Source organism: Paroedura picta, chromosome 1 (assembly GCF_049243985.1).
Source record: "Paroedura picta isolate Pp20150507F chromosome 1, Ppicta_v3.0, whole genome shotgun sequence".
In the NCBI taxonomy this organism is placed as follows: Eukaryota; Metazoa; Chordata; class Lepidosauria; order Squamata; family Gekkonidae; genus Paroedura; species Paroedura picta.
In genome coordinates this window covers 151692546-151753493 of record NC_135369.1, presented here as the reverse complement: position 1 = coordinate 151753493, position 60948 = coordinate 151692546, and the positions used below count along the sequence as shown (strand labels likewise).

The 60948-nt window shown below is 41.9% G+C and overlaps 2 protein-coding genes across 12 annotated transcripts; one reads left to right on the top strand and one right to left on the bottom strand.

Moving 5' to 3' along the window:
• Positions 1–252: 252 nt before the first annotated feature.
• Positions 253–23632, bottom strand: CILK1 (ciliogenesis associated kinase 1). Of its 4 annotated transcripts, none has more exons than XM_077308967.1 (15): positions 23460–23632; positions 20851–20898; positions 18514–18789; positions 16725–16779; positions 15220–15341; positions 14620–14699; positions 13205–13337; positions 10816–10987; positions 10123–10290; positions 8710–9012; positions 8174–8361; positions 6904–7046; positions 6373–6501; positions 5550–5678; positions 253–5375 (listed from the first exon to the last, which is right to left on the bottom strand). In XM_077308967.1, exons 3-15 carry the CDS (start codon positions 18612–18614, stop codon positions 5221–5223), a joined length of 1878 nt encoding a protein of 625 aa, XP_077165082.1. In that variant the 5' UTR covers positions 18615–18789; positions 20851–20898; positions 23460–23632; the 3' UTR covers positions 253–5220. The 4 variants fall into 4 exon arrangements, with proteins under 4 accessions (XP_077165082.1, XP_077165072.1, XP_077165061.1 ...); XM_077308957.1 differs by lacking the exon at positions 23460–23632 and adding an exon at positions 21520–21744; XM_077308946.1 differs by lacking the exon at positions 23460–23632 and adding an exon at positions 21559–21744.
• A 112-nt stretch (positions 23633–23744) lies between these two features.
• On the top strand, positions 23745–47402 carry FBXO9 (F-box protein 9). Of its 8 annotated transcripts, none has more exons than XM_077308990.1 (13): positions 23745–23968; positions 25518–25595; positions 26966–27124; positions 28416–28473; positions 34247–34346; positions 36551–36681; positions 39561–39675; positions 40208–40326; positions 41437–41527; positions 42935–43030; positions 43219–43312; positions 44197–44351; positions 46217–47402. In XM_077308990.1, exons 1-13 carry the CDS (start codon positions 23966–23968, stop codon positions 46323–46325), a joined length of 1308 nt encoding a protein of 435 aa, XP_077165105.1. In that variant the 5' UTR covers positions 23745–23965; the 3' UTR covers positions 46326–47402. The 8 variants fall into 8 exon arrangements, with proteins under 8 accessions (XP_077165105.1, XP_077165134.1, XP_077165169.1 ...); XM_077309001.1 differs by having other exon boundaries at positions 23753–23968; positions 25522–25595; XM_077309009.1 differs by lacking the exon at positions 23745–23968 and adding an exon at positions 24351–24384.
• The last annotated feature ends 13546 nt before the right edge of the window (positions 47403–60948 follow it).

The following is a 60948-nucleotide window of genomic DNA, read 5'->3' as shown; positions in this document are numbered from 1 at the left end:
CCTTTCTTAGTGAAGTGCAACAAGTAATTGATGGCCACAAAGAGAAAGGTTTGAGAACTTGTAAGGCATAAGCTGGGGAGGGAAGGTGACATGGTACAGTCCGATCGTGGTATAGACTCTGCAGAGGAAGGCAGTGGGAACCTCTGCTACTCATTTGCCTTGAAAGCCCTTTGCTTGGGTTGCCAGTGTGACACAAGGCACTAGGAAATATAAGTGAATGCAAGATCAATTAAAACACAAATTAAATCAACATCTCTTTCAAAACCACTTTAATTCTGGAACTTCTTTTGACATTAACAAACAAGTACTTAAAAGTCTACAAAAGACCCAAGTAGAAAACATGCTAAGTTTCAATTCTCAAGGACACGCTGGGACCAACATATATTTTTCCCATACAAATGGCTTCTTACAAAGGATAAAAAAGCAGTCTTTGGTGGCAATAATCCACAAACTTTTAACTTAATGCGTAAAATTTTATTTTAATGGATTTATTCAACACTGGTAGAAGAATCTGATATTTATATTTGTGTGTTTATTGATGTAACTGCTGCATCAACAACTGTGTGCTAATATCGTCCTCTTATGGCATATAGGAAACCGCTCCAGAGTAATCGCATGTACCTAAGCATGTTTATTCAGAAGGAAGGTCAGTAGGACTTACCCTTTGCTATAAAGGTGCTTAGGATTGCTGCAATAAGTACATTTATAAGGCAGAGTAGGGGGGAAAGATTCTGCAGTCAGTTGAATGCAGATCATTTCAAACAAACCTTTAATCCAGACAGGATAACTGAGGCAAGTCGACCTCACCTGACAAGGGCCGCATCTGACTTGAATGTGCTTCAAATATAATAGGGGAGTTACACCGCAGCATGCAAGACAAGGAAGAGATTTCAAAACCAAAACCCATTACAGAATTGACTAGAAAATCTGTTGATTGCAGTGAGGTTTGCAGAGATACTGCCTTTGGTCCAATCAGAGCAAGTTACAGGTTGGCAGAGAACTCTCTCAAGCCTTGCAACCCTTCCTTGTCCTGGAATTTAGCACGCATCAGCAGTGGAAGTAAGCCTTAAGGAAACCTTTTGTCTGCCCAAATTATAAACAGGACTTCTGAGAGGGGCTGTTTGTGAATCTATTCAGGGCACATCTCTTAAAGCAAAAGATGGAATTTACTTTTCCCCACAGTATGTTATGTTTCTGATATTTCTGATCCTAAGCACAGAAATACACACAGAAGTGTCCCATTCACTTCAACAGTATTTATTAAATGTGCTTAGAGCTGCCTCCTTAAATCACGGGGAAAAACTTTAACAATTGAAGATCAGTGCAGTCGTTTAATAAGAGTGTCGACCAAGAGCATCTCCAGCTCTAAATAAAATTATCCTCCATGATAGTTAGTAACAATTTTGATTTTCACTGGAGGTGAAGGCAGCAGAAGCAGCAGGGATTCGTCCCAACTTATAATGCACATTCTGAACAATTCATCCGATGGCACAATAAAATTACCGAACAGTAAGCTGGTAACACTGATTTTAACAAATTACAAACCCAGTTCAAGATTCTTAATTCATTGCTTTCTGAAATGTATTCAGAATTTGAAATTCATTACTCATTCATTATTCATTACGCTTAGAATTTATCTCCTTAGAAATTCATTACTCTTTAAATGATGTACCTGTTTAGCCTAAAGGAAGGCTACTGTAAGCATGATGTAGTGGTTAAGAGTGACAGCTTCTAATCTAGGGAACTGGGCTTGATTTCACACTCCTCCATATGCAGCCAGCTGGGTGACCTTGAGCCAGTTACAATTCTCAAGAGCTCTCTCAGCCCCATGGGTGTCTGTTGTGGGGAAAGGAAAGGAAGGTTTCTAGTTCTAGTCCCCACCCCCCACCCTAGCATATGCTAGCAAGAAAAATGGGGCATCTTAAATTCACACACAAGTTACAGTTATGTACACTTAATTTAAAACAAACACATGTATAACCTTTGGAAGGAGGGCAGTTCTCTGACCTGAAGGGTTATGTTCCTTCGGAGTCCATACCTGTATTGCAACATTTGGAAATAGCACCTTCTGAGGCCTACGATGGAACTTTGTGCAAGATCCACTGAAGCTTCTTATTGCATCGTGGCCCACTGTGTTATGAGCTGAGCCTCAAGCTGTAAATAACTAAAAACACTGTGTTTTGTAGCTGCTTTGATAACTTACAAAATGGGTGGAAGCATACAGTAAGCGTGGGGGGGGGGGAGTGGAGGTGATGGGTAGTTTGCCTGAAGGTTCACAACTCCTCACCCACTGAGATCCTTCCTTTTGTCAGAGGATCCTGAGCTGTGTGTGCCAATGACACACCAGATCATACCAACACATGTCTGCTGTGTTGGTAAAGATGCCATCAGTTTGGCTGTGCTTTTTCAGCTGTTGGAACTACCCTGTCTCTTCACCTGAACACTGCCCTTGAAGCATGAGAACAGGCAGCTTGCAACTTACGTCTGGTTGCCTTCCCCCTTGCAGGCTGCCAACAACGGTTTCTAGATGCACAGTGCAGCCAAAGAGATTGGAGGGGAACCTCAGGACTCTAGCAGAAACATGCTGGAGGAGGTGAAATTGCCCTCTTATAAAGGGGATGATCCGGTCCAAGAGGCATCAGCTATTCATCTGCATGGGAAAGGAACAAGTTCAGTTTCTCTTCTTGCAGGAGGCGGAAGCCCTGGCAGTCTGTGGTTCAGAACAGGGTGGTTCCCCAAGCAAGGCTGAAATGGCTCTGACACTAACATGGTAAAACTAGTGGAGTAATTCTACCTCCAATAGCTGATAACTGAACTCAATAGACCAAACAGTTACAATTTACATCTTAGGTCGTTATTTCTCCCTGAGAAGAAGCCATCGTCAGTCTTCTGTGAAATTCACGGAGATCAATATTCTATTTTTCCACTCGTTAAAGGAATAGGGCATTTTAGTGAAATACAAACCACGGAGAGCGATCCCTCTTACAAACCACCACCCAGATCCTTTAAACCATGCACAGATTGGTATGTTACCTGCCAGCCTCCACACTTTCCAACAGCAAATGTATAGTTCTTATTAAAATAATAACTTACTGGCATAATCTTCAATCTAGAAAAATTGCATATCAGCCCTAAAAATGACTATAAAAATATCCCAGTTGTTGAAGATTCTAATAATATTGAAGGTAGGATAGACTGTTGTGTTAACCTGATGCTGAAGTCTTTTAATTCTGCTGCTGGCAATTATCTTTGAGTTTGTCTCTATTCCTCTGAGCCAGCTTTGTCAAACTTAATATTGCTTTAAAAATACTCTCCATTGGCCTTGGCTACTCTAGAAATCATCCAGTTCTCACCTGAAGGAGGCTTACCTCTATCTGCGGATAATGTAGTTTTGCTAGAACAAGGGAGCAGCTTCCACATTAGCTGCTGCCACACCTATTCCTGTCTATGATTGTTGTACAGTTACCAGTCAAATGGTTAAGTTTAGCCCAGACTACTGTACTGCTGTGGGTAGAGGAATGTACTGAAATGTTCCTTCACACAGGAGAACAGCTGCCTGCATCCACTAAAATCAACTCTCAGGAAAAAGCCTCGTTCAGACTCTTTTTCCCTGAAATGCTGTTTTTCCATGTGGGAGTTTATAATCTTTCAACAAGGAAAGTCAGGATCTAAGAAAAGTTTGTTTACTTAGTCCATGTGATCAGATTAATGGGTCACAAAAATTCTCAGTCCTATGGGAAAGACAAGAAGTTCAGGCAGTTATTTTTATATCTTGCTTCCTCAAAGCAAGAACTAGTTATATAGGAGGGACCCAACCAGCCATGACCTTCCCAGGATAGAACCTTCTACTTCTCTTTCCTGATGCAGCTCAGAGATCCCCCACTATGAAGGATGGGGGGGGGGAGAATGTGGGGGGGAAACTTATTCCCCCACAATCCCCCCCATTTTGCTAATGGGAAAATTGGATACACTGAAATGCTTTTAAAAACTTTTATTAAAAAGTTTCTCACTGAAATGTATAGCATGAAAATTTATATAAAAGAATCAACAGCATCAAATAATGGTAATTCTTATGTATATTATAGATATACCATTTTTTCAAGGGTATGTTTCTTGTTTAAATGGGAATAATTTTGGCAATGTCTGATAATCTGTTTGATCATAGAGAGTTCATTCATTTCAATGTTATAGTTTAATTTCAAAGCCAAATATGCTGGAAATTGTAACTATCAGAACTGAATGAGATACTTCTGTCCAAATTATATACTATCTTTTCTTTTTCTATTCATATGCTGCCCTTCCCCGATTTTGACTACAAAATGCGCTTGCTGATTTTATTCTCCCATTTAGATGGTAATACTAGCATAAAGTGTAGCAATTTGTATCCCTTTCAAGTACTGGACATATTTATACTTTTACTTGTAGAAATCCCAGACACATATTTTTAAACTCCATAAAAATGCCCATGTTAATTAAGTGATAAATGATATATATTTATGCTGTTAAAGCAGTAAAACAATTTTGATAAGTAAATATTGCATATATTTTTATTTTGCCCAAGATTTCCAAGGGTTTTTCCAGGAAAAAAGTTCTATGCAGAGTTTCTAGCTTTTTGGAAATTTTATCCCCAAGTATCCCTTAATTTGTTCCTGGGAATCAACAAAGGTGGGGCTCTGTAATGGAAGAATGGAATGGGTGGAAAGACCATTAAATTGGAGAACTGTAACTGGACATGTGCTCTTATGCTTCAATTGCTACCTGCCCTGTATGCAATGTCCAGAACTTACAATAAAGTATTTGATAAATGCCTTTTTCTTCCCCTTAACTGTACCTTAATTACATTAAATACTGCATCAAATTGCTACATGTATTCACTTATAAAAAACATGATTCCCAAAGGAAAAATATTTTTCTTTAAAAAAAAAGTTAATTTCAAAGTTTGTCATATAAAAATGCCAAAAACCCATTATAAACCTGATATACAAATGTTTATGGTTCTATGAAAATAACTGTCCCCATCATCATATAATAAAAACAATACAAAAAAAGGTACAGGATTGCAGTCAAATATATACAGCTAAAATATATATATTACTGAAACAGTCTTGAAATGTCTTGGTCACAGAGGATAAGATCCGTAAAGCTGCTGGTTTATGAAATGTTATCAGAGGTGATGTTAGTACTGGTCACTCTTCCACAAGCAGCACCCCCAACGAGGAATCACCGGTGAGCGCCATATTTTGAAAACCAGTCAATTCGCCCGTGAACTGGCTGGACCTTGGGTGGGTGTGGCAGTAGACCGGGTGTGCTTCTCATAGGTATATTAAAGGATGGCCTCCCAATATGGGGTCTGACAGACTTCAGAGAAGCATATTCTGCAAATGAAAAAGAGTAAGCTATACAAAGAGAGAATGGACAGGAGGGAAACTAGCACAGGCTTCAGGATTTTAGAATGAAGTAGCACTTGGACATGTCCTTAGATTCTAGTACAATCTCCCTGAAACTACTTTTGGCGGCGGGGGGAGGGGGAGGGGTCAAACAGTTCTTACGAGAAGATGGATCAGTAGGGGGTGGGTCAATGAGTGGTGCCAACTGGACTCTCTGGCCAGCAGAGCCAACTTCTTTTTTCAGAAAGGAAGGGATGTAAACACCAGTCACTCCACTTGGTCCTGTGTGGCCTGGGGAGGGAAAATGGAAAACAGAAGGCACACTGAGGCTAAGGTACATACATTCACACGGTACTATTTACCTTTAGAAACTGCTTGTTCAAAAATGGCGAGGAGAGGATTAATCACTACTATATGGTGTCATCAATTTGTTTCATCAGTCTAACATACAAATCTTCTGTGCCTGCTATTTTGGACACGAATTAAGTATTTCTTCCTGCTTAAGACTGAAATTCTAACACAGAGAGTCAATTTAAAGGCCTGTTTCTAGTATGGTATTGTCCTGTTTTTTGTAGGCGCTCCCCATGACAAAATTCTATTCCACAAGGAAAACTGAAAGACGGAAACTTCCCTTTCTCCAAGATGTAAGCCAAGCCTCCTTCATAGGGCAGCCGCATGACAGGTCAACTGAGTGTACCAAGTTAGCAAATGAGTTTCTAATCAAGAGGAATCTTTTCTTTAAAAAATAAAAATCTAATGTGGTCTTTTACAACTCTTCCCATTAATACACCATCTGGACTATGACACCTACTCAAATGAGCAGCAACCAGTCGTTCCCATACAACAGCATCCTATATAAAACACTGAATTCCTACAGCTTTCCTTTTCAGCATCTCGAGGACTGCATCAGGTTTTGTGCCAGGACAGCCAAAGAATCCTACAGACAGTGGAATCCTACAGATTCATTTTCAATGCCACTTCTTACTGGAATTCAGCCTGTTGATCCCTCCTGCCGCTGCGGCTGTCTTTCCAGGAAAATTGGAACTGGGCCAAGGATGAGATGGGATGGAATCTTTGCTTGAACTGGATACTAAATTATTCCTTGTGCATATTCCTAGGGCAAAAAATAAAAAAGTGGCTGTTAGAATGCTGCAGGGATGTAGTTCTGTCACAGGCTGCAGAGATTCTACTTATCTTCATTACTGCCTAAGCATAACGGTGGTTTGCACATCTATCCTCCCCCATATCCATGCTGTGTTTTTTCTGCATCTGTTCACGACTTGCTCGCAAATGCCAATACTAAACTGGGCAACCAGAGCACAAGAGAATTTCCAGTGGGTAAGTGGGTGGATTTCTAGGATGGGTACTTAAGGAAATCGAAGCATTGTAAAGCGTCCAGAGGAACAGCAGAAGAAGTAGAATAAAGCCTGATGCCACACACTATCCACCCCTGGCTCAAAGTTTAATTCTCACACCTGATGAATTAGTATCTTAGTAAAGAATTTTTTTTACTAACCAGGCAAATACCTAGAATGTTTCAAGTAATGCTGTTTGGCTGCAGAAACTTGTAATGTTGGCGTGTCCTGCCGAAGGTAGGAAGGGGCGCTATTGCCAGTGCCGATGCAGGATGAAGGCTTCAGATCCAAAATACTTTCAAATCTGTAACACAAAACCCAAACAAGATTCCTGTTTATGTGTTATGGCGCAGTTCTTCCTTCATGAATTTTGGAGTGCTTGCTTCAGAACAAAGAAAGATTAACACTCTGTCTTCTCAAGGCAGCTGCAGTCAAATTTAAAGAAGCTCAAGGTAAAATCAAATATCTGTAATATACTCCAACATAAAAAGTCTTGGCACACAGACAATACTTGCTAGTCAGTGGAAATCTGATGAAGGAAGACACACAGGGCAGAGAGGGCTTCTGCAAAGACATGGAGCAGGGTGTGGTGAACCCAGAGCATAGCAGAGAAAAGACAAATTGGACACGAGTTTATGAAGCATGATTAACTAAGGGTGCAATCCTACACAAACTTACCGGGATGCAGAGCACACTGAATACTGCAGGACTTAATCCTAAGTAAACATATATAAACTGCAAGGCTGCATGACACATAGGGAGCTTTAGAGAGATTTATGCCACCAACCGACACAGGATTGCAGACCAAGACACTAAGGCCATTCTTATACAGCATAGGCACATAACACGAATCCCTGTGACCCATGTGCAGTCCTAATGCCCACCTCTCATCTGAGAGAGCTAGACTGGCCAGTCTGAAAACCTTTTCCTAGCTCTCTGCTCCATAATGCAAGGAGAAGTTTCTGAGGGAAAAGGGAGTATTGTCTAACTACCATGAGATGATATTCAGAACTTCCCCCCAAATTACCATCATGACCTGGGAGCACAGTAAGAAGATTGGGGGGGGGGGGGGGGTTGTCATAAAATAACAGTGGCTGCTCTCAGCTGACAGATCGTCTTCTGGTCCCTCATCCAACCAAGATTCTCTAAGGCCCAGCAAACTACTGTTGTGTCCCCTGTTGCCCAGTATAACAAATAGATGCTATTGTGCATCCTTCTGTGACTGTGAAAACTAAGAGAACCAATTATGTACAGTCAACAATTACATTAGTAAAATGCCCATTCCTACAAAGCAGATTTAATACTCCCTGGTAAGCATGCTTAGGGGGTATGCTTGCTCCCAAGAAAAAGATTGTGTAAGAATAGAGAAAGCATCACATTGCATGTGTGTACATATGAGCATTAGTTTCTGCAAAGAACAAAGTAACATACCTACAAAGAGCTTCCTCAGGCTGTCCTTTGTTTTGGAAGTCAGTTCTGGGGAGGGAAGAACCTTCCTCTGAACCTTCCAAGTCTTCCCAGCCCTCAGAACTTTTCAGCGTTCCAGTAATATGTCCCCATTGACGCCTGTTCTTTGGCTTCAGCTCACCATTTGTCTGCTCAGTCTCAATGGCCGCTTTCTGTCATGAAGTTGGGGTGGGGGGACAGAGCAAAGTAATAGGAAGGTGAGATTAGAACTGCAGCATAACTGTGCAAATATACTGGTGTGGCACAGAAACCAGGGTGAACTGCCAAGTTCACACATGGAAGAGAAGTTAGGTGTTAGATTTTTGTTAAGACTTTTCTCTGCACAACATCCTGGGAAGATACACAACATTTTGACAGGGAGGAACACCCATCTAAAAGTAACCAGGGCCAGCATGCAGAGCAAATCCCATCTCCACTGCTTCATTTAGCATAAAAAAGACCCGTGCTTAAACCACATTGCAATTTCCCTTTGAAAGTGATCACCAAAGACTGGGTCTTACCTGCTGAGGAATCTTACAGTGAATGTTTGGCAGAACCACTTGATTGGGCTTGTCATCCCTCAGGTGTCCGTTCACAGAGGCCTCAGGTTTGCATGGGAATATCAGAGGATGGGAGGGCTGGTTTGGTTGGAGTGGCCTAGATGGGTGGCGGATATGTGGCTTAGGAGGCGGCTCTGCTGGTGGGATGGGCTTCATGGGGACTAGGGCTTTATCAGGAAGGTCTCGTGGTGGTTTTCCAAGCTCTTGAATGCAGCGAGAGGTGGCCAATGCTTGGCCGACTAGGAAGTAAGGGTAGCGAAGTGCCTAAAATAAAATGACAGACAGCTATATTAAAAGCAGCAGAAAATGGCCTGAAGATTCATCTTCACATAAATACATACAATGCTGCATTCTCAATCCCTATAACCAGGGCTGTATGTATACAATAATTCTGCAAGAGGCCAGAAGAGCCCAGATTGCGACTTTGGGTATAAAATCCAGCTTCCTGAAACTCTCAGTTTTCATTTTTGAAAATGAGAATGTTTTGAGTCATTGGGATAGAAGCCACGTTTGATATTGTTTGGGTATTTCTGTGTTGAAATCCTGTAACCCAAAGTGGTGATTGAATACAGTTCAATGGCTGGGGTGTTTTGCACAATGTTGTATCTTAAACTAGGGCTCACAGAATCACAAAGAAATAAACACGGGAGGGGGGGAGACAAAATGCATTGTGCAATTTTTTTTATAAAGCTAGGCAAACCTTCTAGGTTTTCAAAACTTGGATTGCATGGGATTTTACCCTGTGTCTGTGCTGGCTGAATGCTACTCCAGAGACCATGCACAGCTCAGCTGTTAACTAGCCATATACAGCTGACAAACAGTGCAGAGTATAGGATAGGTTGATGCCATTACTGTATTTTTGCTGGTGGCCAGAAGGCCTCCCTTCCAAAATACAGTCTTTATTGTGATTAGTTTATTTTTACTTGGTTTTATTACCACTGCACACCCGCTCAGGAGCCAACAGGTCTGCCCAAAGCTCTCACCACCCTCTTAAAAGATTCTGAAGTGACCACAAACCCCTGACATCACAGATGTCCTTTCTGAAAAGTAGGGATTATGATTCAGAGAGCACGATGGGGAGGGGAGGAGATGACCCATAGAGCTGGGAATCAGGAAGAGTAAGAGGGAGAACTAAAGAGAAACAAAGCTGGGGCAACAGTCCCCACCAGCACATCACATGAATATTTTACAGACTGGAGAATGTGGGAGTAACAGTGATCGGGAGGAACAGAAGCACATACAGCTCTTTCCATCTTCTCCTTCTCCATGGCCGAAGGGACCTTCCATTCCAAAAGAGGCACCAATGTGGCCAGGAAGGGAGGCAAGTTGCAGTGAGTGTTTGTGTGTGCACGCACGCATGCAGTAAACACAAACCTGGCTTGCTGTTGGCCGTTTCTTGGGGTCCCACTGCAGCATGTCTCTCATTAGCTGTATTGCCTCACTGCTCGCATTAGGGATGAGGGTCTTCAGGTTGTTGGGTACACATTGTGGCCAACGAAAATTCATGGTGCTTGCGAGTCGGTAGCCTTCAGGCCAGTCATTCTGAAAGGGATGTGAGAATGATTGCCATGAAAACGAAATGTCTAGGCCAGCCTTTCTCACCTTTTTTGCTGTTCAGAAACCCCCGAAACATTCTTTCTTCGAGAAACCCCAGACGTGGTGCGATTGGGCAGAATATGGTCGGAGATGGGACAATGCGCCAATGACAAATGTAAAGAGTGGGAAATAACAAGGAAGTATATCAACTGACTGAGATAGATGCCGCAATGTAGCTACCAATGCTAGCCAGTGGGTGAACTTCAAGAATGCAGTTCAAAAAGCACCCCCTTGGGAGCTCACCCCATTGGAAGGACTTGCTGCCAAGTAAATATAAAGGCTGCACATTTTTTTTCCATCATCGCTTTCTTACTATATGACATGAGGGCATGCACACCTAATAAAAGGCTATCATCAGTAGTACGATACCCACACCACTGTTATGCTAAAAGGGAACAGGACAAATCAAAGAACATATAGGCACAATTACACTTCTTTGTGGGCATCAACAACAGAGTTTTAATTAGGTACCTTTTTCGGTGTCCCCAGCACTTGGCAAATCTTGAAAATTGTATCGATTTCACTGGAACCTGGGAAGAGGGGTCTCAGGGTGTAAACCTCGGCCATGATGCAACCAACGGCCCAGACGTCAATGGGAGAACTATAGTTAGTGGATCTCAGGAGCACTTCTGGAGCCCTGTACCTGTCAGGCAAAAGTAATGCATGCTAATCCAAAGATCACACAGGGCTCTCATTGACCGGAGAGTGCATTCTCTCTAGAAATGAGCCCTCCATTTAACAGCCTCTCTCTGTTTTATGGCAGGATTGCTTGCTTGATGTAATAACAGGAATATCATATTTACAGTTTGTTTGTCATGATCCATTCTGTGATGGTTAGGATTTGTGAGCTACAATTTTAATGGGAATACTAACAGCCAGTTTAGACTTGACCTTCTTAATTGGTCCCTTAACTCATCTATGTTTACCTCTGTAAGAACACCGGATTACACCTTAGCAGCCAATGCAGCCAGCAGCATCAAGGCTGCTGTATTGCCCATATTGACTGCCAAAGAGTTCCCAGCCCTCTTCCTTCCACCACCCTTATCAGCTTGTTCTTTTGCATTCATTGTGAAGAACCCCCACCTAAAGACCCAGACTGTTAAAGTTTTAAGAGTGAGGCGAGAAAATCCTATTCATTTGTTCAGGTGGGTGTTCTCCTTGCATCTCTCTCTGCAAATGCAACTATGCTTTGGAAGTGTTGCAAAGGCCATGAGGGAAAAGGGAGCTGAATCTCAGGGGCTTTTCGCACGCCTTCAAAATCGCACAATGGTTGCCAATTGAAAACGCTACTGATTTGCCGTTATGCACAACGTCGTTGACAATCTGCCACACACCTGAAACCGATCTGCAAAAAGCGCTTCCTTGTAGCGCTTTCAGGGAAATCCCCAAAAGTGGATTCACCCTCCGGAAAGTGATACACTCCTGCAACCAATCTGCAACACTAGCGAAAAAGACCTGTGCGTTAACATTGTTGCAGTTTCTACAAAGTCCCTCCCCCTGGCTCTCTCCTCTGATCTTCCGGCGAAGCGATCGCCATTTTTTTTTCTCCGAGCGAGCGGGGATAAACGCACCAGCGAGCCTCTTTCTGTTTGGAGGCTTCCCCGGCTTCAGTCCCTCCACAGAGTCACTAAGCACAAACAACAGAAAAGCCCGTTTGCTGATGTATTTTCCCTTTATTTTTTACACATTCATTCAGCCGAAAATCGGGCCTGTGAGGGGGGGGGATTTTTTTTTTCACTCGGAGGGAGCGTGGCAACGATCAAACGACAGCTCAAACACACCAGGCAGCTGGATGGGTCTCTCCGTTGCAACGAATCAACACAGATTCGTTGCAATGAGTCTGTTTTTTTTTTTTTTTAAACTTTCTTAAAGGGAAAGGGGCTGTTTGGGAGCATGCTAACGGCTGCCCATTGGCTGCTTGACGGCCAGGGGCGGGACGAGCTTGGCAAGAGCGCTTCCTTTCTAGCGATTTTTGCCGAGACCGGAAGCCTATGGGAAACGCTACAAAACGCAACTGGATTCCACTACAAAGGCAGGTATGCATAACGACGAATTCCACTATTTTAAATGGCAATTTTTCATTCAGCAACCAATTTGCTACAAAGATCCCGGTGTGGAAAGCCCCTCAAAATTAGGTTGGAATAAACCTGGAAACACGTTACTCTGACCACAAGAGAGTTCTGCCAGCTAAGAATTCTGAAGCGGACAGGGGTTATAAAAAGAAGGGAGAAGGTGCAGTTGGCTCCCCTTTTCTGTTCATTGTTTATTGCTCCTTATCTCTCTTCTTAATTTCTCCTGCTCTTTCTCCTCAAAATTCTTAGGAAAAATGAACCTCTAAAATTGTGGAGGAAAGAAAATCTTTTGTTATTACAGTCTCTCGTGGAATCTTCAGTTTTCTAAGTTGGCAAAGTAAGTACAAAATGATTCAGAAAAGGTCAAGTTTTTAACTTAACCTATTTTAATGGATGAACATTATGGTTCAGTTGAATGTCTTTTAAACTGCTGTGAACTACTCTGAGCACCGATGGATGAAATATAAATATAATATCTCATAAATAAATAAAACAAAACACAATTTTCTTGCTGATAACATCTGCCCCAGGATTTGTGTAAGGAAACTGAATCTATCCTTACAAAGAATTTTACAAAGCACATAAGGTGTGCAGTTCTTGAACAAGCTATTCAAAATTTACCACTTTAACTTCTTTGATCAGCATTTCTGACTTGCAAAAGGACAGGACAGTCTTTTTCTTTGGGCGTTTCTGGTCAACCTGTTGATCCCATACCTAACTTGTCAGCCTCAGCAGCCAAGCAAGGAGAATTCAACAAATTTCACGTGCCACAACATTTTCATGCTTACCATCTTGTGGATACATAGTCTGTGTAGGGAGGTCTGGACCTAATTTCCCGTGCAAGGCCAAAATCTGCTATTTTCACAAGTTCTGGTCCCATGCAAAGGAGATTTTCAGGTTTCAAGTCTCTGTGAAAAAATCCTGTAGTTCAAAATAAAAATTGGTTAGCCTTTTGCTCCCACCTTTGTATTCTTGGGTATGGTTTCATGGATGCTGATCAGCATGCCAGCAACTGACCTGAAATGACTGACCTGGTCTCCACCTCAGCCATAGCATTCTGTTCAAGTCCAAGGACGAGACCCAGGCAACACTAGTAAATGCTTCATTTGTAAAAGGAGACAGTGGAGCACATCTGGAAACCACAGCCACTGACATGATTGCTCTGATTCCTAACCCCAACAGAGTGGAAGGTGGTCATGCTGACTCAGGGGTGCATATAGAATAATAGAATCGTAGAGTTGGAAGGGACCTCATGGGTCATCTAGTCCAACCCCCTGCACTATGCAGGACACTCACATCCCAATCGCTCATCTACTGTAACCTGCCACCCTCTTGAACCTTCACAGAATCAGCCTCTCTGTGAGATAGCTATCTAGCCTCTGTTTAAAAATTTCCAAACTTTTCTGTGGCATAACAAGCAGCTTTTGAGGCAGAGTTCCTATTCAAAATCAATCCTACTAGACTGTGGCTTGGATCCACTAGAGCATTTCCGTGGCTGGAAGGATTTGTCTGCAGACTGTGATCTTATCAGCTACCCCCTTCTGCTGCAGTGGAAAGTAGTATTTGGAGGCACTTTCAGGCCGCAACAAGAAGGGAGAATCACAAAAGTTATGCTCTAGGAGTGGAAATGCTCCGGTGGAACCAAAGCACTAACCTGCCAACATCCTTTCTATACTTGTAACCCACCATGCTTACTACCACAAATCAGAAAACTCAAAATACAGGCCACAAAAGTGCAGAACTAGCACCTGGAACAGTCTTCCTAGGAGTGTAGGCTCTGGGGGTAGAAGGGTCCTAGGAGTGCATACTTCCTTTTATTAAAATCAAACAAGAACCACCCTGCTAGCCATCTAAACTCAGTATTAGGGGAAGATTTCTTCTTCTCAGGTATTCCAGCTTTTACATAACGTTTTGCGTACATCATACCAATTCTTAAAACTGTCCCACGTACAACTGGGCAGTACTACTTCACTCAAAACGACACACAGCTATTATGTATATGTATATTAACAAGACCTCTAACAACACAACTTTTATATTGTATTATATCAAGATACTTCATGTGTTCAATGCCATTTTTATCATCATGAATCCAAACAAGAAATATTACATCCCCTTAACTTCTATAATGTTATTAATATTCCTTCCTCTATGCCATCCGCTTAGTTACAGATATGATGCTGATTTGGCAATAATATCGTACCATGTTTATGGATAAAGGCAAGCCCTTGAAGAATCTGATACATAATATTCCTAACAGTAGATTCCGGAAACAATTTGTTCCTGTAAGGCAGAAGTTAAGAAAAGTTAGTTCATAGCTGGGTTTCTTATATGTACTCATATATCAATTGCAGGAATACCTGATGCAAAATCCAAATGCGACTAGCTATCCACATTTCATTCATCTCTGCCACTTCTCTTATTTAGTTGAAACCCATTTGTACAACCTGTCTGTGACATTTTTAATTTGCCCTTGCTTCAAGAAAATTAGTGCAGCAAGCCTGGTTCTCTCCTTTACTGTTTAATCCCCATAATAGTGATCTGAGTTGATGAGACAGAATGAAATAAAGGATTTAAATCCAGGTCTCCATACTGAGCGACAGGCCAACAACTAAATTTTCTCACCCTATAGTACTTAGGGATCACAAACATCGTGCTTGTCGTGTACTTACTCTGATTTGCTGAAATGACTGTAAGCAGCCCAGCAGCACAGCTTAATGGACCAGGGCCCAAAGTACTGATTATCCTTGAATGCGTTTTAAGACATCCGTACGGAAATCTGCTCACAAGAAAACCAGCATACCTTTCTTTCATCAGCTGATAAAGGTTCTCCTTCATGTATTCGAACACAAAGTACAGATTATCATTTTCTCGGATAACTTCTTTTAGCTTCACCACATTGGCATGGTTGAGTTTCTTCAAGGACTGAAAGTACAAGATAAGACTATCAAGACACTGTTGCAGCCTGGGTTTTCTGATACGTGACAATGAGTCTGTGTCTCAGAAACTAGAAATATTTCTAAACGGCTGTTAAAAACTCACTCAGACATTCACAATGTTCCTGCAGTCATATACGATGCATGCTGATAACGGGCCTATTCAACACCCATGTTCCTGAATGCACAAGTTGCTTATTCCAATACAACATCCTGCAATGGATTTTTCAGTCGTTGCTCTCTATATATGGTGAAAGAACACAGCACCAGTTTTGGATTTGGTGCACACTTTCTTTTCTTTGTCTCTTCCCATTACATCCATGACAGCTACCACTGCCATCCTAAGCAAAGTTATATGCTTCTAAGTCCGTTGATTACAATGGGCTTAAATGGTTATAACTTTTCTTAGCATAGTACTGCATGACAGCTGGAGCAAATTTAGAACCAATTGTCTGTTCTTTGCCCATCCATCAGCATCTCAAGTGCCACATCAAGTTTATGCACTTCAGTGTCTATGATTACCTTGAAATACTTCTTCAGGCATGAAAAAAATATACAAGTTGAAAGTATGGAGTTCAACATTACACAGTGAGTTGAAAATACCTTGATTTACAATACAATCCCAAACAGAGTAACATCCTTCTAGAGTAAAGTGACCAGATTGTACCACTTTTGGAGGGACATCTGGGGGCACCTGGCAAATTGTAATTATGTTGAAATTAAAAATATATATATTACAATATTATTTTTGCGTTCTATACGTTCTATGAAAATTTTGTTGCTCCATATAGACCAAATTTTTAATCAAGAACCCTCCCGGCCAATGGTGTCCCGCTTTACAAATGTTAAAATCTGGTCACCTTATTCTAGGGCTACTGACTGCAATGCACTTAGAAGGGTGCAGCTTGCTTATGATGTTAGGTTGGAGAGCCAGTTTGGTGTAGTGATTAGGAGTGCGGACTTCTAATCTGGCATGCCGGGTTCGATTCTGCGCTCCCCCACATGCAACCAGCTGGGTGACCTTGGGCTCGCCACGGCACTGATAAAGCTGTTCTGACCGAGCAGTGATATCAGGGCTCTCTCAGCCTCACCCACCTCACAGGGTGTCTGTTGTGGGGAGAGGAATGGGAAGGCGACTGTAAGCCGCTTTGAGCCTCCTTCGGGTAGGGAAAAGCGGCATATAAGAACCAACTCTTCTTCTTCTTCTTCAACCACCTTTTTACTAGTGAAAAAGGTGCATATTGTCCCTTTTGACCATCCAAAAAGAAGACCAGGGGACCTAGATGGACAAATAGCATGCAGAATGGGGGCTGCAAAAATAGAGCAATAAGGTTGCTAGATCCATCTCTTTGTTTCCACCACTTTACAGTACCTTAACTTCCCGAAGATTCATACATTCCTCCCAGGAGTAAAACTTCCTCTTCATCCTTCAAAATACAAAATAAGGAAGTTAATGTCACCTTCCACCATGTAACACTGTCAATCATTCTAGTGGCATCTTGGCACTGAATCTGTGGGAGATATTGGGAGCTTACTACAAAAGAGTGCTACATCCATCTTATTCAGCAGCCCACAAACCAAGAGTCTCATGTCCAGAAAGGCCATCAAAACAATGTTTTTCCAACAGCACCTCTCAGTGTCAGTTAGAACAGGGGTAGTCAACCTGTGGCCCTTGCTGGCAGGGGCTCATGGGAATTGTAGTCCATGGACATCTGGAGGACCACAGGTTGACTACCCCTGAGTTAGAAGACACTTTCCGAAGCACAGATTTTTAAAAAAGGGTTGTTTGATACACAGCTTGGAGGTCTGATGTGAAAAATAATAAATCTCACTGGACATGTCCAAGCAGCTCTTTGCATCCAAGCTTATACTTCTGCCATGCTTGCAAAAACCTCTTAGAGAAAAGTTAAATTAAAAATGCACACATTTCTTTATGAAAGTATAAAAATTAACACACAAGGCCTCCTGAAGTTTTAGAAGCGCAATTAGGTATGGGTAAGAATTATGCAAAAGAAGACTACTTCTTAGTTTGCTGGGAGCAATCAGTGGCCTGATTCAGTCAGCACCATGACACTGGAGACATGTGTGACTTCAGCCTTACACCATTTTTTCCACCTGGAACAACCAGGGGAAGTGTTATTCAACCTCTTGTGAGGATGCAAACAAACTGACTAAAAGGAAACCCTTTTTTAAAATACATCTCGTTATCGCCCTGTGCACTGTACAAAAAAACAAATAAATACATTTACAATTCTGTGCTAAGGAAAGCTGGACTTTTGAGCTACTTAACATAAATTGAGCATAGTTTCTCCAATTTTGCAAACCCCCCTCCCCCCGTAATATTTACACTTTTCCTATCTACTTGAACGGACAGAAAGCTGTGCCAGTGCTGAAATTCAGTGCTGACTATCTTCACATCCATAAGGGCTAGAAACTTGCATTTTAAAACCACCACAAAAATATGAAGGATAAGAACCTTAAGTTAAATTCTGTACCCAGTGCCTAGATCCCTGCAGAATCATTGAGCACACGCACTCAGTGTTTGAATCTCCCTACGGCTTGATCGGGTTCCCATTGGCAGCAGACTGGCTGAAAGCAACAACCCAAGGTTAGAGCAAGCAGAATTTTCAGCACAATTAAAAATGCAGATGCAAAAGAGCAGCTGCTTTCCTCTTAATGACAACAGGATAAACACAGGACAGTCTCAGATAACTCAAATCCAGAAGAAAAGACCTATCCTTATGGCATTAAACAATAATAATGAATAATAAAGAATGTTTTTAAACAATGTCCTTTCTTGAATTTACTTTTAGTTTATTTAATTCCAAGGATGTCAGCCAGAACAGTTTTCCAGATAAAATCTGTTTTCTATTATCTTTTCCTCAGTGGCAAGTCCTAAATTGTAAACAATCACAATTAATATATAATTAAAATGATATGGTTGTAAACAATCACAATTAATATATCATTTAATGATATATTAATATGCATTAAAATGACATATTAATTGTGATTGTTTACAATTTAGGACTTGCCACTGAGGAAAAGATAATAGAAAACAGATTTTATCTGGAAAAGAAAGGACATTGTTTAAAAACATTCTTTATTAGTCCTTATTATTGTTTAATGCCATAAGGTTAGGTCTTTTCTTCTTTGCTTACCTCTTAATGGCAAGAAGCTCCCCGGATTCAATACTCCTTCCCAGGAGGACAGAACCATATGTTCCATCTCCCAGCTGTTTGATAGTCGTATACCGATTCATGATGGGATTGCTCTTGGATGAAAACTCATTTCAATCTGTGGAGTGTGCTTGGCCGTGGCTGAAGCATTTCACCTAAGACTGAAGCCAGTTTTTTCGATGGCAACACAAATACGCAGTATCCAAGACCGTGTGAATGTTGTCAGGGCTCATAGTTTCACAAGGACTGGTTTTCGGCCTGCAAAAATACAAAGCAAAGAGAGATGCTCACTGTTTCCCAAGCTCTATGGCATGAAATCTCTGGGCCGTTCCGCACAACAATCAATGTTGTTAAATGTTTGCAATATGCAGAAACGCTATATTTAATAGTGGAATTTCGTCATTCCGCACACCTTCAATTCTAGCGGAATATTGAAGTCCCAGTAGCGGTCTATTCATTCCCCACAGGTTTCCAGTCTTGCTGGAATCGCAACAAAGGAGGCGCTTCTTCCCACCTCTGGCCATCAATCAAACAAAACAGCCACTGAACTGTTGTGTTCGTGCTCCCAAAAAGCCCTTTTTCCTTTAAAAACTGTTTTTTAAAACCCCGAAAACATCAGTAGCAACGAATATATGTTCATTCAATGTATCAGAAAGTCCTTTTTCGCGGCGTTGGAGCTTGCGCTTAATCGTTCATATGCTCTTCAAGTAAAAAAAAAAATCTCCCCTGATGGGTGCAATTTCTGCCCAAAATTACAGGCAGTGTCGAACAGGGGGCTGTATTGTGCTTGAGAACTTTAAAGACAATTGCAGAAGGGAGCTTTGTTTTACTGTTAAAAACGTCTGTGGAGGGACTTCAGCCAAAAAAGCCTCGCTTATTAGTTGCTTTCGCCGGTTTACGGGGGGGGGGGAATGGCGATCACGTCTATGGAAGCTCGGGGGCGAGAGCTAGGGAGGGACATTCTTTCTACCGCTATTTTGAGAACGCACATGTCTTTCGCTGATGTGTTGTGGCTTGTGCTCAGAAGTGTAGCGCTTTTTTGGGGGGGAATCCACTTTTCTGGATTTCCCCCTAAGCGCTATAAAATTGTTATTGTTGATGGAGTTTTGTGGGAGTTTTGCCGTTTGTTTACGACATCATGCGGAATGTTAAATTAATAGCGTTTACAAAATGTAAGGCTTTGGCTACATTTAAGTTTTGCGGAATGGCCCTCTTATTTCTCTGCAGTGTTGTTCAACAGTATTATTTGCCTTCTTCCAGGTCTGCCTGAAGTTAGGGGATCAAATTATAGCTAACCCTTGAACAAGGGTATATGAACGCTACTGATAAACTGTCTCGATGAACTAGGTGCTTGCAATTTATATTGATGGTGGAAGCTGATAAAGATATGAAGGCACTACCAAGTATGAACTGGGAGTACAGTTTTAGGGCAAAATTGGCTAATCTTGCACAGTCACTGTAAAATCCTGATAGAACTTCTTATTTTATTTGTGTAAAACAGTTCCTATATCTCAAAAAACTTGCTTCTAGAAGTGCAGACCAGAAACAAACAGTCATTGACCTGTAAATCACAGTCCCAAGAAACGTAACATTAAACTTCCACCAAAGAGACAGAACAATAGAATCATAGAGTTGGAAGGGACCATACCAGCCATCTTGTCCAACCCCTTGATCAATGCAGGATCAGCCTAAAGCAGCCAGGATAAGTATCTATCCAGTAGCTGCTTAAAGACTGGGGGTTGAGGGCTCATGCAGACTATTAATGTTCCCCCCCCCCGATATCTAGCTGGTACTGTTCTACACATAGATGTTCATGTCTCTTTGGAATGGCCGTTGTCAGAACAAGGCATATCACAAACAGAGTTTGCACTGGGGAATATGTGGCAAAAATATAGCTACAAGTAAGTACCCACAAGTTCATTTTTAAAGCTGTTGCCTGAAAATACAAAAATAAAATCTGTTGTTACAATGCAGAACAGTATTTATAAAGTTGAAAAAGGAAGAAGATAGTGCTATTTAAGAAGAATGTTTTGAGCTTGCTAGCAGTTGAGTATGCCAGAATGAGAACAATGAAGCTTTCATAATGGATACTTGAAGGCCAACAGGGCCATATCCTGAATATTCATATCCTGACAATTCATAAAGCCATATGCCACTATTTCTAAATGCCACTATATGCCATTATTTCTAAAGAGGAAGAAAGAGGCTGCCAGTCTCCCCTCCCCACAAAGCTTTATGTTCAGCAAAGCTGAGGATCTCTATTCTAGCCAAAGTTCTTCCAGTCCTAGTACAGATTTGGCAAATTTAAAGTATACTTACCTGTAAGGAACCCAGGCTGGCACCAAACAGTCCGTCAAAAACGTACCGCTGCATAAAAAAGAAAAAGAAAAACCCAACTCAGTTATGAGCAGCATTTCTTAAGTAAACAGAACTCTCACAGCATCCGTTTAATTCTAATTCTACATGACAAAGAATCAAAACAAGTTTTGCTGCACAATGAACACTGGATACAGCACCTTTCACTAAATTATTACACAAATAAGCATTGCATCCAAGTATCAGCTTTGCATCCCTTTACATGTTTGTTATATAAGAAAGCAGTGGCCTTTTCTTACAGTATAAGCCCCCCAGAAATCTATCAAGTCAGTGCTCTTATTGGGGCATCAAATCCAAAAATGTAGCAGCAAAGTCAAAAACAATTTGAGAGACTCAGTTTAAACACACACACAAACAAGCCGCCACCGCATAGCAGACTGAGGACTCTAGAAAGCGGCGGAGGGAGGAAGGAGGGCCCACATTAGGATTGACCTCATTAACGGAAGCCTCAAATCTGTCATGTCTGGCAAGTGACACAGCGACAGTCGTCCTCCAGAGAAAGCCTGTTAATGCCGCAGGCAGCCTTTCAAGATGCTGTGGACCCCGCAAATGGGGGAGGGGGGTGGAGAATACACTCCCTGCAAGGCAAAGCACACAACAACAAAAGCCTACCCAGCTCCAGATCCTCGTTACGGCCTAATGAATACGAACCCAGCGGCCGGGACCGGTCGATCGCCTCACTAAACCGGAATCTGTGACAGAATCATCACCCTGAGCGGGACAGGAAGGAGCTTTCCACCCAGCAGCAAGAGAAGACACACGCACAAAAGGGAACCACGGCCATTGAGCGGGGGCTACCAGCCGCTTTCCCTGGCAAAAGCAACTCAGCAGCTCCTCCCTCTGGCCTGCCATTAGCTTGCGCTCGAATATAGCCGCATCTCATTGTATATTCTCTAAGAATATATGCATATTCTCTAAGAAAAAGTCTTAATTTGAGCCACAGCTTCCAGCAACTCGGACACTGGGCTTCTTTGCAAGTCCCGGGTTGCACCTAAAATGTGTGAGGTCACAGGCTCTGTGAAATGGGCCAAGCACCTTTTCAATCCCACATGTTGGGTGAGCATCTAGCCCATTCAGCATGGATTTTAGGCAGGTGTGAGATATACCACTTGTAGAAACTGAAACAAGAGAAGTCCTTCATTTTAAAAAATAGCCTGTTTCTTGTTTGTGCTTGTGGCCACTTCGAAGGAACATCATTCAGTTTGCAAAGGGTGAAATTATACCTTAGCTCTGGTGGCATGGTCTAGTTAAAGCAGTTAAACCAACTTTTCCAGACCCTGAACCCACTTTTAACCCTCAGACAGGTGTATGGGACACCAAAGTGCAAACAGGGTCAGGAAGGAACCAGTGTGGAGCAAGGTTAGTGGATCAGAGGAGCTGGGCAACCTTGGTTCTTCAGTGCTCTACTCTGAAAGCTTGATGGATGGCCTTGGGCCAGTCACTCCTTCTCAGGAGGCGAGGAGAATGACAGACCTATAAATAAAGAATATAGCATAACAGGAAGCTGAGGCCCATTTCACAGAGCCTGTGACCTCACACATTTTAGGTGCAACCCGGGACTTGCAAAGAAGCCTATTCAATGTCATGAGCAGCACCGTGACCAGCAGACCTGAGAGTTGGAGATAGGAAACAAGGCAGACACCAGATAGCTATGATTATTCTCTAACTTGCTCTTCTGCTGCGTCTCCCAGCATCCATACAAAAAGCAGGAAAGAAAATAACGGCTCTCTGTAGGGACTTTTGACCCCTCTGGTGGACTTGTGACAGGAGGATCTCAACTACTGAGCTAAAGGACTGCCCTTATCCAGCCCTTATCCAACCCCACCACCAAGCCATTCAGTTTTTTCTCTGAGCTTGTTCGGGAAAGCAAGAAAAGCAGCATGACAAATTCCTTTATTGTAACAAAAGGGGTGAGTCTTGTTCAAACACTCTAGCCTATAAAACCTCTGCCACTTGGTAGCTTTTCACAGGTGGCTTTGTTATAAAAGCACTGGTGAAATTTCAAGGGAATAAGTACTTGCTTAGTCTCTTTGACGATTACTTCGCTGTAGAAATCCCAGATACCAATTTTTAACTTCCCCTAAGATTTTAGTGGTTAAGATTTCTTTGCAAGGGTTTTGCTCAGTGGCCAGCCCCTACTATTGTGCCCTTTAGCAACTTTGTAATTTTACTTCTTCAGTTTACTATATTGCAGCAGCATGGATTCAGTTGTGTTTGGGTTTTTTTTTTAAGAAAGTGCCTTATTCCTGTGTTTTACCGAGTGCAAGTACATCGCTTGTTTGTACAAATCAACAAAGACAGCAATAAAAGGAAACGTAAGTCGAGCGTAAAACAGCACTCCTATCGCTAGTTGGTTTAGCACAAAACACAGACTACAATCCCCGCCTGCATAATCAAAATCTTCGAAGCTTAATAAATAAGCGATCGTCAGTACGGGGCCCATATAACACTTTGGCAGCTCCCAACATTCAATGCGTCGCCTAAAATTTTCCCAAACGTGTCTCCGTACGTAATTTATCAGTACTCAAAAGAAAAATGCACAGAAGCATTGCCTGTTGGGAAGTGTAGTTTTTAAATGTCTAAAGGTAGAAACGTCACAAACGTAACGCCAGGCAGAGAATACCGCCCCCTTCAGGGTCGTCATTCCACGCGCGTGCGCGGCGTCCCGTCTGGCATTTCGGCTCGTGTGTTCGGTCCCGCTGGTCAGCTTATGACACAGACGAAGACACACAGCGGCTCGCGCGCTCCCTCTCTCGCGCTCTGCCTCTCGCTCGGGTTGGGAAAATGGCTGCCGTACGCCGCGCTCGCAGTGATGCCCGCTGCGTGGTCCGTTTCTCCGACCGAGAACTCTGCTAAATTGTCTTCCCTGCTTGCTACCGCTTGAGAAGGGGACAAGAAACAAAAGACGAGCCGCGGCCGTCGGTCAGCAGCGAAGGGGAGGCCGGAGAGAGCCAGCGGAGGAGAAGGAGGGGGCCACCCTCGCGTGGAACGGCCACCGCGCCGCAGCCTGACGAGAGCGACCGTTTTTACGGAACGGCCTGGCAGCAACGGCCTCGGCATGGTGAGACGGTTGAGGGGGAGGGGCGGCGCGTGACGGGTGGGTGGGTGGGTGCGCTCGCGCCGCCTCGTGCGGAGGGGCCTGCCTCGTGTCTCCGCCCACCGCAGGTGCGGGAGGGGCGGGGCCGGGCCGAGTAGCCAGTTGGCGCCAGACCAAAACAGGTCAAGCGCGAGTCATGCAGTCTCGGGCACGGTTGTGAACAGGCTGGAGTAAATCCTTGGAATCAGCGGAGAAACTTTGCGTACGGTTGCGCTGTCCGTATGTCAACTTCGCGATGACAACAAAAAGACACTTTAATTGGTGGTTTCTTTTTTTCTAAGTCAACTTTTTTTTGGTGGTTGAAAGCCACTAATACGGCTCGAAAAATGTATCTAAAATAACTTTTAACTAATATTAGGAAACTAAGACTTCCATTTAATGTAAGCAGTACGTCTTTTTTTTAATGCCCTCTGTGCAGGAGCATTACTCTTTTCATTATATATTTGAATGATGATCAGTACTTTGAAGGAGAAGCAAGTTGGCTCATTAAAAACATTCACAAATTTAAAGGGAGATGGAAGTTGCTTGTTACTACTTCTCCTGATCTTCTTACCTGAGGCTGCTGGATGTATGTAGGGAAAAGAGAAAGTATTGATCTCTTATTCTTTATCTTTTCTGGCTTTCTGATTGGGTTCCCCTCTCCCAAGGATCAGCTCTCTGTTTACAAAACTGGTAAACTGGGGTTAGTGTCTTAGGTATAGTCAACAATAATGCATTTTATTTTGCATACAGATTTCACATTTATGTTCCAGAATAGAACTTCAGTATGTTGGGTCTATTTGTTTGAAAAGGACATACATTTTAGTTAGGTCTGAGGCTCTAAGGTAGATTATATTTTTGCCCATACTCAGCAGATTTCTTTGACTCAGGATTTTCCTGATCTGGTATATTTTTCAAACTGCTTTGTTTTTTTGTATATGCCATATATATTATGCTTTATACAATGCCATTGAATTTTGATTTAGCTGGTAAATATAATACTGAAGGATTCCATGTTTCTATCACCTGTCTCTATTAGCAAACTTCTGTAAAAAAGAGTTTGCCTCCACTTGCTAGCAAACACATTTAATTATCCTTGAGCATATGACAGTCTCTTTCATAGCTGTGTAAACAAATGAATTTTTATTGGAACAGTAAGTTTTGTTTCTTGCTTTTCCTGCTTGATGTCTTCTACCATTCCACCAAACTATAGTAAAGATTTTGGCAAGTGAGGACTGGTTGAACAAGTTCAGAATCAAGTTTCCTGTAGAAAGATCAAGCTGAAAACATAATCAAATGAAGGCTGTTACACACATCCCGTTTTCTGATACTGCAAAAAAATTGGTTGCATGATCAGTGTGGTTGCACATACATTAAGGTGTGTATATATCTCTTACACTGAGATAGTTTAGTTTATTGTAAGCAAATCTGAACTGCACACGTCTAGCAACCAATTGTTTATATTTTCTGTATGGCTTTATGATTCTTATGTGTCTTACGAATCTTTTCATTTATGTGATTTATTCTTTATCAGGCAGAAGGTGAAGAAGATTGTCACTCTGACATGGTAAGAACTGATGACAATGAAAGGTCTGGAGAGGCAAATCTTCAGGTATGTCCGCTACTCTGTTGGGACATAGAATGACCTCACAGTTTTGTTTCTTATTCATATGTCTTTCTGTTGTCGGTACTCTTGTCTCAGTTTAGCACAGTAAAGCCAGTGTGTAGAAATACTTAAATAGTTAAATAATATTCTTAATTTTCTGAGCTAGAATAGTATAAGGATAGGTGCTTGTAGGTAACATTACAGGCCCACTGAGACAGTAGAGTAGGTGCTTATCTTTCCTTCCATTATCTTTCTTTGTCATTGAATCTAAGGGAGTACAATCATTCTGCAAAATGCACATGGGATCAGATTCTCAAAAGCTGTAGAAGGAAATATTTTTTTAGGTTTAAAAACATGATCTGGCAGATGTGCCTAAACACTCTTGAACTGAATATTTATTTTGCTTTTCAATTGTTTTTGTATTTCTAGTGGTTTACTGTCCATCACCATTTAGGTGGCTTGAAGAAAACTTACATTTGTAAAGAATCTCCTTTTTCTTTCTCAGGGCTGTAAAACATTGTTCTATAAAGTTTATTGGTCATTCTTCAGCGAATAGGCTATAGTAAGATCCATCTGCACGTATACATTTTCTTTCTCTTTAGGGCTCATTTGAAACAGCATCTTCAAGTAAAAGCTGCCATATAATCTACAAGATATGGAATATGTTCTAACAATTACAGTTTTCTTTCAGTAAACATGAAGTCGATAGCATGCATTTTATCCATGACTACAATTATTTCAGTTGTTCTACATTCATTTTGCAGCATCAAGCAGTAATGATCCAACAGCAACATTTGCACTAGATGAAAATGTTACTTAAAGAATGCATGCTAATTCTCCACCATTTCTTCTTGTAGTGTTCCTGTAGAAGAAGGGATTGGAAAATATTTGGAATTCCTGGGTATTCTAGTCCTTACAGTCTTGCTCAGAAAGCTCATGTAGTCTCCTAAGTTGACTACATTGAGTAGTTAGCATGGAATGAAATTGATGCATCTGCTTTTGTGATACTCTAATTCCAGTAGCACTGGGATTGCTGAGAAGGACAAGATCCCATTTTGCTTGTCTCTTCAGACTTGTAAATTTGACCTGTGATGGTTTGCGATATTGTTAACATGGGAGTTTCTCACTCCCATCTACAGTGCTAGCTTTGGATAATGCATGTGAATGCATAGATGGAACAACCACATGTCAGTTCCTATCGAAGATGAATATACCCTAGGGTAAATAATAAAAGCAAATGACTCAGGATATTTTATACTTTATGTAACTAGGAAGAAATTATTGTAAGCACTTGTCACTTTGAACATGCACATCATTTAACTTCCTGTATGCAGATGTGTCTACCCAAATATTGGACTTAGTTTCTGGATTTCTAGGCAGAGCTCCAGATGTTCAGAGCAAAGTGGATGTTTGAACTTACCCCGGGGGTGGGTTCTGCTGGTTTGGAAACTCGACCCTGGAGAGCATCGGCAAGAGGGCCTTCAGTAAAGGCTGTAGATGCCAAAGAAAAGCAAGAACTAGCAAAAGAGGAAAAGGTAAAGAACTTGATCTTCTTAAACGATAACATTCCTCTGCAGTGAGCTAATGGAATGATGTCTTTGAAGGCAAAGCATGCAAGGCATGGACTAATTTTCTACTTCTGTCCTTATCAGTGTGTCATCTTTTATTGCTTTCTCTTATTTGTCTCCTGAATCTAAAAAAAACTGTAGGTAGATATCAACACTAAGGGAATATGGAAAAGCGTGGGAGATAAGTATTTGGAAGCAGTTAAGCTACATTCTTAGATCTCTTGGATCTAACTTCACTAAAGTAATGTTGACAAATATGTTTAGAGTAGAAATGCAAGATTTGATACTAAAGTGGATGAGTCATGCTTATGCGATTTATATGTTCAAAATAGATATAATTTATTGTAGAAATAAATTGCATTTCAGTATGAACATACAGAAGAACCCAATTAACTTCAATCAGTTTCTTTTTAAATACTTTGCTCTTAAAATTCAGTCTTGCTTTCCTTCTTTCTGTGGGCCTTTTCATTCAGAATCTTTGCAAATTAGACTTTCATCTATCCAGAGTACTGATGATGTTAAGAGAATTTAGTGCTGTTCTAGCTTGTTTGTTCAGGTCTTAAGGCTTGACAGACATATTATAGCTGGAATATGGGGTTTCTCTAGCTGCCACCTTTGACTTCAGGTTTGGAAATCATCCACCAGATGCTTGCTTTCTTATCATTTTCACAGACTTTTGCTCTAGGTGAAGAATATAATCAACAACTTAGTGACCTCAGCAGATATTGGCATTATAATCGTAATTCTGTATTACTTATTCCAGCAGACAGGGCTGCTGTAATATCCATTATAGCTTCAACATAGTATCCTAATATAGAAGTTGTTCACTGTCATGCAAGCAGCTAGCAAGACTAAAACTGGACCGATAAATTATTCCTCAAACCAATCAGAAATAGAATAGGTAGAGTGGGTGACAGCTTAGAGAAGAAATGTCCTATCCCCTTAGTAGAGGCTTAATGGGGATGATATTTATCGGGTTGATGTTATTTATCTCCAGGCCATGGAAAGTTTGAGTGGCCCACTTCCATACATGAAGCCTCCATTTAAGAGGCAGGATTTTTTTTCCTGCGGGGTGTTGGCAACCCTAAGAACAATGTTAAGAGCTATATTTAATTATGCTTTAAGATACTTGCTAATAAAACTTAAATATTTACTGGTTTTTCCGTTTATGAGAACTAGTAATTTCGTTTATGAGAACTAGTAATTTATTTTTCTAGTTTGTGATTTAATCTTAAACGGCTGACTAATTTTTATGCAGGCAAGAGAACTGTTCCTGAAGGCAGTTGAACAAGAACAAAATGGGGCTCTTTATGAAGGTAATCTAACATTTGCATTTTAATTTAATTACACCAGTTTTTACACCATAGCTGTTCATAACAGCTGTGATGAAATAATTGCTAAGGGCAAGTGGATTGTAAATATGATTGAGAGCCAGGCAGTATTATTGCCTCTAGGTATTGTTGAATAAATCTGAAAAAAAGAAAAATGAGGACTGTTAATCTTTCACAGCTCCTGTGATATTATTTGGGAAGGTATTGGTTTTGAAATTGACAACTACCTTCCAAGCTTAGACAAAAAAAAATACATTGGAAAAACAGGAGTTTTTAGGCTAACCTACCTCACAGGGTTGTTGTGAGGATAAATAAATTTATTGCAAAACACTCTGTATACTGAAAAATCTCAAGAACAGAATACAATATTAGCATGCTGCCATTGAAGGTTAGGCTTTAAGGTAATTTGCTGAAGACTTTTATTGGGTCTACACCAGTATGAATTGGTCTAATTTAGCTTCTTTGGCAGCAGCTGCTACCACAACACAAGGATCTTTACTGTGTGACTGGATGTAAGTTGTGGCAGCCATTTTCGGCCTGGCTCCACCTGCAGCAGGTCTTTGTGGCTGTGCCCACTGTACTGTGTCAGAATTCCAAAGATGCCCACAGGCTCAAAAAAGTTTGGCAACCCTGATCTAAGCACACAAAAAAAGAGAGAGAGAGAGAGAGAAAAGACAACATTAACATCAGCTGTGTTTAAGCGTGTGACATCTGCTACGTTTATTTGCATTTAAGCAAATAATTTTCAAGTCATACTTTCTGAACTGTGAAATCTATTTATGTCACACCATATTAGTGGTAAAATTCAAAAGTCGTACAACCAGAAGCATTTCCCGCAGAAATACTACTCTTGAGAATATCTCTTCTGCAATGTGCCCAAATACTTCATCAGTTCCAATGAAATCTGCACAGCCAATCAGAAGTCTTGCTGGGCATAAGCCCACTTTCTAAAGACATGTGGCAGGCACCAGGAAATGTGTCAGCATGCTCCTTGGCACCCCCCAAAGGACCCTTGGCATATATGTTTGGATAAAATAAACCAAGCTAAAAGATGACCATTTAAGAAAAGCTTACTATACCAGGTGAAAATACAGATTTCATAAGTTTTATATGTACTAGACTTTTTTGCCTTTAAGTCCCTCACTTTTGTAAGGAAAGACAAGTGAAATCTAGTTTGGTTTGAATGAGGTTTGTCCAAGCATTCATTTTCCCTCAACACATGATGTCCAATATACATTTACCAACTTTATAATTCAGGAAGCAATGTTTCTGTCAAGGTGAAGGCCATTATCAGAGCTTATAGGATCTACCAAACATCTATCCGGGATAGGTTTTTATAGACTTTTACAGTGCATTGTTAGGCTTTATGCCTACACATTGGGAGGCTTTTGTGCAGTGGCTTAACTTGTCAGTCACAGTCTCAGTGCTGGTTAAGAAGCCCATTCTGCACTTTCAGAAGATTTGTTTATTGGTCCATCTAGCGGTATTCTCTACTTGTCTGACAGCACATTCAGGCAAAAAAAAAAGTCTTTCCCAACATTTGGCTCTGAAGATACCCACTGATGTCTTGCTCATTTTGTAATGTGTATTGTATATGTGTGTAAATAAAAAACTTTTTGAAATCATGTGTGTAAATAACTTAGTATTGCTGCAAGATGTGAAAGTTTGGAAAATATATATAGGAATGGAAAATTTAGTATCAAAGGTCCATAAAAGGTAACTATCTTATAAATGAATTTCATGGGATTTGAACCCTGACCCTACTCTAGCACACTAACCAGTGCATCACTTGAGTCCAACTTGGCATGCTTTAAATTTTGTTTCACTGAGCTAAGGGTCTGTCATGTTCTTCAGTTTTAGCCTGTTGACAGAGACCTATATGTTCCTTTATTAGTGTTTAAAATAATGGAAAACGGAAGTTCTCGCTGTGAAAGCATAAGCAAAGACTTCCTATGTGTTTCAGCAATAATAGAGAAGTGCTTAAGCTTTAAACCTTGTATTGTGGGAAGCTATTTCTATTTATCTTTTTTCTGTCTCTCAGGGTAAGACTAGAAAGGGGAAAAACTTTTGTAGTGTTTTTTTTTGGGGGGGGGTGTCAGATTTAGGACAGGCTCCATTATGCTCTCCCTGGAAAAAGACAGGAAGAAAGCAAACTGGAAGAGTTTATTGTTAAACTGCCCAGTTCCAAAGTCCACTAATTCCCAATATGGTGGTCAAGAGGCTTGGAGACAAAAATGTGCAATCCGGTAGAGGTTTATTATGTGGAAATGGTTAAGTGCAACTTTAGTCGTCTCTGTAGTTCTACACTCGGACTACAGGCAGGCAAGCCTCCAGAGGCTCTCCTATAGTTATTCTAGTTTGTTTGTGTTTTTGCCACACCAAGGAGGAGCCCCTCCTCTGCAGAGATCAGTACAGGCCATTTTGCTGCCTAATGATCAAGTGCTCCACCAGGAGGAGCTCCCCCTTTCCCTCAGTCCTTTTCTTCACCTCCACACTGTAAGGATGTCTTCAGCTTAGTTTTTCTCCAAGTTTCTTTGCCCCAGGGCCCTCCCTTCTTTTGGAAATGTTGCAGAAGGTTTTATTCATAAGTGTAACAAGTGTGGTACAAAAATGACTCACATGATTATCTAGTCTGTCTTCTCTGCTTGGGTGAGGCATGTAATACAGCCTCCAATTTATCCTGAAAGCCACTCCGATGGAGCAGTATGCTTGAAGACAGACTTATGGGAGAAAGTACTCTCTTGCTCTAATAGCCTGGCAGTGAAGACATCTGCTCAGGCCAAACACAATCAATCTTTGCCTTTGAAATCACCAGCTAGAACAAACCAATTTGGGAGGCCACCATCGAGCATCTCAATCTTGCGGACAGAACCAAAGTGTTGGATCCAATCACCTGTTCTGCTGCATGCTACAGGTCAGAACTCCCGCCTAAGAAGGTCCATTCCAAAACCAAACATAAGGAATAGCATTTTTCCAGCTCCAAGACACTTAGGTTCCAGCCAAATTACCTTCGGTTGTGGTGGAACGGAAGAGTCTACACCATGAACACCTTGTCTGCATGACTCCTCAGTGCAGTTCTCAGAAGAGGAGACAGAGCCTGGGCAGGGTTCATTGGTGGTTCCACCCTCCCCAGCATCATGTCAAAGTTCTATGCTTCCAGGTCCTTGGCAAGGTTATAATTTTACCTGGATCTGAAGAATGGGGCAACTAGCAATTGCAAAACACATCTCCAGTTCTGAGGAATCCTGTCTCATGGAACTGATGCCAGTTTTAACTAAGATGCTTTTATAATATGCTGCCTACCTTGTAGTTTATCTTTTATAGTTTATTTAATCATTTTAAGATCTGTTTGGTTATGTAACCCCATGGCCTATTTTATTATTTTGTTGAAATTTTAAACCCTATTTTTATATGTCTTATACATATTTTATGCCAATAAAAGGTTACTGACTGACTGGCTATGATTACTTTCAGCTGCCCATTGTTGCACATTGAGTTTTTATTGAAGGATCGGGATGTTTTTTCTTGAAGTCTTTCAACCTCTCAAAATATTCAGCATATCTTTCTCTTACCATTTTATAGCATGAATGGATTTATCCCACTAGATGAAACACAGTTTCTAAATGCTGCACTGAAGATTGAAATGAGTATTTGAAGGAATTTTTCAGACAAAGGAAAATTTCACCCTTGTAAGAGGGGAAATAGGCCTCATGCCAAAAGACAAAAAATGGAGACAAATGTTTTATTTGGAGTGCTTTTATTTAAGCCCAATTGGAATACCATCATTGTATAAATTGTGGTTTGCAGATATTGATAAATATCCAAAAACATTTAGAGAAGTCACGCTTGTCATTTTTGCTTTCTATCTGAAAAATTCCAGTAGTTTTCCATTCCCACTGGTTTGTGAATTAATTTGAAAACAGTAGTCACCAGAGTCACATCACCCCCTTTTTAGTTATTTTAACCAATTCACGTTTTGTTTTTTGATATCAAAGTGTATCTCATCTTATCCATTTGGTGCCTCTTAATAATTGTGAAACAGCCTTGGGGGACGGACTATCCGGCCTCTCCCGGGCCAATCAAGATGCAGCCAGCCTTTCAAGGCCTTTGGGAAGCCATCCGGCCGAGGCAGGGTGGGGGGAGAGGGAGCGCTTCCCAAAGGCCTGGAAAGGCCTCACTGCCACCCCGGCTGTGACCCTTTCAAAGCCTGTCTTTACGAACAGGCTTTGCCACTAGTGTACAAATAAATCTGATATACAAAGAAACATCTGCAGAGAAATATGATATTTTGGTTCTCATTTGCTACTCAATAGGATGGTGTTCTTAAGCACACTGAGATTTCATCAGGAGAATCAAATTCTCATTAAAAAAAAGTTATACAAAAAGCATTTTATCAACGTTGAATGCATTTTTCCTGGTTTATTGTGGTTTGACATACAGAAGGTTAGTGAACCAGTCTGGGGCATTCATTCAAAAGATGGCTGTAACATATATAGATAATTAATATACATATATTGACCACATTTCAGGGGGAGACATGAGAGCCAGCTTGGTGTAGTGGTTAGGAGTGTGGACTTCTAATCTGGTGAGCCGGGTTTGATTCTGCATTCCCCCATGTGCAACCAGATGGATGACCTTGGACTTGTCACAGCACTGATAAAGCTGTTCTGACTGAGCAGTAATATCAGGGTTCTCTCAGCCTCACCTAACTCATAGGGTGTCTTGTGGGGATAGGAAAGGTGACTGTAAGCTGCTTTGAGGCTCCTTCGGGCAGAGAAAAGTGGCATATAAGTACCAACTCTTCTTCTACATATCCTCATTGTAATATATTTCCCTCTCTTGATCATATTATTTCATTTGCTCATGCATTTCTAGTTCTCACAATGCCACTACTGTATTTGTGGTTCTCTGCTGATTTGAACAGCTGCTCTTAAAACTTTCCCTGAACTTCAAAAATCACAATATAGTATCAGTTACTGTGGTTCAAGCCATATAGATCAAAACACTTCTGTCACACATTTGGGCCCAGGTGTGTGATTATTTTGAGCTATTACATTGATTGCCAGTGTGCTGAATGTGAGTTTAGTGATGAACTAAGGTTTGTTTCTCTGTGGAGATATAGATAAGTGAACTGAATTTTCCCCAAGTCTTCCCATTTCCAGATCTTTTCTGACCTGGAAAAGAAAACACCAGGTATCCTGTTTCTAACCAACATAAGGGACAAGTCTCTACCTCTTAACTTGGTCATTACTCAGGGATCAGTGATACAATCTTTCAAGTGACCTTCATGCTATAGAGTTGGATCCAGCTATCTTTTCTGGTGAAAAAGGGAGGAGTGTTTGGACCATCAAAGGGAGTTGGGACCTGTATGTGAGAACTTTCAATACGGAGGGAAATTAAGGAAGACTATGAAATAGTAGTCTGGATCCAAGCTGTTGGGATATATAAGTTCTTTAGCATGTCCCCCTTTTTAGCTGAATTAAGAAATTAGCTAATCTAAATTATATTTATGAATACTTGGACTAGTGATTAAATGATTTAGTTGTATGAGCTGAAAGCTCTTTGGGTAGTATATTTATTTAAACACGTGCTTAATTTTTTTAAGTACAGGTTATGAAAAATTGGTTTTTGACATTTCACAAAAATACTATAAGATGACCAGAATTGCATAAGATTTCTGGTAGTTTTAGAAGCACAGTTTGAATAGATATCCAGTAACGTTAAATATCTATTTAAGTAGAACTACCTTTGTTTTTAGCTATTAAATTCTACCGCCTGGCCATGCAACTGGTACCAGACATTGAGTTTAAGATTGCCTATACCCGATCTCCAGATGGCGATGGTGTTGGGAAAAACTAGTAAGTATAGTATCTATTATTTTGAGGACTAAGATGCTGGAGTGGAAACTTTCATTCCAGTACTTGATCTGTTATTTTAAAAATGTAGGCAGATAACAAATCTTTAAATAAACCTACAGATCGAAGGCTAGGCATGGTGGAGTCAGTGTTTTATACTGGTTAAGAGTGGCAGCTTCTAACCTGGTGAGCCAGGTTTGATTCTTCACATGCAGCCAGCTGGATGATCTTGGGCTCCTTGCAGTTTTGTCAGAGCTCTCTTCACCTCACCTACCTCATAGGGTATCTGGGGAGACGAAGGGAAGGTGATTGTAAGCTGCTTTGAGACTCCTCAGTGTCAACTGGGGTATAGAAAACAACTCTTCTTCTAATAGTTTAATTTCTGACATGAGAACATGCCATTCATTTAATTTTGTAAATAAAACGTTTCACAAAATAAGCATATCTTTGGCCTTATCAATCAATAAATAATATTGCTTTCCATAAATAGAACTACACTTGTTGGTATGCAATTGAACTTAATAAATAGGAATTCCAAGCAAACATGCCTAGAGTTGTATTCTAAATGTTGCCATTTTTCTCTCTCTACTCAGTTCAGTGTAGAAAACAGTCATAGACGTATTTCAGTATAGCTTCTGAAATAAATACAAAATCACTCCCAGTTAAATAATTGCACTGTAGGGGGTCTGTCTTGCTGGAAGAATTACTTTCAGTACTACTGTTTCTGTTGTGGAGATGTACGTTGAATGATGGTGAACATTGCCACTTTCAACATTCAGTAGAAAGTTAAAATTAAAAAGTGGAAACTTGGATTAAGTATATATTGCTTTTCTGTAATACAGTACTTCTAGTGCGTATGTACTTGGAAGTAAATCCTGTGAAACAAAACAGAACTTACTTTCAAGTAAATAGTCATTGTGTTGTCATCTTGGGCTACCTTTCTAAACTCAGCAGGTTCTAAACTAAGCCAGTGTGGTATAGTGGTTAAAAACAGCAGCTTCTAATCTAATCTGGTGAGCTGGGTTGGGTTCCTGGCTCCTCTACGTGGTGCCAGCTGGGTGACCATGGCCTTGTTACAGCCCTGATAGTGCTGTGCTGACTGAGCAGTTCTGTCACAAGCTCTCTCACAGGGTGTCTGTTGTGGGGAGAGGAAGGAAAGGTTATTATAAGCCACTTTGAGACTCCTTCAGACAGTGAAAAGCAAAGTATAAAAACAAACTTTTCTTATATTTTATAATAATTTTCTGCCTTCTGGACCCACCAGCTAATTAAAGCCTTGCTTTCTTTTCTTCTCCTTCATTAAGCCAAAATCAACTTTAGCAGCAAAATGAATAAAATGAGAGCAAATATAATCTCATTGCTTATTGTTTAGTGTGCGTATATGGTTTATTTTAATACTGAATTAGATAGTGTACATGTCTTTCAACCAGAGAAGCAATTTCTGCAAGAGAACTAGATTGGCAGCAGAAACAGGTGGGGAGAATACTTAACCATTTCCTCATTTGTGTTTAATTATTAGTATTCTTCAGTCAGCTCCCCTACCTTCTAAGCCATGCTTGCCTGAATATATTAATATATTTGATATCTCTAAGCTGTTAGATATGGCATGTTTCTCATTTAAAAGAAAGTAAATAGAAGGGATATGGAAAATTGTACTTATAAGCTTACATAAAACCAGTTACATTTTAATAAATTCCTCAACACATGTGGCACAATTGTAAGCATCTTTTAAAAAAAGTAAATTCAAATAAGAGTTGTCAGCTTTCAGGTGGGGCCTGGGGATTTCACAGAATTCTGTCTCTGAGTGGTAGAGATCTGTTCCTCTGGAGAAAATGGCTGCTTTGGAGGGTAAATGTCCTTATATCCGGCTGAGCTCCCTCCTTTGTCCAAATTTCTCCCTCACAAAGATCCATAAAATGTCCAGGAATTTCTCAAGGCGGAGTTGGCAGCTCCAATAAATATATTCACTGGGTCTTACTCCCTCAATAAGTGTGTGTTCATGATTGTTTGTTTAAACCACTATTGAACAGTCTTTAAGATATTGGGCACTTTTGCAACCTTAACATTTAAACTTGGAGCCAAATTAGACATATATTTACTTCAAAGTAAACTTAATTGAAATTAATTGGATTTATGTCAGAATAAATACTGTTATTGGTCTTCTGTTTTATGCTATTTCAATCTCAAGTGGCATTTTTTTTCTCTAGCATTGACAATAATGAGGATGATAGCAAGATGGCTGACCTTATGTCCTACTTTCAGCAGCAATTCACTCTTCAGGAATCTTCCATCAAATTGTGTCAGCCTGAGCTTGATGTGAATCAGACCCATATTTCAGGCAAGAGAATTGTAAAAATGCAAAATATTGTTAATAATAACATTTTAACCCTATGTATTTGATGGTCACTTGGGGAGGGGTTTGTAAAAACAGGAAAAGCCTGTTTTTTTTCCTAAGGATTCTACTTCCCTCCAAGTTTTTCTGATTAAAAAATCGGGAAATTTCGGCAAGCCCTGAAAACAAAAACTGCTTTTAAATGTTTTCTCTTTTTGATTGTGACAAAGGCAGCATGACAAAGTCTGACTTCAATATTTCCATTGGAAACTTTAGAAGAGCACTAAAAACTTGTTCCTGTGATTGACCTTCAGTGGGGGAGTGCCATCACCCTATTGGGGGCATGTCCCTAGTGAGGGCCAATCAGAGGCCTGGCACGTCATCGGAAGGACCCAACACTTTTTTATGGGGTATAATAATAATGTAGACATAGACAAGATTTTCAATCATATGTTTATATTTAAATGAAAATATTATAAAAGACCCCTCAGACTGTGATGTAGTTCCAGGTGAACTGCAAGCATACAAAACTGGGACTGTTGATGTGGATATTATTTTAAACCAATGATAAAGTGATTCTATGCTATTAATTGTTGTATATATGAAATGATGTACACCACCCTGAGCCTGTTCACTGGGAAGGCAATATAAAAATCAAATAAATTAATTAATATGTTATAATTTGTTTAAAGATAATATGTTATTTGACAAGAGCCTCTTGTGACGCAGAGTGGTAAGGCAGCAGGCATGCTGTCTGAACCTGTCTGTCCATGAGGCTGGAAGTTCGATCTCAGCAGCCAGCTCAAGGTTGACTCAGCCTTCCATCCTTCCGAGGTCGGTAAAATGAGTACCCAGCTTGCTGGGGGGTAAACGGTAATGACTGGGGAAGGCACTGGCAAACCACCCCGTATTGAGTCTGCTATGAAAACACTAGATGGCGTCCCCCCAGGGGTCAGACATTTACCTTTAATATGTTATTTAAAAGTTTAGTATCTTCACATAAAGTTTAATTTGATATCCAGATATGCTTGTAGTATTGGTTTCCAAATATGCTTGTAGTTTTCTACCTTCAATTTTTATTTTTTCATACTTCACAGATTGAAAGAAATATAAATACATTTGCTATGGTAGCATTGGGTGCAGCAATTCACAACTCTTTTCCAAGTATCGGGACTACTTTCAGTTTCTTCTAGAAGATTCAGACATTTGTAATAAAATTCCAAATAGTATAATTTTATATGCTAACTCATAAATGATGTTTTTTATGTTGTTAAATCAATTTTTTAAAAATTAGGAAAGGGAAATAAGAAATTCTAACCTTTGTAGGTAGAATTCACGTGACTATTATTTATTTTATTTCACATATAGCCCTCCTGGTCGTCCATTTTTTAACTCATTCCTGTATATAGATAATTAGCACGTTGAGGAGAATGCTCGGTGTAATTCATTTTTAATTGCATCAGTTATCCATTAAGAATGTCAGTGAATATATAAATGAAAATTATTACGGAAGAATATTCTTCATTCTTTGCATCTGATGTTAGCCAGAGCATCTTGTGCAAAAATGCCAGTAGTATAAGGAGCAGAAAGGATAGTATCACCCATTTCCCACTCCTTGCTATGGCTGCTCATCTTACATGGATTGTTGTTCACATAGGCTCCCCCAGGTCACTCCCCCTTCAATCACCTTTTTAGCGTTTATATGGGAAACCTCTAGGGGGAATGTACTTGGGGGTACTTCTTCCCTATTGCCCAGCCTGCCAGTTAAGATCTGCCTGACAAGCCCTGCTTGATGTGCCCCACCTTTGGAAATGAGTTGGGTGGCAACCAGAGGCAGGGCATTTCCAGCAGTGGTACTTTGCTTGTGGAATGCCCTTCCTTTTGAGTCTCACCTGATACCTATGTTTCTTTATTTTAGTCTCCTTTCACCCAGGCTTTTAATTAACCTTTTAAGGCCTCCTCCCCTACGTCCCTCAAAGACGTTTATGCTCCAGAACACAAAATCTGCTAAAGATCCCCAGCCCCACAGAAGTAAAGTAGGCCTTAACCAGAGCCAGAGCCAGTTTGGTGTAGTGGTTAGGAGTGCGGACTTCTAATCTGGCGAGCCGGGTTCGATTCTGCGCTCCCCCACATGCATCCAGCTGGGTGACCTTGGGCTCGCCACGGCACTGATAAAATTGTTCTGACCGAGCAGTGATATCAGGGCTCTCTCAGCCTCACCCACCCCACAGGGTGTCTGTTGTGGGGAGAGGAATGTGAAGGCGACTGTAAGCCGCTTTGAGCCTCCTTCGGGTAGGGAAAAGCGGCATATAAGAACCAACTCTTCTTCTTCTTCTTCTTTTTGTCCCTGGCACCGGCCTATTGAATACTGTTCCAAATGAGATCAGTGTCCCGTGGAACCTAAAACAGTTCCACAGGGCCTGCAAGATGGAGTTGTTTCACCAGGCCTATGGTTGAGGCCTATATCAGCAATAACTGGCTTCCCTACATAGGCAATAACATCAAGATGCCATACAGCAAATTTCACCTCAGCACTTTATTCTACCTCCCTCCCACAAGAGGCAAGGTAGTAAGTCTTTGGAATTTTGTGATAGACTGATTATACTAATAATATAATGTTTTAATATTTTAATTGTTTAACTATTCATGTTGTAAGTCACCCTGAGCCAGGCCTAGAAATGAAGATTATTATTGGTGGTGAGGGTATTGGCATTGGTATATTATTATTATTAATAATAATTTTTAAAAGAATGCTGTTGAACTACAGTATGTTAAATTAATCAGTTGAATGATTTTTAGATAAACTCCAAAGGATAAGATACATTTATATATAGTTATAATAGATATTAACAGTTTTTTTTCTTTCTTTCTTTCTTTTTTTGTAGTGCTACCTATGGAGCTGTTGATGTATATTTTTCGATGGGTGGTTTCCAGTGATCTGGACCTGCGATCTTTAGAGCAGTTATCTTTGGTCTGCAGAGGTTTTTACATTTGTGCCAGGTAAAATGAATCTGCATCATGCCAGGCATGTCTACAGTGGTGTACAGGGAAAGCAGTTTCATGATCCTTTCATTCCCTTCTACACGGTCTTTCGTTGTAACATTGCACTGGACATCTCAGGTCCTTATAACACTGTAATTCTGTTAGAGGCTAGTTCAACATATGCAGAAGAATAAAGTGGAGCTGAGCACTAGAATTCTGCTAAATGTGAAGGCCAGACATGAATCCCAGTAGACTGATAGAAAAGGAGTATAATATATGGAAGGTAATTCTTGTTGACACTGGTGGCAAGTGTTCAACATCCTCTTTTATAGTCTATGAAGACAGAAGGCTGAGATAAAAATCTGGGACACTGTGGCTATTGAGGCTAATGTTCTGAAGCAGTGGGAACAAAACAACTCTATTTCAAAAAGTGGCCTATCATTCATGAGTGGCATAATCTCTGTGTATACCCATTTATTGACTCTGTTGTCAGTATTCTTGTGTGCCTTGGCATTACAGTTGAAGTCTGAGCTTTTTTTCTTTCACTCAGGGATCCTGAAATCTGGCGTCAGGCCTGTTTGAAGGTTTGGGGCAGAAGCTGTAACAAAATGGTTCCTTATACCTCATGGAGGGAAATGTTTTTGGAAAAGCCAAGAGTTCGATTTGATGGTAAGGTAAACTATGCTGAAATGGGGCTGTTGAAATTAGCCATAGAACCTTGGGTTATTGTAACAGTTCAGAATATCAGAAAAGTTTTAGTCTTGAATATGCTCAGTGTGGTATAGTGGTTACAGAGTGTCAGACTGGTATCTTGGACACCCAGATGCCAATCAGCACTTGTGCCATGGAAGCTCTTTGGGTATCGTTGGGCCAGTCACACTCTCTCAGCCTAACCTACCTCACAGGGTTGTCGTGAGGGCAAAATGGAGGAGAGGAGAATGAGGTCAAACACTTTGAGTCCACTCAGGTGAAAAATGTTAAAACTAAAAATATGAAATAGTTAGGTTCAGGTCTATGGTGAATGTCTACTGTTTTGCATATCATCTTCTTTTTCCCCAGACTCACCATTAATCACAAACTGCAACATGGGTGCCACTTAAAAGTTTTGATAGATTATGCTGTTGTTTCTTTGTTTAGGATGATCCTGTGCAAAGGCGGGCAGGGAAAGAAGAAAGTGCAGTTTGTCATGTGGGAGTGAAAAAGTCGTATCCTCTAAATAAAATAGTTTCTTCCCACTCCTATGAAAATGTATTGAAGTCTTTTTACCACTTGCTCCCCATTTTCTCTGTCTGGTTTTCTCCATTTCTTTATAAAGAAACAAAGACAAAGAAAGAAAGAAGAAAATGATTTGCCATTGAGGCATCTTGCCAGTTGAAAACTATTGTGCTAGGGTAATTAGCAGCGGGTTTTTTTGTAAATAGAAAACGTGCTGGTGCTCATGTATAAGGTTGCACCAGTTTTCACTATTTCTCCCCTCAGGACTTGAGAGACCCTCAAACAAGGTGCTGGTATGTGTATTATTAGCGAGTATCACTACAGAAAAAAGAAAAAGAAAACCCCCTGACAATTAGTAAAACTACCATGTAGAGCAATTCTGTAATAAAAAATTGAGATCATTGTGTAACTTCTGTTTTAGGAATCCTGTTGGTGGTAAGTTTTAGATTAATGTACATTATCAGTGAAGAGATTCTCTCTTGATAAATTTAATCTTTAAATGCAAAGGATCACAGAACATGAATCTATAGATGATTGGATATGCTTGTTCACTACACTTAATAGGTGTGTACATCAGCAAGACAACATACATACGTCAAGGAGAACAGTCTCTAGATGGCTTCTATAGAGCATGGCATCAAGTGGAATATTACAGGTACAACCATTGTAATATTAGTGAGTTGATTATTTCTCCCTCCCTCTTTCCATGCAGTCCCAAATGCCATAAAGATTAGTATATTTGAAACACTGCAAACTGACCTGGATTGCTTATGTGCAAATGTAAAAGTGTGATGGCAGAAATGGGTCTGCAATATCCATCATTATCAATGGTTCCTCTATATATTTGTGAAACAGCCTGGGGGGTGCAACGTGTCTGGCTGTCCAAGTTGGAATAGGGCCAATTAGGGCTGCACCCTGATTGGCCGTGCCCCTACAGCTCCCGCCCTCCCTCCCTGTACACTAGCCACGTTCCTCTCAGCCATTCCAGAGACAGAGAGAGACACCCAGAGCCAAACACAAGCCCTCATTGCCTCCTATTGCTCCTGCTGCAAGGGAGTCAGAGAGAGACACAGAGAGAGCTGACCAGCCCTGCTTCCCTTGTCAGAATAAGCCCTAATTATCTGCTATGGCTCCTGCTACCATGGAGAGAGAGAGACAAAGAGAGCCGCCCCTGCTGCAACAGAGGGAGAGAGAGAGAGAGACAGAAAGCTGCCCCCAAACTGCACACCAGCCCTGCATCCCTCCTACAAACCAGCCCCTACAAACCTCTGCCTCCTGCTGTGAGGCACACTGAGAGACAGGCAGCGAGAGGGAGAGAGACACACAGAGAGATCTGCACCTCCTGGTGTCCCCTGGGTCCTAGCGCCCATTGTATTCCTGCTTGCAATGGGCTTTCTTGCTAGTACTGATATAATTGGGTTCAGCAAACAAGATTATAACTGACACGCGGTTTCCTTCATTTTCTGTAGTTCTTAAATTGTGGATATGTAGAACTGTTGCCTTTTGAATCATCCTGACACCCCAGATCTAAATATTAATTCTGGTGCACCTCCTTACATTACAGCTGCACTTGTAAATCATCTGCTGCTGTTTTGGCAGACTCTGGGCAAGATCCAAATGCGTCATGGAAAGTTTCTGTGTGTAAGGATGCTTCAGAATCCCTTCTCTGATCTCGGTTCTCATGTCTAGCCCAAGCCATTCATGAAAATTGTGTCTTTAGCAGCAGGTTTTAATACAGCAGAAAAAGCTATGAGTAAAAGAAGAAATTGGGCATTCCCTAGTGCTTGAACACACACAATGGGCCCCCTTGCACAGCACTTGTTGGATTCCTGCCTTCCTTTTCCCCCCTTCTGATAGACTGTTAAATGTTTCTTGGAACACTTGCATCTGTTATTAATAAAGTAAATAAAATATTGGTTTCCAAGTAGAAAACATGTAAAGAATCTCTGTGTGGGGTATGTTTTTGCTCCTTTCTATAGGTGATTAAGGGGGCAATCTCTGAGTGAACAATTGGAAAATCAAACTCCCCTTTTCCAAGTTTTAACACTGTTTAACTTTGTAGGTACTTGAGATTCTTCCCAGATGGTCAGGTAATGATGTTAACAACTCCAGAAGAACCTCAGTCTATTGTTCCTCGTTTACGAACTAAAAACACAAGGTGTGTAAAATTTACACATTATAACAATTATAAGCCCAAATCATTGAATATGTACTGTACCATCAACAATTACAGTTACCAGGGTTAAACTTAAAGACATTAATCAAGCTGTCTGTATGTTGCAACTACAATATGTACTTCTGGGTTTGGGAGAAATACTTTTTAACTGTCTTCCTTCCAAACTGTAGAACTGATGCAATCCTGTTTGGCCATTATCGCCTTTCCCAGGATACAGACAATCAAACCAAAGTATTTGCTGTAATGACAAAGAAGAAGGAAGAGGTATGTACAAAAGTAAACTGCAAGGGGCTGAGACATTAATACAGCAAGGAGACAATAAATTATTTGTATGAAATGTGTGTCTTCTGTCTCTCACAGTTGACCCATTTTCTTCAAGTACCTTTTTTCCACCAAAAAGAAAAAAAATATTTTTTAAGAATTTCTCTGAATTTAAAAATAGGATGTGACAAGACAGCTGCTTACAGAAATCCTGCTGTTTGAACTAGTTGATTTCACCAGTCATCTTACATGGTTTTTAAACACACAAGGAGGCTAGTGAGTTGTTTAAAGACTCTTTGGAGAAGTTACTTGGATAATGATTCATGATATAGATTTATGTGAGTATAAGATGATGACTTCTGCACATGCCTGAGGATCAGAACTTGTACCTTTACATTTCTGCTTCCAGAATGTCACCTAGAACTAGAGTCAGGAATTGAGGGTGGAGGAGGGGTTGAAGTTAAGAGGAAGGAGGCAAGTAGAGGCAGTAGACTGTCTGTTCATCCTGTCTTCACCTTCCCAATATAATTTATGCCAGTCTTGCTTGTTGGTTCTTAGTACCCACCTTGTATTATAACTATGGTTTCTATGCTTATGATGCTTTTAAATATAAGCTGAAAATTAATAGCATATTCAGTTTCCTGTAAAATGACCTCTTTGCCCACACTGAGTGGGTGCTGATTTTCTAACTAGGTAGCCCTTTGATGGTCTAATTTCTCAAGTTTAGCCATCATATGGTGAATGTTTTAGAACCTGTAATGTTTGTGCTAATGACAATATATGAACTGTGTATTTCATTATCAATTCTGACCCATGCACCAATTTGGAAATAATCTCTACAGCTGCATATTCTTGACAGGTTTTTTTCCCCCTTGCTTGTTGTATAGAAACCAATTGACTACCATAAGTACAGATATTTCTGCCGCGTCCCTGTGCAAGAAACCGATCACAGCTTTCACGTAGGGCTACAGCTGTGTTCCAGTGGACGCCAGAGATTCAACAAACTTGTTTGGATTCATCACTCTTGTCACATTACTTACAAGTGAGTTTGGGGGGTGGAACCCTCAGAAAGATGAGACTGGTTGGATAAATAGGAAACCTTGGTCTGCTTTGGAATGAGTTTGTTGCAGTCCTCCAGAGTGCTTAGATTGACATTATATGCCCATCATATTGCAACTGTCAAGACTAACTATAATAAGGGAAGGAGGTGAATTTACCGATATGTCTCATTCGTAGAGCATCCGCTTAGCATGCAGAAGATCCCTGTTAAAGTACTCTGCATCTCCAGGTACAATGATTAGGGAGTAAGGGATGTGAAAGACTGCAGACTGAGGCCCTGGGGAGCTGTTGCCAGTCTTGAGTAGACAATACTGACCTTGATGGAACAATGCTTTGAGTTAGTATAAGTTAGTATTAGGCAGCCTTGCCTGTGTGTGAGTGAGTATCCCTGGTTGCTAGATGAAAAAACTACCTAGTCCATTCCCTCAGTAGCTGCCTTTTGTGAAACAGGTTTTTTTTTTTACATATGTGATTGTCCTTGAAGTGGATTGAGTTTGAATGTGTGTAAAAAATAAATGAAGCATCTAAGAATCATCTGTCTTCTCAAATATGCAAAAAAGCCAAACGCTTAATTTTATATTTTCAGTTGTTTGGGTGATAGGAAACATTTAACTGTATTTTAATTGGAAGTGAAACTGGTTGAAGTGTTTCAAAATGTGCTGTGTATATTATTATTAGTATAAAACAGTTTTTATTTGGCAACTGTTTTCTCTTAATTCTAAGAAACTCCATGGCAAGGGAATATGACCCATTGTATTCAATACAGTATTAGTGCCTATGGATTTCTGGAAATCATAGGGTTTGTTTGTTTGTTCACAAGGCTGCTAACAAATTTAAACAAAACAGAAAATTGCATTACAAAACCATTAGATACAACACGCTTCCCAAACATATATAATTAAAACAATTTTAAATGAGTTAAAATAGACACAAAACTGTTCAAATACAATCCCTTTAGTTATCTGTTTGTAGTCTAAAACCCCAGACACTTCAACCGTTCCTAAAGTAGCATCAATTTAAGCTCATCCTTTTGAATGTTTTCCCGTTGTGTGAAAATAATTTTGCAAGGGTGTATTTGGAGGTTAAAACCTCAACAAATCTGTTTTTTCCAGGAAATCCAGTATTGCATTCTCTGTCTGCAAAATCTTGGCAAAGTCTTTTTGGTAGGCCATTGATACACCAACATTGATAGGTTTTCTTTGACTTTAGGAGCCAGCTCCCAAATTTAGAAGCCAGACTTATTTTTCAGCTTTCAGGTTTTCGTATTTTGATTACCAGTTTTTTTTAACTCTTCACGATTTCTCATACTTGTATTAAATCTATAACAAAAAATTTGTAGTCCTTTGGGTAATCCTGATTATCAGTACTGTAACAAAAATCTCATGATTTTATTATTGGTTTTAAAAGCTCTATTTAATTGAATATCAGAGTGGTAAAAAAGCTACTAGTTAAGAAATCTGCCACCACTTTATTGTGTGAAATTAACATTTTTTTTTTAGATTTCTATACCGCCTTTCCATAAATACGCAGTGGCAAGAATGTCATACATGTGCATTTTTGTTACACATCAAAACATTTTAATGTGACACAATCAGTAAGCTTTGTGCTTCCATTGAAGGTCACTGAGAGAAGCTACAATGAAATCAGTGCAGAAAATAACTGTGTACTACAATGAAATGTATAGATGCCATGACAACCCAGCAGGTGGAATTTGCTGAATCCTGTCTTAGACCATAAGTACAAATAATAGATAATAGATTGACAATAATAGGGAGAAATAAAAACTTCATTATCTTGCATTTAAGATATTGAGCAGATCTAATACATTTTTGTAATACTTCCCTACAGGTCTACTGGTGAGACTGCAGTCTCTTCTTTTGACATTGACAAGATGTACACCCCTTTGTTCTTTGCACGGGTGAAGAGCTTTACTGCATTTTCAGAAAAGCCTCTCTAAGGAGTTCACATCTCTTCTCTTACTCTTGCATGAAGAAATTACAGCAAACAACACTTAAGTTATAAATGTGTATATATATTTGAATTTTATTTTAAAATGGAATCTTTTTTGGAAGAATATATACTGGAAATACATTTGATTTAGGGTGGCTGGGTTATTTTATTGGTCTGAAGTCAAGTTTACATGTTATTTTAAACTTGTTTATGTTGTGAAAAGACTTTGATAACATAAAGAGGCATTTTTACTCTGTTGGTTTATGAGAAAATTTATAAGCTGTTCTCTCTCCAGCGTAAGGCTTCATCTGCCTATGCACCTTAAGTTCAGGAAACATTATAAACTTACTGCTGTATATAAGACAGATTGCGTGCTTTTGGGGGGAGGCTCAAAATGTGAAGAATTTGTCCTACATCTGTGTGTGGCCTACAAGAACAGAAAATAAATGTTTACTTTGAAATTCTTGTATTTGGGTTGCCTTTCAAGAAGTGAAAGACTTTGGTGTTAAACTGCAGCCTTATGAAAAATTAAGCAAAGGCAAACAAACTTGAAGGTGTTGGAAGTTCAGACTCAGATACCTTCCATCATTTGGGAGTTGTTTCAAACGGTCCTTGAAATGGTAGGATTTACATTTTAAAGGGCCGAAGAGAAGAGTGCCAAGAGACTGCCAGCTCCATTGGGGAAGTGGCTGCCTTTCTCCACTTGTTGAATCTGGGGAAGGACTTCTGGGCTGAACCAGTAGCTCTCCAGGGATGGTGTCAACAGGAATATTTCATGCTGCAACACTGTAGACTTGAATGTGTGTTGTTTGAATTGAGTTATGCAAACGAGAACAGGGCTGTACTCAAGTATGTTCGTCTTTTGTTTATTTAATTTCACCTAACGAAGAATGCTGCAAGTCCCTGGAGTGTTTTGTCACACTAACTTTTGCTTTCTGGGACTCCTACAGATGTTCAGGTACTGTGTGCTGCTTCTCCTGCGTATGTACTTTGGGAGTTGGATGCAAGTGCTGTATGATGCTTATCATAAATATGTACTTTCAGTCATAAAACTAAAAATTTCTAAATGTTTTTCTTCTGCCAAGTTGTGTTAGCTTTCTTTCTTTATAACATAGCACAAAATTGTGAATTGAGTAAATGACTTGGGCAGGTTTCAGCCAGTGATGAGCTTCACTGTTTGAAATTGAGCTTGCAGGGCTCTGGTTCATGTCTCACATTCCTATGTCCTCCGTCCCTGCATAGTGATGGAGCACAGAAGGAATCTTAAAAGAGATGAGACTTTAACCCAGGCTTCCTTAACCAGATTTTTGTGAAATGTGAGGTTTCTTGCGAGACCTAGAAGAGTTCCCTGGATGGGTGGGAATTAATATTGTATCAATTATTTTAAATTTTTAAACATTTATCGAGTGATATGCCCATATATGGTCATGCCAGCCCCCCCCCATGGCCAATAATAGTCCCAGGAAGGGGAGGGGCCCCGGGTGGGTGTGCACACAGCTATGCTTCCAAACATATTCTGCATGATTGCATCATTTAGGCTTAGTGCCTATTTTACATCTGTTTTTTCCCACAGGTCAAAGGGTTTAGGCACATCTAGAGATGGCAGTAGCCAAAGGATAGTGTCTGGGTGGCAGGTTAACATGGATAGAGAGGTTGTCGAGAGGCATTTAGCTGCACTGGATGAGTTCAAATACCCTGGGCTGGATGAAATGCACCCGAGTGTGCTCAAAGAACTTTCCAGAGAACTTGCACAGCCCTTGTCCATCATCTTCGGGACCTCTTTAAGGACTGGAGATGTCCCGGAGGACTGGAAGAGAGCAAACGTTATTCCGGAGAAACTACAGACCAGTGAGTCTGACCTCTGTTGTGGGGAAGATACTGGAGCAGATATTAAAGGGAGTGGTCTGCAAACATCTGGAGGACAATTTGGTGATCCAAGGAAGTCAGCATGGATTTGTCTCCAACAGGTCCTGCCAGACCAACCTGGTTTCCTTTTTTGACCAAGTAACAGGTTTGCTGGATCGTGGAAATTCGGTTGATGTCATTTACTTGGATTTTAGTAAAGCTTTTGACAAGGTTCCCCATGATGTTCTGATGGATAAGTTGAAGGACTGCAATCTGGATTTTCAGATAGTTAAGTGGATAGGGAATTGGTTAGAGAACCGCACTCAAAGAGTTGTTGTCAATGGTGTTTCAACAGACTGGAGAGAGGTGAGTAGCGGAGTACCTCAGGGCTCGGTGCTCGGCCCGGTACTTTTTAACATATTTATTAATGATCTAGATTAGCGATCCCCAACCTGTGGGCCGCGGACCACATGTGGTCCTTCGACGAATTGGAGGTGGGCCCCGAAGGACGCCTTCTCTCCCCCCCCCCCCGGCCCTTTACTTCATCCCCCCCAGCCCTTTACAACACACTTGATTGTTGTGGCATGTCTGTATCTTATTTTGAAGGGATGTTTAAACATTACCATAGCGATCAGAGAGTGCTAGGGCAGTGGTTGAGAGTAGAGGAGTAAACTACCCTCCACACCGGGCCTCAGTAAAAGGCGTTGAGTGGTCCCCGGTGAGTGGTCCCCGGCGTTGAGTGGTCCCCGGTGATAAAAAGGTTGGGGACCACTGATCTAGATGAGGGGGTGGAGGGACTACTCATCAAGTTTGCAGATGACACCAAATTGGGAGGTCTGGCAAATACTCCGGAAGATAGAGACAGAGTTCAACGAGATCTGAATACAATGGAAAAATGGGCAAATGAGAACAAGATGCAGTTTAATAAAGATAAGTGTAAAGTTCTGCATCTGGGTCAGAAAAATGAAAAGCATGCCGACTGGATGGGGGATACGCTTCTAGGTAACACTGTGTGTGAACGAGACCTTGGGGTACTTGTGGATTGTAAACTAAACATGAGCAGGCAGTGTGATGCAGCAGTAAAAAAGGCGAATGGCATTTGGGGCTGTATCAACAGGGGCATCACATCAAAATCACAAGATGTCATAATCCCATTGTATACGGCACTGGTCAGACCACACCTGGAGTACTGTGTGCAGTTCTGGAGGCCTCACTTCAAGAAGGACGTAGATAAAATTGAAAGGGTACAGAGGAGAGCGACGAAGATGATTTGGGGCCAGGGGACCAAGCCCTATGAAGATAGGTTGAGGGGAATGTTCAGCCTGGAGAAAAGGAGGTTGAGAGGGGACATGATAGCCCTCTAAGTATTTGAAAGGTTGTCACTTGGAGGAGGGCAGGATGTTGTTTCTGTTGGCTGCAGAGGAGAGGACACGCAATAATGGGTTTAAACTTCAAGTACAACGAAATAGGCTAGATTTCAGGGGAAAAAATTTCACAGAGTAGTTCAGCAGTGGAATAGGCTGCCTAAGGAGGTGGTGAGCTCCCCCTCACTGGCAGTCTTCAAGCAAAGGTTGGATACACACTTTTCTTGGATGCTTTAGGATGCTTAGGGCTGATCCTGCGTAGAGCAGGGGGTTGGACTAGATGGCCTGTATGGCCCCTTCCAACTCTGATTCTATGATTCTAGGGCTTCTCAAAGCCTGAAGAATGTTTCAGGAATTTCTCAATGGTAAAAAGTTGAGAAAGGCAGCTTTCACCAGTCCTAGACAGTACAGGTCACCATTTTTGTACCTCAGACACTGCCGGGCCTATCAGTAACAGTCCCAGAGGTAGAATGCGTAAAGTTTGGGGCTCATGGTCTGTACCTAAAAACAATGGCTGGGATCTATTTTGGCAACTTGGTCACCATGTAGGATTTTAACAAATTGAGCAGTAGGTCATAAAGAGGTTTCAAAACTTGCCTCAGTTTTGAAATGGTTTTCTTGGTCTTCTGTGATACTGTTTTTTGAGAAACACAAAAGTAAGATCCAATTAAATGACAGCAAATGTAGGTCGGCTAAGATTTACTAACATGTTTTTATGTAGGAAAACCATGTAGATAGGGAAGCCTTTATTGGCATTTAGGAACAAGATATACAAAATATACGTAATAACATCCTTATCCATGGTTCTATATATTTGTGAAACAGCCCGGGGTGGGGGGTGGAACATGTCTGGCTGTCCAAGTTGGAATAGGGCCAGTAGGGCCTGATTGGCCCTGCCCATACAGCTCCTGCCCTCCCTCCCTGGACGCTAGCCACATTCCCCTCAGAGAGAGACAGAGACACATAGAGCCCTGCCAGACCCAACACGAGCCCTCATTTCTTCCTGTTGCTCCTGCTGCAAGGGAGGAAGAGAAAGACATAGAGAGAGCTGCCCCAAGCTGCTGACAGAGACACAGAGAGAGCCGCCTCTGCTGCAACGGAAGGAGAGAGAGACCGACAGAGCTGTCCCAAACTGCACATCAGCCCTCCTTCCCTCCTACAAACCAGCCCTAATTATCTGCTATGCTTTCTGCTGCGAGGCACACAGACACTCAGCGAGAGGGAGAGAGACACAGAGAGAGAGAGATCTGCACCTCCCGGTGTCCCCTGGGTCCTAGCACTCATTGTATTCATGCTTGCAATGGGATTTCTTGCTAGTAATTACGATAAATAGTATCAGTCATTCTCTCCTGGTTCTAGGACTCCATCTCTAATGGGTGGTTCTCACCACTGTTGCTAGGGAGGCAGGACTAAAAAATTACTTCTTCCTGTCTCCTTGGTAGAACTGCCCATCTTCTCCAGTTTTTCTCCTGCCTCACAGGGAGTACGGTTGTGTGATACGATACGATAAACATTTATTGTATGTAGCCAAAGGCCATTACAAAACACAATTAAAACAATATGGCACAAATATAAATAAATAAAACAATATTTCTCCAATATTGTGTACCTAAAAATGTAAACATGGACTACTAAGTTACAATAAAAGAGATAAAATGGTGTATCAAGGTGGAGGCTCCTGTAAAAATGCATTAGCTCGAATCTTCCTGGCAGCCAGAGCAAAAAGTGCCACCCTATAAGAGATATAGGGGTCGACATCTGATAACAGATAGGTGACTTTGTTAAAATCAGAAATAGGGTGAGAGTTTGGTAATAGCTTGGCAAGGAATTTGCCCCTGGGTTCGGAGTACAGGGGACAAGCCATGACATAGTGGGGCAGGTCCTCCACAGATGGATTTCCACATATGCACAGGCGTTGGGCTGTGGGTATTCGGAGATATCGCCCGGAGAGCATGGCTGATGGCATCATTTCAAACCGCAAAGATGTTAGGGCCATTCTAAGATTACGTGTCGTTATATTTACTAAATATGATGCTCTGGAATGGTCTTTTTTAATTGTTTTATACCATGGGGCTGCTTGTGATAGCTGTATTGAAGAGTGGTCGATCAGAGAGTCAGCTTTGAACACCCAATCACGTAAATCAGAAATATTGGCTGATGTATACGGTTGTGTGAGCTTTTGCCCTACACCTTTTTTGCTAGATTTATCTTTATATCTTTCCTTAACTCCCTCCCTGTCCTGCCCTTTCCTTGCTAAATAAGATAGGAGTAGTTAATAGAGTTGATAGAATTGTTTTAAGAGTTAAATTTACAGTTCATAAAATTGTCTAACAGTTGTAGTTGTAAAATAGTTTTTTACACTTGATTTTATTATTATTACAGTTTGATTATTGAAATTAGTTGTCAGTGAGTCTTGTGGTGCCATAATGGCATCTGGCTTCCTCAATGACGATTATTTGTTTGATTCTGATCTCCCGGAGGTGGAATGGATGATAAGTCCCAAAGCACAACCAGTTTGATATCCGATAGTTCGGAAAATAACTCACCTACCTCGATCCTTCACAAGATTTTATTATCCCAGGGCAGAACAAATCGCTGCTCAGTGCAGTGGCCAAAGGGCTTTTCCTGTATGCTTTTCCTCCCTTTCCCATAATTCCCAAGGTGCTTCACAAAGTCAGGCAACAGAGGGCTCAGATCATTCTGGTGGCCCCTTACTGGCCACGAAAGCCATGGTTTGCAACTATTCTAAGGGTAGCAGTGGGAGATCCCTTGACTCTACCTGTGGCCCCAGATCTACTGAGTCAGGCTGATTTGGCATTACGATCCAGGATGGCCTCAGCTGACTGCTTGGAAACTGAATGGGCAGCCTTGCTGGACTTAGTGAACATATTACTAGGACTATTTTGGCATCTAGAGGACCTTCCACAATTATGATATAAAACACTTCTTAGAAGGCTTATGTTAGATGATGTAGATGAAAAGAGAAGGATTCATTAAGACCTCAGATAAAAGTCATTGCAATAAAAATCCATAACAAGTCACATCGACAATAATGGTGGAATAACCAACTATTTCATTCCCCCTACCCACCCCTGCAAGAGCCTCTTGTGGTGCAGAGTGATAAGCGGCAGAAATGCTGTCTGAAGCTGTCTGTCCATGAGTCTGGGAGTTCAATCCCAGCAGCCGGCTCAAGGTTGACTCAGCCTTCCATCCTTCTGAGGTTGGTAAAATGAGTACCCAGCTTGTTGGGGGGTAGAACGGTAATGACTGGGGAAGGTACTGGCAAACCACCCCGTATTGAGTCTGCCATGAAAACGCTGGAGGGTGTCACCCCAAGGGTCAGACATGACTTGGTGTTTGCTGGCTGATGAAAACAGGCTACCAAAGTCCACAGGGATGTACTATCAACCTCAGGGGAAAAATGGCCATGCCCAGGTGACCATGGCATGTGTCTCCCGGGCCCATCCTGGAGCCTGTATAGGGTGGGACCACATCTTCCTAGCCCAGCCTCAACCAAACGCCTGACAGAAGAGCTCCATCTTACATGCCCTGCAGAACTGTAATAGCAATGTCAGGGCCCTCAGCTCTTCCAGAAGCTCATTCCACCAGGTTGGGGCCAGGACTGAAAAAGCCCTGGCCCTGGTTGAAGCCAGGCGAACCTCCCGGGGACCAGGGACAACCAGCAGATTCATACCCACAGAGCGCAAAGCAGACAAGCGGAGTCCAGGCCGTGAATGGCCTTAAAGGTAAGAACCAAGACCTTGAACCTGATCTTGAAGCCAATTGGCAACCAATGCAGCTGCCTCAGCATATGCCCTCCAAGATGACCTCATGAGGATCCTAGCAGCTGCATTTTGTACCAACTGCAATTTCCAGGTCAGAGACCAAGGAAGGCCCACATAGAGTGAGTTACAGAAGTCTAGTCTGGAAGTGACCATTACATGGAGACCCGTGGACAAGTGTTCTGGAGACAGGTAGGGTGCCAGTAGACTAGATTGATGTAAATGGTAAAACGCCGCTTGGGCTATCTTAGTGATCTAACCCTCCGTAGATAGGGAGGCATCAAAGATCACACCCAAATTCTTGACAGGCACTGTTATAAGCTGCATCCCATCCAGGCAGGGGAGGCACACTTCCTGGTCCTGTCCCCTTCTACCCAGCCACAGGACCTCCGTCTTGAAGGGGTTGAGTTTCAGCTGACTGAGCCATCCAGACACTGCTTCCAAACATCTGGCTAATGTTTCCAGGGGGGAGTCCAGCTGGCCATCCGACAAGAGATAGACCTGGGTGTCATCCGCATCCTGGTGACAACCCTGTTCCAACCTCCGGGCCCACTGTGCCAGAGGGCGCATGTAGATGTTGAAAAGCATGGGGGAGAGTATAGCCCCTTGCAGCACCCTACAGGGGAGCACAAAGAGGCCTGACAACTCTTCCTCCGCTACCCCCTTCTGTGTCTGGTTCTAGAGCAAGGAGATCAGCCATTGCAAGGCTGTCCCCTGATCCCCGCTCCACGAGGCGATTGGCTAACAGCTTGTGGTTGACCATATCAAATGCGACTGACATCTAAAAGCACGAGGATAGCCGAACCGCCCTAATCCAGTTGGTGCCAGAGATTGTCCATCAAGGCGACCAGCACAGTCTCCACCCCGTGGCCAGGACGGAATATGGTTCAAGGACCCAATTAGTAGGTATCCATCTAGATAATTTCACAGACAGATATTTCCCACAGAGTTTTCCAATTATAGAGAGCAAATTAACAGGGCAATAATTCCCAGGCTGGTCAGTTTCCCCTTTTTTGTATATCAGTGTGATGATAGAGTTGAACCAGGATTCCAGAATTTGACCAGTAAGACCTATTGATGAGAATACTTTTGCTAAAATGGGAACCCACCAGTCAGCATTATAGTATACATTACATTTAAATGTTATTACTTAAATTTCCATCATTTCTGGCATTTTTCTCAAAACATAGTTGGAAGTAATTTCATTTGAATTACAGCAGTGAAGCTAAAAAGAGCAGGATCCATCACTATCATACAAATGAATGCCAGAAAGTAAAATATTACTTTTTCTTAAAATATACTTGAAGGTCATTTAATAATTTGGTCTGATCAAATGACAGATCCTATAAGTAAGAGTGATGAAATATGAACAATGATGGTTGCTTGTATATTTCCGTATATTTCTAATGCTGAATTTCCCACTTGACTTTCCTCCTGTGTTAAATTTGTAGGATATTGCTGCCTTTTTAAAATCCAGCACTTTATACTATGCTGCAGGTAGACAATGACCGCATTGTTAGAACAGGATAATATATTTGGAACTGGATCCACCTTAAGTTGGCATTTGTCCGGTGTCAAATTATATTTCAGTACTGAAGGCATTTGGATTTTCAAATAAAATTGTGTTATATATTCTGCAGAACTTCAGAAACCAGTTCTGAAAATCTGTTGCCAGCTCAGATGCCAGCCTCTCTTCTGCTCCACAAATGCCATGGCTGCCCTGATGCCTGCCTGCTTCTGATCAGCACAGGGGTTCTGTATTTCACTGAACGCTTCTAAGATGGTGCAGTTTCTTCTCCATGGAAGTCTTTTAAAAAAAGAGCCAAGGGCAAGTGCTCTTCAGTGTCTTCTCTGCAGGAAAGTCTGGCCAGCATCTAGTATCCTTCACCACCCTTCCCACCTCCCTATCAAAGGAGACTCAAAAGTGGCTGAAGGAAGACCACAGAGTGTTCTTGGATCCAGGAGAAGTTACCTCAGCTGACTGGCAAGTCTGTGATATCTCGGGCACCAAGGCTTGCACATATACTCTTATGAAATACATCCTGCTTCTTAGAAAAGGTACACGTCCTCTTAAGCAGTGACACAATGGATCAGCACTTCTATCTGTATTGCGTTCAGCAGAACAAAATCTTCAGGTACGATGTGATGGAGCATCCCCTCCCCTTGTCTAACATTCTGGCTGACTGGCAACAATAACCCTATGCCCCTGTGATGAGTACTTCTGCATTGTTTCACGCTTGTTAGATAAGCCAACAGGCCAAAGATCGGTAAGTGGAGTTAGCCATGTAGCTTGAGAGGACAGAGAACAGGAGCTGGAGCGAGTTGTAGGACGGGAAGTGCCTGCTTTTAAATTATTGTATGACCCTGACACTTGTAGGACTAGGGAACCAAAGGTCCTTGCTCCTGCGGTTGGTATCAGATGACCCCATGATGCAATGAAAAAGTAGGATGTGACTTAGAGAGCATGTCTGGTACCATAACTGTTGTATGAGTGTGATTTCGTATAATCAACTAAGCCATGACAGTACAGAATGTCTTCTTCACTTCATGGAATAGTTCTTTGCAGTCAAACACCTGAGCAACAGCAATGAATTTATTAACAACAAATCATCTAATTTCTGTAACATTGCATTTTAATTTAGAGAAGTCTGGCTCTTGTTGACAGTTAAGTAACACCTTGTACAAAAGTTCATTTGGAAACAAAAAAGTGATTTTTGTACTGTGGAACTTAAGAATGTGTTTATGGGAGGGGGGTGGGGTGACTAATACCTGCTCCAGATCAGAGAAGACGGGGGAAGTTACATGGAAATTTCTTTATTATTATTATTTTTATTATTATATTTATCTTTATACACCGCCTCCCCCCGAAGGCTCGAGGCGGCTTACATAACCCCGTCCCCTAAAACCATAAAACGACAATAAAAACTGATAATTTACAGTAATGGCAACAGCAATGGCGTAATCTACTCATTTGCTCTCCGCATCCTCAACTATGGAGGGGGGTGACACTCTCTACCGCCAGTTTGTGAGGGGGGGCTGATTTTCTTTCCACCCGGCCTCAGTTATAAGCCTGGCGGAAGAGCTCCGTCTTACAGGCCCTGCGGAATGCTGGTAATGCTCCCCCTCAGCTCTTCCGGGAGCTCATTCCACCAGGTTGGGGCCAGGACCGAAAAGGCCCTGGCCCTAGTCGAGGCCAGGCGGGCTTCCTTGGGGCCGGGAACGACCAGTAGGTTAGCCCCCGCAGAGCGTAAAGCCCTGCGGGGGATATAGGGCAAAAGGCGGTCCCTCATATATGCTGGGCCTAGACCACGGATGGCCTTGAAGGTCAAAACCAAAACCTTGAACCTGATCCGGAAGGCGACCGGTAACCAATGCAGCTGCCTCAGAACTGGCTGGATGTGAGCCCTCCATGGTGTAGCTGTTTACCTCTTTTGTTTGTTTGTTTGTTTGTTTGTTTTTCTTCTGTCTATTTGCCAGGTTAGTGTAGTGAGGGAGAGGAAAGGGAAGGTTTATTATAAGCTGCCTTGAGACTCCTTCAGATAGAGAAAAGTGGCATATAAGAACTAATGTTGCTAATGCTGCTTCGCTTTGGCCCATTATGCACGGCCGCCGAAACGGCGATTTCGGGTCACATGGAAAACGCGGAGGGGGAAGACGCGAAGCACACCGGTTATGCACGGGGCGGGGCGCGATGGCGGCAAAACCCAGAGTAACCGATTATGCACGCGGCGATCCGGGCGCCACTTCTGGTTGCGCCCCGGTCACCCGGAAGCTGCGCTTTCTTCCGCGTTTCGCTAACGCGGCTTATTCGGCGGCATGCACCGAAACTGCAGCCGGTTGCAGCCAGCTCCGTGCGTTATCAGTTACTTTAGTCACCGCCATTCCACCCCGAATGTGCGTTATTCCCCCCCCCCCCCCCGTGCATAATGGGTCTTTAAAATGGGAAAGGGTAGGTTAGCTCCAAATCTTTGACAGACTTTAAAAACAACCCCAAAAGTCAAAGTACAATTTAAGTCAGTAAAGGCTTTTAATTATTGTCCTGAAAACCCTATGGGGGGGGGGGGGAGGATTCCACCATAAGTTGCTGTGACCAGATGGCACCTTCCCTCACCAGAAGCTGTTCTTTACTTATTACCTCTTCAAGCTGCTGGGATGCTGCCACTACAGTTTCGCTATTTGGGAGCTTTACCTTTTGCTTTGGATTTAAGGCTGCAGTTGCAAAAAGGCTGCAGGGCAACAGTTTCAAAGACAGACGGCCATTCCCTCTGCTTATTCTGTCTGGGGGGGGGAGAGATGTTTCTAAGCCTCCTCCCCAATAAGCTTTTCATACCTCAGGCTAGGCATCCTAGCTTCCCCTGTTTAAAAGCTGCCCTGAGGTAGGGAGTCCTGTCTGGCTAGATTTCTGAGAGGGAATTCACCCCTCCTAAGAGCAGATCTCTGTAGTGTCAGGCTACCTTGGTTCCTTTGGATCCAAAACTGGTTCCAAGTCCTCCTCCAGCTCCAACATCCCGCCAGCCTCCCTCTTCAGCAGGTCAAGTGCTCAACCAGCTCCTGCCCTCTGCTGCTTGGAACCTTGTCCCAAGAAATTTGAATCGGGGTCTCTCAGTTCCTAGGCCAAGATTTCGTGAAACCCGGGGGATTCTTGACAGCCCTAGAAGGGCACTGATAAAGGTCTTCTGACTGAGCAGCACTATCAGGGCTCTCTCAGCCTCACCCACCTCACAGGGTGTGTGTTGTGGGGAGAGGAAAGGGAAGGGGATTGTAAGCTGCTTTGAGACTCCTGGTAGAGGAAAGCAGCATATAAGAACCAACTCTTCTTCAATGGGTGGGAATTAATTAATTTTAAACATTTTTTAGGTGATATAACCATATGTGCCCTCCCTCCCTCCCAAAATGGCCGGTGATGGGCCTGGAGGGGGTTGGGAATGGGAGGGGCCCCCAGGGCCAGTGCACAGCTTTGCTCCCCAACCATATTCTGCATGATGGTGCCACGTCTGGGGTTTCTTGAAGCCTGAAGAAAGTCCCAGGGGGTTCTCAATGTTAAAATGTTGAGAAAGCTCTCCTGGGCCATCACTAGGGTTGCCAGCCCCCCCCCCCCCGGCCACTGGTGAGATATGGAAGGTAAGGTTGCCAGATCCAGGTCAGGAGCCTCCTGGAGATTTGCGGATTGAGCCTGAAGAGGACAGGGACCTCAGTGGAGTACAATGTCGTGGAGTCCACCTGCAAAATAGCCATTCTATCCTGGGGAACTGATCCCTGCCCAATTTGTTACAGACTTCTCTGCTTATACTCTATTGTTATTGCCCAGGAGTCTGGGTGATGACTAAGTCCTCAAAGCCAATTTCCACATCACCAAAGGACATAAGTTCAGAAGTTCCCCCCCACTTCCAGGGCAGAGCAGCCTCCCTTCAATATACAGACCCCTCCTTTACAGATTGGCCACTGCCTCCAGTGTCTTTACAAAGGTTGTTGAGTGCCATGGTTGTGGCATACCTGAGACGTGTCTTGCAACATTATCCCTGTCCTCATGACTGGTTAATAGTCACCAGTCACAAGACAAACACCTTCCCTACACTCAAGTTGTACTTTCTAAGACCTCCCCCTTCAGGTCAACTTTTAAAAATTCAATGCTAAAACCCACCTTTAAACAGAAGACTCCCCTTGCCAGAGCATCCCACCATCACCCTGTGACAGGATCCTAGCCATTAAGGCCACAAATTTTGATGATTCAGAATGTGGCTGGAGATTTTTATTCAAAGGTTTCTGTGCCTTTTTGCCCTGACTAAAATTACAGTCCTCTGTGAGGCTGTGGATGCAACCCCTCCAATTGTGGTGCACCTAAATCAGCCTTTCTCAGCTTTTTTACCATTGAGAAACCCCTGAAACATTCTTCAGTCTTTGAGAAATTCCAGAAGTGGCACAATCATGCAGAATACGGTTGGGTTCCCCCACCCTCCAAGAAGCTTTCCCCATGGCACTCTTATTTGTTAGATAGAAGAACAGCCCTCTAAGGGCTAAATCCTGCTTCCTGTGACATTTTTACTACATCCTGTCCTTGACTCAAGGTGATTCTCCATCTCTCAAGGTACATCTGGCAACAATGGCTGATTTCACATCTACATAGCAAGATAATTTATTTTATTTTTTTTGCACAGTAGGGATGTTCTCTTGTTCTTCATGGTCTATTTAGCAAGTTTCTTCCCACTTCCCAGCTAGAATCACAATGGAACCTCTCCTTCTTTCTGTTGCTGTCCAAGCCCTTTGAGCCGTTAATCACCTGCCCTTTATGGCTGCTTACTCTGAAGGTCATTTTTCTAGTTGCTTTAACATCTCCCTCCAAGGCCAGCAACTGCAAGCCCTTAGGAATGATCCCCTATTCCTTAAACTATTGACCTCCAGGGCTGTTCTTCACCCTTGTTGATTTTTTTTGGCTCTAAGTTGTCACTCCTTTTCACGTCTCTCTTTGCTTGTTTTCTTCCTTCCATTTATGGAGCCTGAGGCATATTCTTTCCATTCCCTGGATGTTCTACAAGGGTTATTTCTCTGTCCTGATAAAACATGATTTTCACTGGGATTCAGACTTATTCATTTCCTTCACTGGCCCATGGGCACAGATGCTGCAAAGGAACAATGGTGCTTCTTGCCTTATTCAACTAGATCTCACCCTACTGCCCTTACTCCGTCCATCAGCCTGAGAAGAAGTTTAAACTTCATAAGAGAAATCCTGTAGGGTGGACTCCCCAAGGGTCTTTGGAGGGCAGAGCCTGCTTAGCCAAGGAGAGGCGCGATTCTTTTGCACATGTTGCAAGAACTGCTCCGTTCCGCCTGGCCTGTCACTGTCTCCTTCTGAGCTGCCATCGGCTGGTGATGCAGGAAGCAGCAAGGGGTGAACCAGCAGCCATCACTGGCTATCTGCCCAGCAGGTCTGAGCTGCTGTGCTGGGTTGTAACATGGCAGGGGCCACTCACCCAAGCTCACTCTTGGGGCATTTTAACCCCCCAGTCCTCTCCTGGATTCCAGTTAAGAGGAACACTGCAACAAGGTACCACTCTGGGGAAAGCAAAGAGGCCCAGAAACCCAGCTGAGCAGATGTAACAGTAAAGCTGTGAGGTCAGGAGGAATCAGTCCACAGTACCGGCAGTGAAGTCTTTGCTGAGATTTGCAAATTGCTTCTTCGCCACTAGGGGGTACTCCATGTTCCGTTTAGCAGAGCTTCAATCACAGACGCCTCCTTTCCCCTGCAATTTAATGGTAATCCGGAATAATAGTGTTTAAAACTTCTATAAGAGGCCAACTTCTCGTGAAACTGTTTTCCTGCCAAGTCATGTCTGCAACCTGGACAGAATGGAATACTCCTTGTGCCTTGAAATGATGCTGGGAATCCCTCAGATCTGGAATTCTAGTAAAATTAATTCAAGTGGGCAGAAGAACAACGCTTGAGCCCAGGGGCACCTTTAAGACCAATAACGTTTTATTCCAGGTATAAGCTTTCAGGATCATGCACACTTCTTCAGAAACAAGGAAATGGGAGTTCCCAGTCCATATTCATAGGTAAAGTATGAGCAGTAAATCAACATACAGCATAATGAAAATGTGTTAACAGATTCCAGAATCAACCAGGGATAACATGCAGAGTTTG

Excerpts from the sequence above, each read along its gene's own strand:
- CILK1 (XM_077308967.1), bottom strand. The coding sequence starts at position 18,614 with ATGAATCGGTATACGACTATCAAACAGCTGGGAGATGGAACATATGGT. Across the intron at positions 13,338-14,619 it reads TGCCTTTATCCATAAACATG|GATTTTTTCACAGAGACTTG; the intron begins GTACGATATTAT and ends TTTGAACTACAG. Across the intron at positions 5,376-5,549 it reads CCCTACTGATCCATCTTCTC|AATATGCTTCTCTGAAGTCT; the intron begins GTAAGAACTGTT and ends TTTCATTTGCAG.
- FBXO9 (XM_077308990.1), top strand. Across the intron at positions 39,676-40,207 it reads GGTTTTTACATTTGTGCCAG|GGATCCTGAAATCTGGCGTC; the intron begins GTAAAATGAATC and ends TCTTTCACTCAG. Across the intron at positions 44,352-46,216 it reads TCTTGTCACATTACTTACAA|GTCTACTGGTGAGACTGCAG; the intron begins GTGAGTTTGGGG and ends ACTTCCCTACAG.